The following is a 72089-nucleotide window of genomic DNA, read 5'->3' on the forward strand; positions in this document are numbered from 1 at the left end:
GTCGGTGTTCCGGGAGTTGAAAATGACCTCTATATCCTTGCCCAATCCCCAGTATTCAACGATGTCATATAAGAAAAACCACCAAGAGTCACATATTGTGTCAACGGACATAAGTACTACGGACCATACTACCTAGCAGATGACATTTACCTAAGGTGGACATCAATTGTCAAAATAGTGCCACATTCACGAAGTGAAAAGGAAAAACACTTCGCAAGTTATCAAGAGGGGTGTAAGAAGGATGTGGAGCGTTGTTTTGGTGTCCTCCAAGGTCGTTAGGCGATTGTTAGTGGTGCTGCTCGATTGTTTGATTTAGAGTCCCATCAATCAATCATGATGACGTGTATCATTCTTCACAACATGATTGTGGAAGATGAGTACGATTATGATGCCGTTGATGATTATGAGCTAGACACGATGAACAATTCTAGAACACAAATATATTGTGCTCATGATGCCACCGAAAAACCCGTGCAACACGAGCCATTAGAAAGGGATGGACGATACAATGAAAGACTCATTCAACGATATACTGCAGTTCAATCTTCATACATTCACAAAGCCTGACCAATTGACTTGATAAAGCACCAGTGGGAATTGAAACAAGCTCAAGAAACTTAAGTTCATTTAGTGTGTGTGTGTGTTTTTTTATTTGGTATGTTTATGTAATTTTATTCGGTGTGTTTTTTAAGTTCATTTAGTGAGTCTTTTTTTTTTGGTAGAAAGTGAGTTTTTTTATTTTATTTGATGTGTTTGTAATTTTATTTGGTTTTTTTATGTAATTTTATTTGGTGTGTTTATGTCCTTTGAATAAAGATTCTCTTAGTTTAAATAAAGTACGAAATTAAATAAATATACTCTTTGTTTAAATAAAGTACTAAATTCAATAAATTGGAAATTACATAAAGTACTCAATTCAATAAATAAGAAATTACAACCCAAAGTGATTGGAAAATTATGGGCTTCAATTAAAAACAAATTCCCTAGTCCGTCATGAATGGAAAATCATCACCTAACCAATTTGTGGTGCTAGGACCATCTCCTCTTGCTCTCGCTTCTCTTGCACGCCTCCTTCGCACCTCGTCCGCTTTCTTCGAATTCCAAAAATATTTAGAATTCAGAGACATCGCCTCTACAGGCTCCTTCATAATGTCACGATCTTCCCTTCTTTCTTCTTTAAGCTCTTCCCTTTCTTGCCTAAGTAGCTCTCTTTCTCTCTCATTAGATTGAAATAATCTCTCAGCAGTTGCAGCTTTTGCCTTATCTCTAACCTTATCAGCATCAAATTTAGCCATTTCCTGCACCAAAGTCAATTCACCTTGGCGAGCAAGTTTTTCCATATATTTTGCATAATCATTCTTGGAAGCACTTCATTTTCTCTTTGAAGCCTTCTTACCTTGAGGCCTAATTGGATAACGGGTCGACCCCAACCCTTGTTCAGGGGTCGCTTTTGGCACTTGTTTTGTGTCGCTTTCATGAACATGCAAGTCATGATCAGGCGTAGAGTGTAGAGGGGTGTTGTTCATGACAACTTCAAGACTGACAGGCACAACTCTGAATTTAGGACAATCTTTGACAATATTCCAACATTCCCACCGGGTGAATGATTTGTTTTTATTTTTGGCATTACACAAAGCTTGTGCTTGAAGTGTCTACACAATGCGGGAGAAATAATTATAATCAAAGTAGCTAAAGTAAATTTGGGTTTAGTACAAACAAATAAATAATATATTGTTACCTGATCTGCAAAATTTTCCCCACTTCGAATATTACTACTAGCTTGTGCCAAGGCGTTTCTCCAATGAGTAAACGATTGGTTGAGTATTCTCCAACGACTTGCGAGTGATTATTCTGTTCTTTTCCCACCAATTTTCTCAAGAAAATAGGTATGAATATTGCTTCACATTTCTCGCAACTGTCATTACCCGTAATCGGATCATGAGTAACTTCAACCCAGCTAGAACACAACGTAACATCTTCAATAAGAGTCCAATTCGTAGCTGCATCATTAGCCATTTTGCTGGAAACAAAAGTATATAGAAACTTTAAGAGAAAGATTGGAATGTGGTTGAAAGTATTTGAGAAAATATGAAATTGTGGTGTAAGGTGGAAGCAAATGAAAAGATATTTAAAGAAAAGTAAAATAATATATTTTTTTTATTTTTTTCCGGACATTTTTTTATTAATTTTTTACATTTTTTATTAACTTAATTAATTTCTGCCGTTGGTTTAAAAAAAAAATTGAAGTCCAACCCTCCAGATTGTGCCACGTGGCACAACGGTAACATATCTTTTTTTTTCTTTTGTTCTTCTTCTTTTTTTAAAGGCAAATAACGTGGACTATTGATCTAGAATCCAACAGCTAATATTGTGCCACGTCATTTAGCTGTTAGGGGAGGTTTGAAATTTTTTTTTACCGTTGGAAATCCAACGGTCCAAAAATAAAAAAACTGAAAATATGACTTTAGCCCTTGAAATTCAATTTTCGTTACATAAGACCCGACATAATTTAATTGATTAAAACTCATTGACTAGACTCCACACAAGCAAATTCATTAACTATGTTTGACTTCACCATTGTACATTTTTTGAATGCCTAATATACCCTTAATTACATTTTTGACCTATACAATATACGGATTAAAAGGTGAATAAATGATTCTTGAAAAGAGAAATAAGCATTAATATACATACTGTGATTCGATCACAATATATATGATGTAATTTAACAAATATGTGGGGAATCAATAAATATGCCTAATAGTTGTGCTAATATATGGAGAATAATTTACCTACAGCATAAAGAAATGTTATTTACCTCAAAGTTATTTTACAAATAAATATAGGTAAATTATTTTACACACACATATATAATAATAATATTTTACATATAAATATAGGCAAATTATTTTACACGCACATATATAATAATAATAATAAAATGTGCCTTATATATTAATACATGTAAAATAATTTATCTACAACATATAGAAATGTTATTTTATTCAAAGTTAATTACCTACATTTTACATATAGATATGGGTAAATTACTTTAAATAGACATACATATGGTAACAATAAAACGTGCCTAACATATGTACTAATACATGCAAATTAATTTACCTACAACATTAATTTACCTATATATTACATATAAATATAGGTAGATTATGTTACACACCATAATAATAATGTGACGAATATATATATATATATATATATATATATATATATATATATATATATGTAATAGTTTACCTACAAAATATAAAAATATTACTTTATTTCAAATACATATGATTATAAGTGGCTAAAAAAGCGTCAAGAGGAGTAATTAGAATTTAATGCCCATATTATGTGGGCATGATTGAATCCAAAATTGGAGGGTTGTGTGTGAGAAAAAGATAGAAGGGTTGTGGCATATGTTGTAAATTATATGAAGTAATAGGTCATTTATTTTCTAATGTGGCAACATATTTGAATTCTGGGTTTATATTGGATGCTTAAAGATAGGTGGGTGTTAATCTAAATATTACGAGTTGTATAGGTCTATATCTAAAAAACCCAAAAAAAAAATCCGTTTAAATCCAATGGCCAAGAGGGTGCCACGTGCCCCCAGAAACAGTACAATTTCTGAATTCAAACCGCGAGCCCCACTGATTGAAAAGCTGTCAGTGACGTGCCCCTATACGCACGTGTTATGTTTGCGCATGACATAAATTTTCTAATAACGTGGCTGACCGTCAGCCTTGCATCAGCACACCCATAGGCGCTCAAGCATTCGATTCACACCTCCCTTCTCACACGGGCCCCCCTTTGCCCAATCACCCTGGAGCAAGGAAGGGAGGCAATTGGATTGAAAAGGTCCCCGGTCCACCGGGCATTTGTTACTGCTGGACTTGCTCTAATGGTTTAGACTTAAGGCACAAAAAGTTTGAATCAGAGTCATCAAAGCCCATCATAAAGCAGCTATGTTTATTGGAAACAACAACTATTACGCATTTTCCTTTCCATATAAAGCTTTTTTCATTGGAGTTCATTAAATTTTTCCCAAGTGTAATGCAACATGGAGGAGGATTCTCTCCCCTTTTAGCTAATCTATCTCTCTCTCTTTTCTCTCTTACTTAAACGGTTACGAATAAGTCACATCAATATATTTTATATTGATTTTTTTATAGACACAATAAAATAAAATAAACAAAGTGCGAGAGGAGAAGAAGAAAGGAAATAGAAATAGAAAGGGAGAAAATCTTACTCTATGCAACACACTAACTAACTTATAGCATGTTGCCAAATCTTTTATTTAAACCAATGTTCTTTGCTAATCTATGAAAATTTCTCACTCTAACTCACTCTTCGTATTGTACATTTTATTTTAAATTAGTATATCTTGAGTTTATCTTATCTTGTAAGAGGTCAAATTTATTTGGGTAAATTATGTTTTACCACTTTAGGTTTGGGTTTTAGGTTTGAGTGCAATTAAAAGCTCATACAACATTTTAAAAACATTTCAATCTCATACTTTACTTAACATTTCATTTCAACTTCACACATCCGTTAAAAATTATGTTAAATGGACCATGAATTTATGACTTAACAACATTAGATTCCATTATTGTACTGACTTGATTGCCAAACTTATTTTGTCACATACTAGCCCGGGCCCCCACCACATCCCGGGCTCAACTTTGCCGTAGCATGATATTGTCCACTTTGAGCCCACACCACGCCTTCACGGTTTTGTTTCTAGGAACTCACACGAGAACTTCCTAGTGGGTCACCCATCCTGGGAATGCTCTCACCCGAACTCACTTAACTTCGGAGTTCTGATGGAACCCTAAGCCAGTGAGCTCCCAAAAGACCTCGTGCTAGATAGAGATGGGAATATACTTATAAGGCTTACATGATCAACTCCCCTGGGCGATGTGCAATGTTACAATCCACCCCCTTAGGGGCCAGACGTCCTCGTCGGCACATTTCCGGCCAGAGATTGGCTTTGATACCAAATTGTCACATCCCAGCCCGGGCCCCCACGACACCTCGGGCTCGACTCCACCGTAGCACGATATTGTCTGCTTTGGGCCCCAACCACGCCCTCACAGTTTTATTTCTGGGAACTCACACGAGAACTTCCCAGTGGGTCACCCATCCTGGAAATGCTCTCGCTTGAACTCCCTTAACTTCAGAGTTTCGATGGAACCTAAAGCCAGTGAGCTCCCAAAGACCTCTTGCTAGGTAGAGATGAGAATATACATATAAAGCTTACAGGATCCACTCCCCTTGACGATGTGGGATGTTACATATTTCATTACTGACATGGCTACGAAACTTATTCCACGTGGCCCAGAAACTAATTAAAAACTAATCTTTTTGTAAATGTTTTCAAAAATTAAAATTTGTGAGCAGCCGTCAAATAGACCTAGTATTCGTGTAGTGTTTTTCATGTTTGTATCGCTTTCATGTCATACCCGATATCTTAACGGATTGTGTCGTGTAAGACTTGTTAAAATGAACAGGTAATATGATCCAATCCAAACTAGACCCATTAATATTAACAAATAATATGACCCGGTCCCTTACCCATTAAAGAAAATATATTTTAAACTAATAAATAATCAAATGAAAAACATAACTAATACTAAAATTACTACATACGTTCCACATTGCCACAATAAATATTACTTCAAAACATAAAAACACATTTTTCTTTCAAGATCACTTTAAATAGTAATTAATGTTGAAGTGCGGAAAAAAAAAAAAAAAATATAAACGCTCGTAATGACAAACTTTAGAAATTTTGTGAAGTGCTCAATTTTGAAATTTGCCATTATAATCACATAAACTATAGATCGAAACTTAACCGTTGATTGTCATTTACATTTACCCTCCATTCTTCTCACCAATTTTTTTTTTTAGATTTTCTTTTTTGAAAACGTGATCTTTTAGATGATGCAGGAAGATGAATGGTTTCGTTCATGTATTATATGCTCAGAGTTTTACCATTAGTGAAAATATTGCTCGGCGTTTATAAAGTCTCTAGAAACTATAAACATCGACTTTTATTTCAGTTAACTTTAAATATCGGAACGTAATATCAACAATCCGAACCGTTCATTTTTCTACATCCATTAAGAGAGTTTTCAAAAAAAAAAAATTCTGAAAAACAAAATTCGGTGAGAAAAATAAAGCGTAAACGACAATTAACGGTTAAATATAAATCTAAGGTTTATGGATTATGGTAGTGGATTTCGGAGTTGACCCCTTCACGATAAAACCTTCATGAAAATTGTAAAACTTGTCATTACAAGTGATTTTAAATTTATTTTTTTAAAACATTTTTCACACTTATTATTATGAATTTTATTAATTTTGCACTAAAAAAATATTCATGGGGATTTGGAGGGTCTTAAAAATCTAAACGATGATGTAACTATCATCTATGCATTGATGATACAATCACGAGTATTTATATATTCTTTCACATTTTTCGCACTTGTACATTAATTAATATGATTTTTTATTTATTTTGAACTCCCTTAAAAATACTATTCATGAGGGTTGTAAGGTTCTAAATGTTACATCCCACATCGTCCAGGGGAGTGGATCCTCTAAGCCTTATATGTACATGCCCACCTCTTCCTAGCACGAGGCCTTTTGGGAACAAACTGACTTTGGGTTCCATCGGAACTCCGAAGTTAAGCGAGTTCGGGTGAGTGCATTCCCAAGATGGGTGACTCCCTGGGAAGTTCTCGTGTGAGTTCCTAAAAATAAAACCGTGAGGCTGTGGTTGGGGCCCAAAGTGGACAATATCGTGCTACGGCGGAGTCGAGCCTGGGATGTGGTGGGGGCCCGGGCCGGGATGTGACAATTTGGTATTAGAGCCAATCCTTGGCAGGAAGTATGCCAACAAGGACGTCGGGCCCTTAAGGGGGGTGGATTGTTACATCCCACATCGCCTAGGGGAGTGGATCCTCTAAGCCTTATATGTACATGCCCACCTCTTCCTAGCACAAGGCTTTCTGGGAACTCACATGAGTCGCTACATTAGACTAGATCAAATCACAGAGCGAGTCGGTGAAGTCGCCTACAGGCTTGAGTTGTCTCCAAAATTGTCAAAGGTGCATGATGTTTTTCATGTTTCTATGCTTCGTCATTATGTTTCTGATCCATCCCACATGATACCTCCGGAGCCATTAGAAATTAATCCAGACTTGACATATGACAAGGAGCCAGTGATGATTTTAGACTGGAAGGATAAGGTTCTTATGAACAAAATTGTGCACATGGTGAAAGTTTTGTGGAGGAACCATTCAGTAGAGAAGGCTACTTGGGAAACAGAGGGTTGTATGCAAGATTTGTATCCACATTTGTTTTATGGATATTGATATGTTGTGTGCTGGTGTATAGAAATTTCGGGGATGAAATTTTATTAAGGGGGTAGGTTGTGACGACCCTTCCTGAATGAATATATATATTTTATCCTTGAATACGTGGAAATGACAATTATGCCCCCGTTGGTTTTGTGACAGAATGGTATCAGAACCAATCTCTGGCCGGAAGTGTGTCGACGAGGACGTCGGGCCCCTAAGGGGGTGGATTGTTACATCCCACATCGCCCAGGGGAGTAGATCCTCTAAGCCTTATATGTACATGCCCACCTCTTCCTAGCACGAGGCCTTTTAGGAATTCACTGGCATCGGGTTCCATCGAAACTTTGAAGTTAAGCAAGTTCGGGTGAGAGCATTCCCACGATGGGTGACCCCCTAAGAAGTTCTCGTGTGAGTTCCCAGAAACAAAACCGTGAATGTGTGTTCGGGACCCAAAGTGGACAATATCGTGCTATAGCGGAGTTGAGCCCTGGATGTGGTGGGAGCCTAGGCCAGGATGTGACATGAAAAGTTCAAATGACAATGTATCAATCTCAGAGGATAAAACATTTACGAGTATGACCTTATGAGAGATAATAAAAAACTTCATTAGATCGTTGACTCTAAAACTGAAAATATGTCGTTTTGACTATACTAATATTATACTAGTTAATTTGAATTTCGGACAACAGGTCAAGTAAAACTTATCTCAGTAATGATCATAATCCTGGCCCGGGCGCCCACCACATCCCGAACTTGACTCCGTTGTAGCACGATATTATCTGCTTTAGGTCCCAACCACGCCCTCCTAATTTTGTTTCTAGGAACTCACACGAGAACTTCCCAGTGGGTCACCTATCCTAGGATTGCTCTCGCGCGAACTCTCTTAACTTCGGAGTTCTGATGGAACCTGAAACCAGTAAGCTCCCAAAAGGCCTTATGCTAGGTAGAGATGGGAATATACATATAAAGCTTACAGAATCCTCAACTTTGGGCAATGTGGGATCTTACAATCCACCCCCTTTAGGGGCCCGACGTCTTTGTCGGCACACTTGCACAACACGGTAAAGTGGCTCTGATGCCAAATTGTCACATCCTGGCCCGGGCCCCCACCACATCCTGGGCTTAACTCCGTCGTAGCACGATATTGTCTGCTTTGGGCCCTGACCACGCCCTCACGGTTTTTTTTTGGGAACTCACACGAGAACTTCCTAGTGGGTCACCCATCTTGGGATTGCTCTCACGCAAACTCGTTTAACTTCGAAGTTCTGATGGAACCCGAAGCTAGTGAGCTCCCAAAAGGCTTCGTGCTAGGTAGAGATGGGAATATATATATACAACTTACAGGATCCTCACCCCTGGGCGATGTAGGATCTTACAGTTACTCGCATGTAAACCCGTTAAGGACATGTTGTTAACGGGTGACCCAATAACGATCCGATTAGTTACCGTGTTGACCCAAAACTCATTATTTTGGTGTTGTTTTAGTGTCATGTTAACGGGTCATGTAAAAAATTGTCAGGTCTACCATTAAACCCTAACTAACACCCATACCATTTCACTCTATATACACTCATCCCCCAACGGGCCCAACCGTCATCCCAAAAATCATTATGGAGATTGTCGAACTTTTGCAAGAAGCATATCAAGTACTTTTTCAACATTTACTTACATTTTTACTAAAGATTGGTTTTACAAATATTTTCACCAAAAGCGGTTTGAGTCATTGTAAAAACACTTCCAAGCGAGCCATACAATTATTATTTGGGCGTCAGATATAATTCATGTGAAGATACATATTTAATACAATTACCATTTGACCGTCAAAATGATAATTATATTAAATACAATAATTATATTTTAGTTTAATCCGTAGTTTAGCCGTTCCATCTCTCGTCTGGCTATGTGTTAGCGCCGTGCAGAGTTATAGTCTTCCAAGAAATTATTTTTAAATGAATAGTGCCAAGCTGTTTTTTAGCCCCCTTAATTACTTATTATTTTTAAGTTTGTTATTTAACTTTATTGGTTAATTGAATTAAACTACTATATTGAAAGACAACATCTTAAATACTAAAACTACAACAACTTAAATAAAATGAGAGGGGTGTTTATGAAAAAAGTGTTTGAAGTGAATAGAATGTGAAGAATGAAATAAAATGAGATAAGATAGTATGGAAGGGTGAAACTGATGTGAGAAATGGTGCAAAAATGACTTAGGTATTTATAGAATTTTTTTTTATTTTAAATTTTGTCCTAAAAAAATTTCAAAATCCAACGGTTATATTACGTCATGTGACCATTGCTGTTGATAGATTAGGCTCCTCAGACCGGCTGGCTAGCTGGCAAAGGATGCCTAGCCTGCTAGTCATCTGGTTGGATTTTGGCCCGGTGGGTTGGCCCATACCTCCATTGGATATGAATTTTGTGTCAAAAAATGGTATCCTTCGGCCTATGGCTTTATGGTCGGCCTAGTCCAATCGAATGAGCTATGTTAGCCCTCGTCCAGATAATAGCCCTACAAGAAATTATTTTTTAATGAACAGTGCTAGACCATATTTATATACCATCTCCAACCGAAGGTGGCTATTTTTAGCCCCCTCAATAATATATTAATTTAAGTTTGTTCTTTAATTTGATTGGTTAATTGAATTAAACTGCCATATTAAAATAAGGTTTTCAAACATATTTTGAGTGCCACTTGTCGCTAAATGAATAAGCTTCCAGACATATTTTGAGTGCCACTTGAAGATGTTGCTATTTGAAAATTATTGAAAAAAGTAAAGGAAAGATTATTAGAAGAGGTAAGAGAGGGGTGTGTATGAAAATAGTGTTTAAGGTGAATAGAATGTGAAGAATTGAAATAAAATGAGGGTAAGATAATATGGAAGGGTGAAAAAGATGGGAAAGATGGTGTAGAAATGTGTTAGGTATTTATATAAAAAAAAATAGAATTTTTAATTTCGTCTTAAAAAAAAATCTAACTCGGCCCAACTGAAATGGCTAGCTGGATGGCTAAAGATGGCCAACCCGCCGGCCATAGCTGGATTTTGGCCCCATGGGTCCCAAGATTTTTTGGCCTAGACCTCCATTGGAGATGAGTTTTGTGTCAAAAAGGCTATCTTTTGGTCTATGACCCTATGATCGGCCAGGTTGGAAATGGCTTTAGGCTATCTCCAACCGAATGAGGGCCAATTAGCTCGTTTTAGCCCTCTAGCCTTCCAAGAAATTAATATTTCAATGAACAGTGCAAGACCATATTTCTTACCATTTCCAACCGAGGGCCAAAGGGCTATAGGGCCAAACATAATTTATTATTTAAATATCAAAACTACAACAACTTATATTTAAAAATTACAACAACTTAAATTTAAAAGCTACAAATTAAATTTAAAAACTGCAACAACTTAAATTTATGGAAAAAATGAGAAATTTTCAATATATTTTTAAAAAAAAATTTGGTTGAAAAAAAAATTCAAATCCAATGGTAACTGATATCAGCATGATGTCAGCTAGTCGTTGGATTTGAATTTTTTTGGGCTATTATTCACACACCTTTGAATTCAATCTCTTTCAAATCAAGTTTGCAATGAATTCCAACTTTGGATCCTCTTCGAATTCCAACTGAGGGTCCTCATCCAATTCCGAATTGGAAGAAAAATGGGCGCAGATGAGACGAGAAGATGAGGAGTCCAATGAAGAAGATGAAGCATGGCACAACACACAATATGTGACAGCCATGGCTACGGCCATGGTATGTCAGCCAACTGAGGAACAACCTCAATATGGTGGCTCTGTTGTTGGTCGCTTTTACAAACCATGAACCAAAGTGATGACGCATGCCAATTTGATGAACAACTACTTCAACCCTAACTCAGTGTACACAGAAGAGGATTTTAGACGTCGCTTCCAGATGAGGCGTCATGTTTTTGAGAGTTTACTTCATGATGTCTAGCAGGTCAATCCATACTTTCGACAGAAGCTGGATAGAACAGGCTGCCTTAGTTTCTCACCTTATTAGAAGGTTACTGTTGCACTACGAATGATGGCCTATGGTTCCCCAGCTGATTCGATGGATGAAACATATGGTATGTCTGAGTCTACATGCCTTGATACTCTTGCTAAATTCTGTAACACAATTGTTTAGTTTTACAAAGAGGAGTACCTTCACGAGCGAAATCAAGAAGATATGGATTGGCTCATTTGCAAAGCTGAAGACCGTGGGTTTCCGAGCATGATAGGGTCATTAGACTGCATGCATTGAATTGGAAGAACTGTCCCATTGGATGACAATGAGGCTTTAGCGGAAGGTTGAGAAAGCCAATTGTTGTGTTAGAGGCACTTGCCTCGTATGACACATGGATCTAGCATGCTTTCTTTGGAGTCCTTGGATTCCAAAATGACATTACAGTTTTTGGGCGTTTACCCCTCTTCAATAACTTGACGGAAGGTAAATCACCTCAACTTAACTACTACATCAACGGGCGTCAGTACAATATGGGTATTACTTTGTAGATGACATCTACCCAAAGTGGGCGACACTTGTCCAAGCAATTCCAAACCTTACGAATGATGCCGAAAAGTGGTTTACCTTACAACAAGAGGCATATTGGAAAGATGTTGAGAAAGCTTTCGATATTCTATAAGCACGATGGAAGATTATCATGGAACCGGCAAGAGTTTGGAGTTGAGAAAATTTAGACTCCATCATGATGTCTTTCATCATTACATAACATGATTGTGGAGGATGAGCGAGATGGGTATATTGATATAGAGTCTGATGACGACCAAGAAGATCCAAATAGGTCAAGAAGGGCTTGTGCAAAAATATATGATGGTCCTAATTTGCTTTTGAATCCAATAACTGATATTATCTCTTTAAATGAGTACATGAGGCGCTATATGATGATATATTCCCATGCCATAAACAAGTACCTACAACAGGATCTTGTTGCACATTTTTGGGACAAAAGAAGCATGGAGTATGCGTAGTTTTATGTTGTTAAATGTTTTAAAAAATGATGTTAAATGTTTTTAAAAATGATGTTAAATGTTTTTTTTTTATGTTGTATAATTTGTATGTTGTTTAATGTTATTTAATATTGTTTGACATTGTTTAATGTTGTTTCATGTTACTTAATGTAATTTAATGGCTTAGAAAGTTATAGGAAAAAAATAGAATTAAAAAAAAATTTGTAAAAAAAAAAAATTCAAATATAACAGGCCAGCTAACATCAGCTAGCCATTGCATTCAAATTTGTGGCCCGGCCCGGGGCTGGTTAGCTAGCTAGGTTGGGCCAGCCGGTTGTCCTTTGGTCTTTTTTTGTCCCGTGGGGCCACAAGCCCTTTGGCCTAGCCCTCTGATAGGGATTTTACTACTCATGTGAATGGGCTAAAAACTCCTATTATACTTGCAAGAATCAGAAGGTTGTAGTATAAACGGATCTCGCAAGGTCATTCTCCACAGGGATTATTAAATAATTCGAAGCAAACCAAATTGCAATTAGTTATTGTAAAGTAGAAATTGAGGTGATTGATTTTATAACCTACTTAAAATAAAAACGAAATTAAATAATTAAAATAAACAATTTGCAATATTCAAAACTAGAAGGAAAAGAAAACAGTTTTGGAAGAAATCAAATTAAGAAAACACTAGGGTTCCACCATCACCTAGCAATCCTATGAACTTTTACCAATTACTTATGATCTACACATGCCACTTTGAAGGTTAGATTTTCCTAATTCATATTCTACTTGGAACCTCCAACATAGAACGTATATTTAACATGCATCCCGTCCGGACGTTCGGATCAAATCTGAACATGAAAGACTCATTATGCTTTATGAAAATCCTTTGAAAAACCATGCAATCCTTAGGATGTGGTATTCATCCTAAGTGAAATTACAATTATTAATCACAAGAAGACAGCGTCAATTTCAGGGAACCTTCTGACCAAAATTGCATCAAATTACTTTTCTAAATATCCTAATGGTAATCAGGCATTAAGACAATTAGATAGTTTTTATCCCAGTGATTAACAATTCAAAGTATGCATGCAATGTGACGACCCGTCCCTATTTTTCCTATGTAATTTCTCCCCGAGTATGTGTATTGACGATTATGCCTTATTGGCAAGTAACGTGGACTTATTCTTATCGCTTTCCATTTTATTTCTAGCTATCGCATTTAAATTGTACACGCTAGTATGAGTAGACGTAGATTTTAAAGTGTAAAAATATCTACTTTGGATAGATTTCGATTTGCTTTTACTGTAGGAAATCTAGAAATCTATCCCTTGGATTCCTTTTAAACCCATCCCGTGCACTCTCTGCATCACTCCACTTTCAGCTATTCCATCCCATCTTTTCTGTATGTTATGTCCCCCCCTCTATCAGAAAAAGCAAAGAAAATTTGAAAACCTCTCTCTTCTTCCTCTCTCTCCCGTGAGCTCTCTCTCCCTCTACAACTCCATGAGCGAGCTCCAAAGCTCATAGATCGAACAAACAAACTACATCATCATGCTCATCTCAGCCCCATGATCACGACCATACCCCTGGTTCGCGTGTTGACCGAGTTTTGAACGTCCAACTCGGAAGGTCCGACTTGGCGAGTTCGATACTACGATTTTCAAGCCATGCATGGCTAAGGTAAGCCTTAAGAAACCCTTCAAACCTTCATTTCACTTCTATGTGTTGTTATTGATTCTTTTTTTGTGTTTTGAACGTGTGGTTTTACCCAGAAACTCGAGAAGAAGGAGAACCCGAAGTTTTTCGTTCAAGAACCGTGGCCATTTAGTCATTTTCAAACCATTTTTCTGGTCAACCTTGACCACAACTGGACTTCTTCTAGGTATAAACTTGTTCTCTACATTCCTAACTTCAAAATGGCTTTGGAATCACTGAGTTTGGTTAAGTAACGAGTTAGAAATCAACTTTGGAAGTTAGGAAGAAAATTTCAGTTTCTGGAGAATTTGTAACCATGGTCGTTTGGCCAGTTTCAGGCCAAATTTCCGAACAACACGGACAAGATTCGAACTTTCTGTAAATTGGGATCGGTAGATCACATTCCTAGCTTTAATTTGGCTTTTGTAGAAGTGAATTTGGTTGAGAATCAAGCTCGTTATGGGCTTTAGAAGGTGAGTACAATGTACTAGCGGGGGCGTGTGGGTGCGCGTGGATCACCACTTTGGGCAGCACATGGGGGCGCGTCCGGCCTCCGGCCGGCACGTGGTTGGTACGTGCACGTTCGTGTCGTCGAGTAGATCGATTTCATATATTTACACCCTAGGTTTGAGTAAACTATGGGCGTTTTATTTAGGTTTCCATTATGTGCTTTAATTAATGTTATTTAGTTATTTCACATATAGGGGAAACTTATTTTGAGGATTTTCGAGGCTCGGGGGCTACGACCCAGCGACGTACTTGTGAGTGGGCAGTTGTTTTATACCTATATATATTTATAGTTTCCATAACTGCATATTTATGTCACTTTTACGCCTATTTTGCCTAGTATCATTATTGTGATATAAATTGTGATAAATGCTGCTATATGGTTGTGATATTACTGTCATGGTATTCATACGTACTTGCGTACATGCTCATCATGCTGCACCCGGTGTTAGTACTCGCCCCAGGGCCAGGGCCAGTCCTTCACGTGTATGTTCACATCCGCACCGTTCGCTCACCTTGGATCCAAGTTTAGGTGCCAGTCTTGTCAGGTAGATTGCATTAGGCAATCCGACTTGTATGTGATGTGCTTTTACACCAGTTTTCACGTGATCGTAGTACTAGAGCATATTGATTACACCCAGTCTTGTTCGTGTTAGAAACCATCTGTTTGAACTTATGTGTTAGCTTAGATGGATGAGCACTTAGTTATATTGATTATCACATGATTATTATTGTAGCACATGATACATCATCTACTTGGCATATTCTGGTTATATGGCTGATATATTGGATTTCATACTTACGTAGTATGTTTTGAGGAAACTATACTTGTTTTACGGTGAGGGGTTAGTATATTCAAAGATAAAGGTTTTCTTATAAGCATTGTTTTGCTGAGCCACTCAACTTTGTTTTTTGCCCCTCCAGGACCTAAATAGCTGTACTCTCTGTGGCACTCGAGGAATCACGGCAGTTCTGACATTTCCTTCTGTTTAGATGTACGAACTGTTGGAAATGTGCCCTAAAACCAATCATATGATGATACTTTACGGACATTTCACATGTTAAACTAATCTAGTTTAATATCAAGGGCAAAGATTATTGTTTTAAGCCGTCTCATATAAATGTTATATGCTTAAACGATAAGTCCAAGGAATATGTAATTAGGAGAATGTAATTTAAAGAAGTTAGATTCATGAGACCATTCTCTTTCGTATACATATCCTAAACGTTCCTGATCATAGGATTGCCAATTGGGCATTGACAGTCCGTTAAGATCAGTACGTGCTGTGTCTTCTCTCAGAGAGAGTGGCAGGTCTTGAGTCATTGGTGTGATTGACACCAAGACAAGCATGTAGGTGCTCAATAGCGAATGAGTCCACTGAACACGATCAACGAGGAATTCTCATACTCATGTCACATGAGAACTCATGGTTGGGATAATGCAAAGTAGTCCTTTGACCTGAGGCATCATAGTTGTCTTGTGGTTAAGTCCTTGATCTTTGACTATGTCAAAGTCACTCCGTCAGAGGGTGTCCACGACATAGTTGGGGTTAAGCCACTTAGCTATGGAGGCAAGTGAATGTGCAACAAGGGATCTCTAACCTTCAAATCGTTTCAGGGAGAATACTCTATGATATGATTAAGAATCTCTGGCCAGAGTATGAATGAGATTTAGGAAGTCGTTCCAAATCACATTCAAGGTAATCATATAAGTAAATGAATCACATTGGATAGTAGACATGAATAAACTATCAAACCAAACAATGTGGTCAAGAGTATTGTATTAGAGAAAGACCGTATTGCATTGTAATCCTAAACTGAATAGGTTCTCCACCTCTTCTGATTAGCTTGGGTAACCATGACGTACTGCTAGGTGTCACTCATGGTTTGTGGAAGCCCTAAACGTGTATAATCACTAAAGGGAGAATTGAAAGTAAGTTTCAATTCACAATCGATTTGAAAGAGTTCTAATCGCCTACTGCCTCGCTAAAAGGAACCTAATGGATCGTACACCGTGTAAGGTAGAGATTGAAGAAACAACGGAGATAAGTAAGGATAATTAAATGGTTTAATTATTTATGGCTAGGATTAATTAATATGTTAATTAATCAAACGAATAAAGTTCGTTAAAAGACCACGGGTTAGTTTTGGGCCTCAAGGCCCAATGAGCTTCGAACGTCAAGCCCATTGACTTAAGTTGTATGACAACTTAATTCACAAAGGCCCAAAAAGCCCAATAAAACCCTATGGCCGGCCATATTGATAAAGGAGTGGGTTTTTGAATTATTACAAGTTTGCCACTCCAATGAAGATAGGTATAAATATGACTTTATAGCCTTTTCTTCATGAGGGTTTCTTTTGGGAGAAAAGATGAGAACAAAAGCTCTCTTTGCTCTCTAAGAGGCCGGCCACCCTAGAGGACCATAGCTAGCAATCTTACTTCCTCTAGGTCACTCATTTCTTCATCAATCCTTCCTTGGTGTGGAGACTTAGAGGTTCTCAACTTTGAGAACTTGGAGAAACCAATTCTTCCATCCATATCCATGGAGCTAAGAAGCAAGGAATGAAGGCCCTATCTCTTGGGTGATTATCCTTTGCTTATGCAAAGAGGAATCAACAAAGGTATAAATTTCTCAACTCACTTTGTTCTTGAGTTGAGTCTTGGTTCACCTAACTACTAGGCTTTGAATTTCATGGGTAATGTTTTGTTTTTGAGTGCATGCAAGCATGATTCCGCCTTTAATTGTTAATTGCATGCTATAGATGTTGCTCAAATGAACATGTTTTTCACAAAATTTCCTTCGCGAACTTATCACTATTATGTAATAGGTGTACTTTGGTTGCCTTGATTACTCTTTCGTAGTCTCACTATCTATTACACTCTGAATAATTGTAGTGGGTTCAACCCACGAATTGCGCACTCTTTCACTGTTTAGTTCTAATTAGTTTTAATTTTATTCACTTTTTGCATCACTTACCCTTATGGTTATGTCACCTCACAGTGACGGCCAGCATGCTTCGACCTTTACAGGTCGGGGTGTGTCATGCAATTAATCACAAGCAATTAAATAAAAATCACATATTCATGCTAAGGCTCAAGGCTTCGCCCTAGCAATAGAAATTAGTTACGCATATTCATAATTGAAATCATAGAAAATATTATTAAGAAAAGGATTGAAAACACCTTCAAGTAGAAAATCTCCAAAACCCTAGCACTTCTCTCTGTCTCCAAAATTGCATAAAATAAAGCATAGTCCAAAAACTGTAGACAGCCAAGCAATATATTTGCTAAACCACCACACAAACCCTAATCCCCCATAAAAAAAAATAAAAAAAAAGAAACATAACCCTAAATTAAAATGGTAAAATTCGTCCAAAATCTGAACAGTCACGTTTTTGACCCATAAGCTACTCCAAAACTGGCCCAATATAGCTGGATTTAGTGTTTGGAATATTCTGAACACTTCTCCAGAAGGCCACGAACCCATCCGAGGTCATCTTGGGCTCCAAAAATGCAATTTAAGCCCAAAAACGTCATTTTCCAAGACTGCGCATTGCTTCTTTATTCCATCGCCAGAAAATAACTGCTCGGTAGAAAAATCCCAAATTTTGATACGAACACGTTAAGTGACTTACAAACGTCCTCCAACTGGAATTACTCCAAAATTCGTCCATTTGTTCCTGTTTTGCTCCAAAGGAAGTTGAAAGTCCTATATTGAAAATACAATTCAAAGTATCAAAATTCTTCCAAAATATTAACCAAAATATACTAAGATTAGGGTAAAATATATAATATAAAATCTACTCATCAGAATACCCCCAAACTTAGGTTTTTGCTTGTCCCCAAGCAAAACAAGACTCAAACAAAAATAAAAACTTAACAAACTAGACAACTAGCTAAAACTCAACCAAGACAAAATTTCCACCTTCAAGTTGCAATCCATAGCAAATTTTAAAAACTAGAACATCTTTTCAAAAGTTCCAACCAATCCCACAACAGAGTTTAAGCCATTTAGAATCAATTAGAAAAGAATTTACAAACTTCCTTTGGTGTAAAGTGAACCAACATAGTTAAGGAGACTCGACTAAAACCCTTACCTCTCGTCCTTCTTTATTTCACACATACTAACTTTAAATATAACTATTTTTCATTTTCTTTTTCATATATAACAATTTTTTTTTTCAGCAACAGTAGTGGTCGTGCAATGTCGGTTCATTTAAACTTTCGATCCAACCCATGTAGCGAGCTTTAGGTCAATGACTCCCAAACCACTAGGGCTTTAGGGCACTAGGTGTAGAACACCCCTAAAGACTTATTAACCCGAGCTGAAAAGGCTAAGAAACCAACTAACCACCCTGCCCCATGCCAAAACTCTGCCGTTTGACGCAAGAATCACTGCTGATTAGGCAGGACTGGCCCGGTTACTAAGCAAAATCTCGGGTGAGACAATTATTACTTTATAACACAATAATAACTAACTTTACTTAAAACAAAAATTAAAAATAAACTTAGACTAAAAGTAGTGTTTCAATCTCACTCCCCACAAACCATGTTGGTGTGATGTGCAAAGTTCAAAGTATAATTCATGAATTAGTGTCTAAGCAACGATAAATAGAAAAGACTCTAATGTGGGATTAATCTTCACCATGTCCATTTATTCTAACGTTTAAAATAATCTATGAATATTAACTTAAAAAGAATGAAAATTGTTAACTGACATAAATAAAAATTAAAAGCCTAAAATTTACTTTCCCACCCCCAAACTTATTTCACACTTTGTCCTCAAGGTGTGGAAACAAAAACAAAACTAAAAAAAACAATATTATAAAAAAACAAAAAACCCTGACACTAAAAAAAATAACGGACAAGACTATAAAAAGAAAATATAAAACAAAATGAAGATAAAGGAATGCATAACACCTGGGCTTTATGGAAAGATCATGGCGTGACCTTGACAAACTGTGGGCCTGGGAAGGATGCAAGAACATTGGATTCTCATGAAAGAATGGGATGCAGCTAGCATCCTAATTTGAAAATGGTGTGTGCAAGTTCCCATGTCTGAAAACCCATTCACAGCAGTCCTTAGTCTTTGGCAGTCATTCAACCCAGAGCCAACGACTATTTACCTCACCATTTGAAAACTACCCTCCTCAAAAAGGCACGGAATACACGCGATTAGAAACATGGCTTGCATCCGTGCAATTAACTCCTTTGGATTCCTATAACACATGCTTCTCATCCTCCATTTTCATTTCAAATTATTTTGTGAGAAATCCTAGGCCTTTCTCAAGAAACTCTAACCCTCTTTCACTAAAAACCCTTGCGCACATCCATATCAGAAATAAGTCTCCCATTTTCCTCAACCCAATCTCTCTTTTGCTCTCAGATCCCATATCTCGTTAAAATGAAAAATAGGCATCCTTCCCCCACATATTTTTTTCATTTTCCACCTCTCTTCACCCTCAGCCGCTCAACCACACACACATGCGGGGCCGTCGCTCACACAGCAACACCCCTACCCACGCTCTCATCTGCAAGAACCCCAAAAGCAACTTCTCTGCCATGGCAATGGGAGCACGTTTAAAGCTCAAAGCTTCCCACAAAGGTAATCTTCATCTCTGTCCTTGTTTAATAGGTGTGCAGTTGATGATTTTTTTTTTAATTGAACGGAAAAGAACATTAACATGCTGATCTGCTTCCTTTGCGAGGATGTGGAGCCGCCGACGAAACATGAAGAAAATGAAGAACAACATGCAAGCAGCTCAGATCCGAGACAGAAAGGGTAAAATTACTAGTCTCCATAACTAATCTCTCACAGCATGTCGCATATAAGCTGCATCCGGCATGTGTAAAATCTATGCATCTTGTCAGGCTGCAAAGGTCGACGATCTGGAAGCGGAACACTGACAATGAAAAGGAACACCAACTACAATCCAGATCCAGTGCCTGCAAAGGTAAAAATCTTGTACTCCGTAGGTTAATGAACCCCATGTGGTGAGAAAATAGCTTCAGTACCTCTGCAGGCAATTATAATGGTGTGGTATTTGTGCAGAACAATCGAATCCGTGACGAATCCGAGGGAAAGAATTCTCAAACTGAAAATCCACTACACAAAAAGCATGACACATCTTGAAAGTCGTGAGTTATCGATTATGAAGGTATAAACTCATCCCTGCTCTTGTTTAAATGTCATGATTAATTTCGTCCATGGATCTTTGAAAAATGTTAACAAAAACCATATGTATATGTGGGTTTGAACATGAATCGAACTAACAACATACGGACTAACATGTATATGATGAAAGTGGACTTGAAATGTGTGAGACTTAACAAAGACAAAATGACCGCAAAAAATATGGACCCTAAAACGTAAAGGAACCCAGATCTGATGAACATATAACAAAATGGATAAGACCTACAGAAAATATGACTTTCACAATATTATGTGTTTTAAGTGATACATAACCTGGATCATAAAAGTCATAATGTCACCAAGTTTTTTGTTGTGAGCTATGCAGGACGGCAAGTTAGCCTTAGGACAAAGGTGAAAGACAGTACCCACTCGGACATCACAAATCCGCCTCCTATCCGAAGGTAAAGCGAATCCTGGGTTGTGGTGTCTTGATCTGTAAAGATGATGTTTATGTCCCAGCATGGTTTCATTGTGGTGCTCTGTGTGCAGGGGTTTACGGATCCAAATAGAGCGCATAGGAAGAAAAGTGGATGGACAAACATCAGCTTCAATAGACAAAACGGCACAAGCTTCCAAGAGCCCAGATCAGTGCATCTGGGAGGTAAAATTTCATATCCTTGCAAGTTGAATTGTTGTAGATCTGGTAAGAATAGTTGTACTCAGTTCTGTGGTGTATGGATCCGTGATTTAACTGTGCTTCTCCTCCATGCATCGCAAAACTGAGCTGCAGAAAATTAACTGCTCAAAATTATGTGTCTGTGCTGGATCTGCAACAATCTCCCCCAAACTTGCATCTGTGTATGGCTTTGTATGTTGACTGTTTTAAATTTCCAGCATAGTGTAGATATGGGTGATGTTAATGTAGATTTGCTGCTAGGTGCATGATTCCAGTAAAGGATGCTCTTTATTGTCCATGTTTTCAACCTACAACAAATCTTAGGTATATATATGCATCTAGAAATTTAACATGCGTAAATAAAGAAAGCGACGTATTTTTGGATTTTTCATGGTTTTTTTTTTTTTTTTTTGTGTTTTTGAAAACTTAGGTAAATATATGCATCTAGAAATTTAACTTATAATAAAAAAAACGAAAAATAAAATAAGTAAAGAGTTTAGAAAAATTGGGTTGCCTCCAAACAAGTGCTTTATTTTAAGTCTGTAGCTAGACGTTGCAGAAGTCCGGTAGCTAGATCACTGGTGCCTTTAGAGTCAAAGACTCGCCTACACCAAATTTTGCTATGCATGGCTTAAGCTGATGTTTGGTAACCTTAAATGAGAAATCTTTGCCTCAACCTTTATGCCCAAATTACCATTTTGAAAAACGTTAGTACCTAGAAAAGGACCTTTCCATCGAGACTCTTGTTTCCCTGGAGATGATTTGAAATAGGAACTTAACAACCACACTTTTTTACCAGGCTGTATTTTCTTAAAATTTTGGGCTGCCTGGCAAATTTTCATGCTTTTTCATAGTGTTAATTGGCTGGTCATCATGTAGCACCCTTTGCTGCTGTGGTTTAGGACTTGTACAATCACGAGTCAAATTCTGGGGCTTTATGGACAGATGGTCAGTTGATGATCTATTCATAAACTCGGTACTTGGTAAACCATCCAATGCATCAACACGCATGCATTCTTGCTTGTCACCTGAATGTATGTTTGCTTCAAACAACTTGAAAACAACAGTTTGATATTCAACCCGGAATGTTAATGTTTTGGCTTCAACGTCAATAAGAGTCCGGGCTGTTGCCAGAAATGGGCGGCCCAAAATAATGGGTGTTGTCAAATCTTCATCCATGTCCAACACCATAAAATCAGCTGGTAAATATAAATTGTCAACCTTCACAATAATATCTTCAATGATTCCTCTAGGGTAGGTAATTGAACAGTTAGCCAATTGAATAATACTGGAGGTTGGCTTCAACTCTCCTTCACCTAAACGTTTAAAAACAAAATAAGGCATTAAGTTTACACTTGCACCTAAATCAATTAAAGAACTACTAAAATCACAATTTCCAATGGTGCAAGAGATAGTAAAACTCCCTGGATCTTTTTTCTTTGGAGGTAATTTATGCAATAGGACCGCACTGCACTATTATGTAAGAATCACTTTTTCAAAATCAACGAGCTTCTTTTTCTTTGTGCAAACATCCTTCAAACATTTGGCATAAGATGGAATGTTCTTGATTGCATCAATTACTGGAAGATTAATTTGAACTTTAGCCAAAGTTTTCATAAAATCTGTCAACTGTTGATCTTTAGCTTTAGGCTTCAACCTTTCAAGATAAGGCATAGGAGGCTCATATACACGTTCTGCAGTTTTTGTGGTAGCTTCTGCAGTATTTTCGGATCTGTCTTGTAGCTGCCAAGAATCTGCAGAAATTGCAGAATCTGCAAAAATTGCAGATTTAGTTTGGGGCTGTTCTGCTGCCTGCGAATTTCCAGCAGAATTTTCATGTCTGTTGTCGTAACTTTTGCCAGACCGTAAAGTATGTACAACATTACATTCTTCTCGTCCTTTTGGATTAGGTACCGTTTGACTAGGAAATGTACCCTGAGCTCTTTCTGAAACCTGCAAAGCAATCTGCCCAATTTGTTTTTCCATGTTTTTCATTGCTGCCTGTAGATTTTGGATTTCTTGAGTGGTAGTATTTGCTAATTTTTCAATTGCAACCTCCCAAGCAGCCTTAGGTGCAGCAGGTTGATGTACCTGCTGTTGAAATTAAGGCCTAGAGTGCTGATCTTTGCCCCACTTTAAATTAGGATGATCTCTCCAACCTGGGTTGTAGAAATTTGAATACGGGTCATATCAGGGACGCTGGAAATTGTTAAATGCATTAACCTGCTCTGCTGTAAAATCTGGACAAACGTCTTTATGTGGGCAGCTCATAAAATCATGAGTTGTCATGTTGCAAATGCTGCAAGCAGCTTGTAATTGCTGCTGTACAGCAACCTGTGAACTTGGAATTCTTTGTAATAACATGTCAAATTTTGCATCAAGCCTTTTCTCCATTTTTTCAATTTGTGCTGTAACATACGGAGAACTGTTAGACATCTAAAAAACAGACCTAGATTGTGGCTGCTCAACTACCCACTGTTGTGTATCTGCTGCCATTTTTTCAAATAACAAACAAGCCTCTTGTGCATTTTTATCTTGGTACGAACCTCCGCATGAAGCGTTAACAAAAGTTTTTGTAGTCATATTCAACCCTCTGAAAAATATAAGCATTTGATCAGTAGTGTTAATACCCGAATGTGGGCATTTTCTAATCAACTCTTTGAACCGTTCCCACGCCTCATGAGACTCTTCATTTGGTTTTTGGGCAAATGATAAAATCTAAGTTCTCATGTCAAGTGTCTTTGAAGCTGGATAATACTTGTTTAAAAATCTTTCACTGAGTTGGGCCCAAGTACTTATGCTTCCAGATGGGAGTGTGAGGAGCCATCTCCTTGCTTGATCTTTTAGAGTGTATGAAAATAAACGCAGCTTAATAGATTCAGCTGAGAATCCCCTTACCAAAATAATTTTGCATCCCATTAGAAATTCTGCAATATGCATGTTTGGATCGTCAGATGATAACCCATGAAATGTAGGTAGAATATTCAACATGTGCTGCTTTATTTCAAATGTAGACCCTTCCTCCACTGCCAGATAAGTAATGCAACTTGGTATATTTGTGGTATGGGCTGTTAAAGAATCACCCAAAGGCTGACATGCCTCTGGAATAACGAATGCCATTTTTCCTTTACTGTGCAGATCCCCAGAAATTGAAGACTGCAGAAAAGTCTCCTCTAGTGACGGAACCCACTGCAAATTTGGCTCCCTGCGTCTCCTCCTTAAATTCTGCTCGAGTTATGGATCCAATGGAATCAACTTCTGCACTGTTGAACGGGTGCTGACCATGCACATATTATCTTTGTAATCTGCACTGTACTACTGTAATCTGTAAAAATAAAATAAAAACGAAAATTAAATAAATTATTATTTATATATATATATAAACATCAAGAACTAATTGAAAAATTGATTAGTAGGGAGTATTTTAAATAATCCCCCGCAACGGCGCCATTTTCTTGATAGGGATTTTACTACTCATGTGAATGGGCTAAAAACTCCTATTATACTTGCAAGAATCACAATGTTGTTGTAGTATAAACAAATCTCGCAAGGTCATTCTCCACATGGATTATTAAATAATTCGAAGCAAACCAAATTGCAATTAGTTATTGTAAAGTAGAAATTGAGGTGATTGATTTTATAACCTACTTAAAATAAAAAAGAAATTAATTAATTAAAATAAACAATTTGCAATATTCAAAACTAGAAGGAAAAGAAAACTGTTTTGGAAGAAATCAAATTAAGAAAACACTAGGGTTCCACCATCACCTAGCAATCCTATGAACTTTTACCAATTACTTATGATCTACAAATGCCACTTTGAAGGTTAGATTTTCCTAATTCATATTCTACTTGGAACCTCCAACATAGAACGCATATCTAACATGCAACCCGTCCGGACGTTTGAATCAAATCTGAACATGAAAGACTTATTATGCTTTATGAAAATCATTTGAAAAACCATGCAATCCTTAAGACGTGATATTCATCCTAAGTGAAATTACAATTATTAATCACAAGAAGCCAGCGTCAATTTCAGGAAACTTCCGACCAAAATTGCATCAAATTACTTTTCTAAAAATCCTAATGGTGATCAGACATTAAGACAATTAGATAGTTTTTATCCCGGTGATTAATAATTCAAAGTATGCATGCAATCAATCACAAGCAATTAAATAAAAATCACATATTCACGCTAAGGCTCAAGGCTTCGCCCTAGCAATAGAAATTAGTTACGAATATTCATAATTGAAATCATAGAAAATATTATTAAGAAAATGATTGAAAACACCTTCAAGTAGAAAATCTCCAAAACCCTAGCACTTCTCTCTGTCTCCAAAATTGCATAAATAAAGCGTAGTCCAAAAACTGTAGACGGCCAAGCAATATATTTTCTAAACCACCACACAAACCCTAATCCCCCATAAAAAAAAAGAAACATAACCTTAAAGTAAAATGGTAAAATTCGTCCAAAATCTGAACAGCCACGTTTTGGACCCATAAGCTGCTCCAAAACTGGCCCAATATAGCTGAATTTAATGTTTGGAATATTCTGAACACTTCTCCAGAAGGCCACGAACCCATCCGAGGTCATCTTGGGCTCCAAAAACGCAATTTAAGCCAAAAAACGTCATTTTCCAACACTGCACACTGCTTCTTTATTCCATCGCCAGAAAATAACTGCTTGGTAGAAAAATCCCAAATTTGGATACGAACACGCTAAGCGACTCACGAACTTCCTTCAACTGGAATTACTCCAAAATTCGTCCATTTGGTCCTGTTTTGCTCCAAAGGAAGTCGAAAGTCCTATATTGAAAATACAATTCAATGTATCAAAATTCTTTCAAAATATTAACCAAAATATACTAAAATTAGGGTAAAATATATAATATAAAATATACTCATCACCCTCGGTTGGAGACAGTTTTCGGACTATTTTCAGCTTTCTATCCTTTTGAACCATTTGGTTGGAGATGATCTTAGAAACCTCCAGACTTGAAAATAATGAAAATAATTAAAGTCTAATTCCTAATATAACAAGAATTCACCAGTTGAACATCACAGCTACCCTATCCACCGTTGGATTCAGATCAACTCATTCAGATCGACGGTGTAACTTATCACAGTTAATCGACGCACCTGTGACGATATCTCTCTCCATATTTTTTGAATCACAGAAACTGTTTCTTCTGCTATTTCTTCTTGCCATCTCTCTTTTCTCCTCCTCGTTCGGATCATATAATTTCACAAATTCTAATTTTTTTAATTCAATTTTCGTTTGAAATATAAAGAAAAAAAACTAGCATTTGATTGGATTCGCGGCAATGAGTACCGGAGATCTTCTTAGCATTCAGCCCTTGGAGCTCAAATTCCCATGTAAGTTTTTTTCTTTCTTTTCTTTCAGAAGAACATTTTCTCTTTGGTTAGCAAGAAAATGTAGGAAAATTGAGGGAAAAAGAAATTTAGAATGCCGTGTTGGGTTTTACTGGAATTGGAACGGTGCACTTTAGATTATGCAAAATAATTATAAGGATGGGTTTAATTGTGCATACGATTACGGGGTTTAATATTTTGATTACCAGAAAATTAGAAAACTGACTTTGATTTAGCTTAGTAATGCTTAATTGTTATGTTTAGGGAGTGATTGATTCAAATGGGATGTTAATGTGATTTTTGCATTGGGAAAATTGTCCAATTTTGTTAATTTTATTTTTGTGGGTTTGTTTTCTTGTGGTGTAAAAGTTGAAGTGAAGAAACACAGTTCATGTTCCTTGCAATTGACCAACAAAACAGCTAATTATGTGGCCTTCAAGGTAATTTTTCGGTTCCCCTTAAATTTGGATATCGAATTGGTCTGAACATATGAGGTATGGACTTGTAATGCTTACTGTTTGGATATTGTGATTGAATAGGTTAAAACAACCAATCCGAAAAAATACTGTGTCCGGCCCAATGCTGGTGTTGTTTTGCCCGGAACCACATGCGATGTTACAGGTGAATTATTCAATTGATTTGAAGAGTATTTGGTTCTTTAGCTTATCTGATATCTTAATCTTTTATTTCATGGTTCAAAGTTAAACACTGAGTAATTGTTCTAGATTATATTCATTTCTTTGCTTTCATTGTTTTCGTTGTTAACGGTATGCTCAATTATTATTTCTCAAATTTCCTCGATTGTTCCTGATTTAAATTTGATTTTTGTAGTCACAATGCAAGCCCAAAAAGAGGCTCCGCCAGACATGCAGTGCAAGGACAAATTTCTCCTTCAAAGTGTTGTTGCACCAGAAGGTGCAACTACGAAAGACATAACTCCTGAAATGGTTGGATGATGCTGCTAACACGTATTATGTTTCCCGTGAAGAGGTTCTGTTTTGGGTTTTGTTTTATTTACTTTAATCTTTTTGTGAATTTGTCTATAGTTCAACAAGGAGGATGGTAAAGTTGTGGAAGAGTTCAAATTGCGGGTAATCTACTTTCCTGCCAATCCCCCATCACCTGTCCCTGAAGGATCTGACGAGGGCTCTTCTCCAAAGGCTTCAGTCGTTGATAATGGAAATCAAAACTCTTCCTTGTTTGATGCTGTAAGGGTTTCTCTTTTGCAAGCTTTCAGGGAAGTTTGAAAACTCATTGAATGTGTGGAATACTCATTATCATTTTACTTGGAAAATTAGGTATCAAGGTCTCTTGAGGAACCAAAAGAGAAGTCGTCAGAGGTCAGATGTCCTTACTATTAGATTTCACAAATACAGTTGCTTTTGAGTTACATAGGAAATTTATCTCAGGAATTGACACATTACGTTTCATTCTCTTGCATTTAATTTAATCTGCCTGAATGGGGTGCTAAAATCTTGAATTTGATGAAAGGAGTTACTTTTTAATGTTTTCATTTTCTCTACAGTAAACTTATTGTGCAACTGTAGACAGTTGAAAGAATGTATCATAGAATGTCATTGCTAAAATATATTCACCAATAGTGCCAGTTTTTGAGTCGCATCATAGTGGTTAAGTTTGTTTTGAAACATGCGACATACCAAATTCATGAATATATTGAATGACAGTATACATGGAGGTTAGTAAAAGTCATTAAAGATTGTGATTTCCAAGTTTTGGTTCATTTTGTATGGCTTTGGTGGTGACGGTGGCAACATTCAACAATATTTAGAAACCAATAGGTAGTCTGAAGTATTTTCTTGACTTTCTTGTGATGGAGGCTTACTTAGGTTTTTTTTTAGTGTAAAGTTCACTTTTATTTAATTGGAACCGCTGTCATAAACTTCACTTTAATGACAGCGCATGAAACAAAAGCATTTTCGAAAATGTTAGGAGGGAGGAAATGGAAGGATTGTGGGATAGAGTTCGATTTTGGGCTTCTTTTGGGATTTCAGTTTCCCTGGAATTTCAGGATATAGCACTTCTTCCTCATTCATGCGGATTGGTGGGCAGCAATCTCTTAAACTCGCTTTAATTAGCATAGCTGTTTTGTAATAATTACTCAGGTTTATAGGACATTGTTTTCTGCTTTGGTTATGGATCTTGTATTCAATCCAGTGGACAGCATGTGCACTACTTCTTGTACTTTCAATTTATACTTAATAATAAAATCTGCGTTTCTGATAAAAAAGGATGGTGCATGTGGTTTATTATTACATGTTAATCGCTACATAAGGTTTTTGTCCACGCCTCACTACTATTCTAGTTCATTTTCTGCTTGCATGATTCTTCTATGGATCTTCTATTTGTTTTTTTACTAACAAATCCAGAGCAGATTAAGAGTTACTTAGTCCTGTTAATTTTCTTATTTTTGCATACTTCTTTTTCTAGTTATTAGAAGGCCCTGTCGAGAAGTTCTGAGGACGGGGACAGAAAAGTGAACTAAAATTATTTTATTTTTAAGAATTTAAGGGGTAAAATGATATTACGAATCAAATGGACGTGTGGAGCAAACTTGTGTGCAAATTGAATTACCGACTGGTCCACCCTACATTGACCACCGGGTACAGCGAATAATCCCTTCAGATTACCTTGTTTAAGTTTCTTTGTATATCTTTTCCTCAGGCATGGTCCATGATTTCCAAGTTAACTGAAGAGAAGACTGCCGCTTTTCAACAAACTCAGAAGCTACGCCACGAACTGGTATTGTTTAATTCTTAGTTTCTTATGTACATCTAAGCCTCATGCTTTTGATTGTCCCTATGCTAACGGTTCCACTAGTATGTATCCCCGTTCTTCATCAGCTGTCAATCTTCGTAGCAAAAATCCTCGAAAAATAAACTGTCCTTATTTTGAAGGGAACTTTAACGAAAAGTTCCCGGTACTATTCACTTTAACGAAAAACCACATTTTTACACTAAAAAGTCAATTCTGGTACTATTCATTTTACCCTTTATTTTGTCCTTATCATTAAAACTCAAAGTTTTCAAGCTCTTTTCATTAGTTTTCCTTATTTTGAATTGTCTCGTTGTTTCTATTTATATTGTTGGGTGTTTGATGCTTCAGTTCCCCTTTGTCGGAGTTTATTTTCATGTTTGTTTTCGTTTATTTCCTTTTGGCAATAAGAGAAAAATTTGAATTTGAGCAGGTTGTGTTGAGAAAAGAAATTAGCAAAAACAGCAGTGGCAGATTTTCGTTGTTGTTTGTGGTGCTGTTCGGTCTTCTGGGCATCTTGGTTGGCTACTTCATCAACAAAACATAGAGAAGCTGAACCGTCGATTAATTAGTTGGATGCTGGCATAATCCTGCGGTGCTCCGCAGTTTTCAGAAACGTTTTAGGGACTCTTAAACTGTAATGTAAAAATTTAGTATTGATTAATTTGGCACTGTTTTTGGGCAAATCTCCTTTATATATTAAAGCTGGATGTTGACGACACATCATTTAGTTTGCAAATTTTGTCTACAAATTTAGTTTCCCTAGCATTACCTTGAATGTATTGGTTTTCACTTTTCATGATGGGAGGAGGCATCTTTAGTGACCCAAATCTTGTCAAGTTAGCCTCAAACGTAGGGATAAATGCTCTTAATTCGTAGGCACGTATGCAAGTGCTGCTATCAGTCAATTCTTTAAAAGACCTTAATTCTAACTTCAGCAGACACAATAAGTTGTGTGTTTAGAGTGATAAATGTGATTTAGGATAACCAAAACTCTCAGTGTTTGCTAGAAAAATTATAAAAAAAGTTAAAAAAAAAAAATCATCATTTGAAAATTACAAACCATGATGACGTCATTTCCTCACTTAGTTTCACTAACAAACCAATTTACACACTAAACAATAAGAAAAGCCAAAAATGAACCGAAACAATCGGCCAACAAATCAAACCACCTAGCTGGGCTGATTTCTGATAAAAACCCAAATACATACTACTCATGCAATACAACAAACAGAAGCATACAAAATTAGAAGCAAAGCTAGCTAGCTGGGCTGATTTTTGAACTTGGACCATGCACGATGAATGCATGGAAAACAACTTAGATGACACAACTACACCACTACGTAGTTTTTCGTGTCAATAAAATAAGGATATGTAGACAAAAGTTTATCCATGTCCTTATTTCATTGGAACGAAATCATCGTAACGGTGTACCTATGTCATGTAAGTCGTTCTCTCATGCATGGGGCTAGTTTTTCATGTTTCTAGTGGTTGTAGTTTCCAGCCCTCCTGGGCTTGAACCAATCTTTTTATCCTGAGCTTGGCGAGGACAAGGCCAAAGCTTCCGATCACTTTCGTGGTCGTGAAAGCGGTGGGGGCAACGGTGCAGACTAGCTCTGGTGATGAAAGCTCCAAACATGGTCCCAAACACAAACGCTAAACCAGGCTTCATTAGCCTACCTGCTGTTTGGCTCATTTTTTTTCTTCTCAATTTAATATAGTGAAGTTTTTGTGATCGGAAGTATGTGGAAATGGAAGAGCTCGATGGGTTTTATATAGTGGGAAATTTGAGTGCTGGACAAGTCTTTGTTTGGATCTTTCTTTGATTGGTCAAATGTTTCATTGTTTGGATATCACGAATGTACGTTCCAATTGATGACTCCCATATGGCATAAGCCGATTTGCTAGCCCCTTCTTCAAGGGTCAATGACTTGAAGCAATTTATATTAATGGAATGGAAACCCCAACCAATTGACCAGTGGGCGCAGGTGAATAATATATATTAAAGCAAATCACATTATGTACTCTCATGTTCGAGTGCAATTGCAACTTTATACCTTATGTTTAAAACATTATAATATCACATATAAACTTATATTTTAGTTTCAATATCATACATCTGTTAGTTAATTAGTTAATTTGACCGTTAAATAATGATATGGTAATTGTGGATCCCACTTTTTTGTTGATGTGGCTGTCAAATTTGTTCCACGTGGACACAACCAATAATTTTTTGCGCCTACATTTTTTAAACAATTTTCACGGAAAACGAGACATTGACCTCTTTCCCAAGGTTCTGTCGAGGCCGACTCTGACCACGTCCTCTCCAAAGTTACTTCCACCTACGACCTCACCGACCAATGCCAAGGCCTACAAGCTCGACCTCGCCCAATCCCACATTAAGTCCACGCTCCTCCACCTCGAGGTAGTCGTCAAGTGCAACAACTGCATCGATGGTGTCAAGTTGACACCACTAGGTTGAAAGCAACGACATGACACCACTTAAACTACGTTATGACTTGGTATCCAAATTCGAGTTTAGTCCCAACAAAAACAAACATGTTGTGATTTATGAAGTTTGATGTGCATCAACTCTAGTTGACCGCCACTGTGTTGTATGCCAGTTGACACCACTAGGTTGAAAGCATCATGAAGGCCAAGCTCGAGTTCATTGCCTTAGCTTACTTTCACCAACATCGCTTGCAACAAGTACAAGAGTAACTTTAAGTCACCTCCTACACTTGACAAGCACATGCAGCTTGAAGTGAGGGCATCTGTTGACATTAAAATTTCGGTGAATTAAATGTTCACTAACAAATTAAACTTCGACATGCCAGGGCTTATGTGGCACGCATCGTGGGTCTGATCACAACTTGCACACTTGGCATGTGACTCATCAAGAGTGACATGCGTCGACATTTGGCGAAAAATAATTAAAAAATTATCTTTAATTAACCTTGATTTAAAACAAACAAATTAATTGATCGACATTTGGCGAAAAATAATTAAAAAATTATCTTTAATTAACCTTGATTTAAAACAAACAAATTAATTGATTTAAGTTAAAGGAAATAATCAACAAATGAAATGAATGCCAAATCAGGGAGATTGACCAAATTAAGGATAAAAAGTGGTTGATTTATTTGATTAAGTCAAAGATTATTTGATTAAATCAAATCCAAATTAAGTCTTGGTTCTTTCGTCAATTAACCAAGTCCAAAATCAAGACTCAATCAAGACATGGAGAGGCCTATAAATCCAAGGCTCCAAGACAAAGAAGGGGACCTACGATCATACACCAAACACTCGTATTCTTCATCAGGCTCATGGAGAATCAACAAGCACAACAAATGCATGTGCCAATTCATCCAAACCAAAGTCGAATATTACCCACCACGTGAAACTACTCGTGGTCCGACTTCGTTTATGGTCAAGCCAAGACGACCCTTGAAGAAATCAAGTCCGATTCAAGATCAAGTCTCTACGACCCTTGGGTCAACCACACACACATCTTCAGAGAGGGAATTAGAGGATCAAGTTTAGAGATTATAACCCTAAACATTCATTTAATACGAAATGTATTACTTTGTAAGTGTTCTTTTTTCATTCTTTGTTGAAAATTTTGTGTTTACAGGTTTATTATGAAGATTAAGAAATTGAACAGTTGCGATTAAGAAGCGTTAGTTTACGGTATCCTTTAAGAAGAAAAGGGTACGGCACCATTTAATTTGAATGTCGTTAGTGTAGTGCAATCACAGTTAAGCATAATATCCTACCTTTATAGTGTAATATGACATCAACAACTTAAAGGCCATCTTGTTTTAGTAATATCAGCACATTACTAAAATTATTTTATGGGTAATGCTAGGGAGGCTAAATTTGTAGACTAAATTTGCGAACTAAATGATGTGTCACCAATAAAAAATAAGCACGTTAATCAACGCTTAAGTAATAATTCAATCATCAACTTCCATGTCATTTAGTTTACATATTTGGTCTCCCTAGTATTACTCTTATTTTAATTTGAAAATTTAAGGGGTAAATGATCCCTTAGCTTTTCTTCCAGAACCTTTTCCCATTATTAATAGGAGGATAAATGGCAATTGGAGTCCTTCGATTCGAATCATTGAGTAGAACTGCCAATCGTTATGACTACCGAGGGAGCCCAATCTTGGTTTCTTTCAAAACCTCTATAGAGCAGGTAAGTTGACTCAATTGAGGCCAAAGAGACCGTACTAGGATCTAAGAGACCACAAGGAGTCATTCTAACCGCAGGAAATACCAATTGGATATTCTACTTTATTAAATCAAAGGCATACTTTTTCTACTTCATACGCTTGTCAACGTCTAGTGAAAAAGACGAGAGAAGAGGTAACACTTGTGCAACAAAAAATAATCAAGAAAAATATGAAGGTGACATGTGGACTTTTGGGTTAAAAAGACAAAATTACCCTTAAGGCACACCGGGATTCCCACGCACATGCAATGGACAATAACAGCTCAATCGAGGTCAAAGGTGATCAAAATGATATCCTTCTAAAACCCTCTCATCACTCCTCATCAAATCCTCACCCACAATGTAATTCCCAATTATTCTTTTCAAATTGAGATTAATTACTAAATTAATTGATTAATTACCAAATTAATTGATTGACTTACCAAATTAATTGCAAGATATTATTTCACATAATATCTTGCAATAAATCCCACAAACCAATCATATGTGGCTGGTCCCAATTTTCCTAATAGGGCCAATCACACCCCTATTATAGCCTCTCATTTTCTCTAAAAACCTAAGTCCAATTCTCTTCTAAAATTCTCTAAACACACTATCTCTCAAATTCTAACTTTGGCATTGGAGATTCTTCAGCCAAAGCCCCCCTATTTGTCGTGGGCACATGAGTCTCTTAGCCTTAATCTTAGGTGTTAATTGTTTTGCAGGTGCATTTTCGTCTAAGAAGGAGAACGTGGAAATTTGCATCCACAAATTGGTGCTTTCATTGAGAGTCTTGATTCACACGCTCTTAGAAGACTCTCACATTCAAGGTTTGTAATGTTTTTGTTCATTCTTAGATTTTTCATACGTTCTTATTTCTAGAATTTTTTATAAAAAATTCTTTGAATAAACGTAAAAGAATTTGGACCACGGCGATCTACGAGGCTTAACACGACGACGAGTAGAGTGGCACCATCCCCATAGGGCACCACTGTAGTAGCCACCATGATGGCCACCATGGTAGCAACAACTGTGGTCACTATTCGCAAGCTTACAACTCATTGTGAGCAGTGAGCCCAGACGCGAAGGGCAGCCCAAGCCATTGCCCCAAGCGCAAACTTAAGCTTAACATAAGGGCCAAGGCACGCCAGCCCAAGTCGCTCTGAAGGCAGCCCAGCGCCCCGCGCCACTTCAAACCATACGAGCCCAAGCCCAAGGAGAGCCGACTCAAGCCACAACTCGACGCGAGCCTAGTGCGCATTCGAGCCAAGCCAAGGCCCAACTCCCACACGTGCCGCACATGGAGCAGCCCACTCCCGTGGTGTCCCAAGCAGCCCAAACAGGTTCTACCGTCCCGGCTTCAATTTCTTGGTCGACGATTGAACCGGGGGTATTTTCACCCTATTTCTTCACAGATTTGACATTTCCCAACTCAAATCTCGCGCCCGGAGTCTACCACACGTTTGCTACTCACAGAGATGCATTTCGTCCAAGCTCTTCCAACCCAAATGGTGAACAACACTTGTCTCGATAAGTCATAGAGTTGACAAACGCCCTTGAACAGCAAACGACCTTAGTGAATCATCTTTTGCAGCGCACCAGGATTTAACGTGCCCTTGACGATGTGTCCCGAAATAGGACAAAGGCAGATAAGGAACCTCTCCAGCAACGTACCAGCAAGCAGCCGCTTGACCAGCCATGAACAGAGCATTCTAGCAGTGTACACTTCCGATTAGGCCCCCGAGATAGCGTATACTCTTGTCTTAGCGCGCAGAGGAGAGTGCATTTTCAATTAGGCCCAATGAAGAGCATACACTCATGGTTAGGACCTTACTTCGATAATCAACATAAGCAACCTTCCAGATGAAGTGTTTATTCGCGGCTAGGCTTGCAATGAGCATCATCCACACCACATCAAAGTAGGTAGCACGACGGACGAAGATAAGCAATCACTCAATCCGGCTTAAGTTCAACCAGTAGCCTATGAGGAATCCGCCCGCTTGCAAGGAACGAACCGTATGCACTGCAGCTATGACATAACCGAGTTGAGCATATAGGAGAGTAGCCTAGACTAGTAGGTCAAGATTGGGGGAAGTCGAGAGCTCCGCTGCCCCCAACAAAGGAAAATTCAAGAAGAAGTAGAGAGGTTTTTGACCGAGTGACTGTGTGATTTTCATTGCAATGAGGTCACTGATGAAGCACTACGATGGGACATGACCAACATGAACAGGTCACCCTTTAAGGATGAGATTAAGCAGGTGGAGCTTCCATGCAAGTTTAGTATGCCATATTTCACATCTTGCAAAAGAGATGGAGACCTAGAGAGACACTTGAAGCTCTACCGAAGCACAATGGTCTTTTACCGAAACAATGATGCTCTTATGTGCAAGATATTCGCCACTACTTTACAAGGTGAGGCGCAAGATTGGTTTCACACCCTACTGCCATGATCCATTCGGAGTTTTAATGAGCTTTCCTTGGTTTTTCACCAAAAATACTCATGCTACCATTCGTTCAAGAAGAAGTCCAATCATTTATTCAATGTAAAGAAGAATCCAAAGGAGTTGCATTGCGACTACGTGAAGAGGTTCAAAGCAGAGAAGGCGAATATAGTTGAATGCAATGACTCTATAACAAGTATAACCTTCCAAAAAGGACTCCCAACAGACCACCTGCTGTTTGGAGAATTGATCATGAAAGAAGATCTAGTTCTGGCAGACTCTTTTGCTTTGGTAGAGAAACATGCACTTTGGGACGAGGCTCGACGGGCAGACAAGGCACCTATAGCCTTGAAAAAAATCAGCAATAGTTCAAAAGAATGAGGACAGAAAGAAGTACAACAATAAAAGCAGGTAGGAAGCCAAGCGAAGGGACCAATCCTCGACTAAAAGAGGCTCGACGCCCAAGAACTATTCTAAGTTCTCAATCCTGATCTACCAAATCCTTCGCGACATTAAGAATGAACCATGGTTCAAACTGCTGAAACAATCAAAAGGAGATACTTCCAAGTTGGACCACACCAAGTACTGCGCATTCTACTAGGGTCTCGATAATTACCTAGAGAAGCTCGTGAATGATGATAAGGTCAACATATACTTGGACAAGCCAGCTGTGCAGCCTAGAAGGAACGCATATGCTGACAAAGAGTCGCCCAACAAGATGATTCAGATTAATGACATCTTTGTCGAATCTAAGCACTTGGATGCCACCAACAATTCTAAGAAGAGGAAGATCCAGCAGGCTCTACTAGTCTCGCAGGTCCAGGCAGTCAACACCCAACTTGGACTCATCATTGGCTTCACCGAGTAAGATGCCAAGGGCGTCAATTTCCTGCATGACAATGCACCGGTGGTATCTGTCCAACTAGCCCACGCTATAGCCTACATAATGATGGTTGATAATGGAAGTGCAGTCAACTTATTTCAGCTCTCATTAATTCAGAAAATGAGCCTGTAAAGCACAATCATACATCGAGTGGAGGTACTCATCGTATTCAATGGACACACCTCATCTGCCATCGGCCACATCACACTTGACGTGAAAATGCTGCCAGTTGTCTCAAAACAGACGTTCACAATAGTAAGCGACCCATCTCCCTGCAATGAGATTCTAGGGCGACCTTAGCTGATAAAGTTGGACGCTGTCACTACTGTCAAGTATTAAAAAATCTGATTCCGCATCCCGTGAAGAGGAGCCGGAGAAATCAAGTATGACCAGGCCATATCCCAACGATACACTGTGCAAGTATTGAAGGAGTAAAAAAAGAAAACCTTTACCCCTATTGAGGCTACCGAGGTCTAAAGGGACAACGAAGCTACCAAATAACAATTATAGCAATTGGATCAAGAAGATGGTGTCAAAACCAACATGGCAGTAGATGAAAGGGGATGGAAACTTGAGGAAGATGTCGAACACATCATTCTTGATCACCAGTAGCCGGAGAAGACTACTAGGATTAACTCACTCTGAGCCCTAAGGAAAAGGAAGAACTCACAGTTTTCCTTAGGGAAAATTACGATATCTTCGCGTGGTCACCTTCTGACATGCTCGACATCGACCCCGAGATAGATTGCCACAAGATGGACGTCGACCCCACTGCCAAACTGGAGATCCAAAAGAGAAGACATTTTGCACCCGAGCGAGTAGCAATCATTGAAGCAGAAATTGACAAGCTATTGGAAGCAGAATTCATAGAAGAGATAGGACACTTAGTATAGCTTGCCAACATTGTGCTAGTGAAGAAGAAAAAGAAAGGCAAATTGAGGGTTTGCTTAGACTACACCGACCTTAACAAAGCATGCTCGAAATATCCTTATCCAGTTCCTCGAATCGATCTATTAATAGATTCAACTTTTGGGAACCAGTTGCTCAGTTTCCTGGACGTATACTCCGGCTACAACCAAATAGCCATGTGCGAGCCCGACAAGGAGAAAACCACGTTTGTGATCGAGTGAGGCACCTACTGCTACAAGGTCATACCCTTTGGCCTCAAGAACGTGGGAGCCACTTACCAAAGATTGGTAAATATGATGTTCAAGAAGCAAATTGGAGTAACCATGGAGGTCTATGTCAACGACATCATGGTAAAGGGCAAGCAGCGATTAGATCACATCGGTAACTTGGTGGAAACTTTCGACATCCTTAGAAAGTACAAGATGAAGCTCAATCTCGCCAAATGCACATTTGGAGTATCTTTAGGTAGATTCTTAGGGTACCTAGTAACCCAATAAGGAATCAAAGAACATCCTAAGAAAATTCGAGCAATCCTAGAGATGAAATCTCCAACTACCTTGATGGAGATCCAAAGCTTGACTAGATGAGCAACTACCTTCAACCACTTTCTCTCGCGGTCCACCAATCGATGTAAGCATTTTTTCAAAGCTATCAAGAGGGCACAACGAGACAAATGGGATGATCAGTGCGAAAGAGCTTTCCAAGACTTGAAGAAGTATTACATTACCTCCCTTACTATGCAAGCCATAAGCAGTGGATGACTTATACATCTACTTGGCAGTCTTAGAAGTAGCAGTAAGCTCTGCCCTCATACAAGAAGAGCTGGGAGCCTAACTGCTGGTATTCTACACGTATAAAGTTATTCCCGATGCGGAAACTAGATATCCGAAGATTGAGATATTAATTTTGGCATTAATTGTTGTGGCTCGAAAGCTCACACCATATTTTCAAGCTCATATAGTCATTGTCATGACTCAATATCCTCGATGATCAATCCTACATGGTCCTGATGCTTCTCAACGAGCAATGAAATAGGCGTTAGAACTTGGCCAACACGGTTTAGTTTTCCGACCCCACACGACGATAAAGACCTAAGGTGATGCAACATAACGGTCCAACGACGTCCTGGAGGCAACCGAGCACACCTTAACCGCATTACTCCCCCTGATAGAGACTTTTGGCATTTGTATGCAGACAACGCATCCAACTACAAAGGCTCATGAGCAGGTGTGGTCCTTGTCACCTTAGACAGTTCGATGCTTGAGCAGGAGATCACTCTAGGCTTTAAAGCATCCAACAATGAAGTGGAGTACGAGGCCCTAGCAGCAGGCCTTTGAATGGAAAAAAACTTGGTAGTGAAAAAGCTTGAAATTCATTCTAATTCCCAGCTAATCACCACCTAGACTATTGGGGAGTACATGGCAAAACATCTAAGGATGGCTCAATACCTAGAGAAGGTATGAAAGCAACTTGAGGCATTTTAAACTTATATCTTCACTCAAGTTCCGTGGGCAAACTACGCTCAACCAAACGTGCAAGCCGACCTAGGCTCTGCCTTCGACTACCAACTTAAACGCTTTATTTTAGTGGAGTATCTAGACAAGCCAAGCATAGAGGTAGAGCCAGTAGCTGAGGTGTCACAGGTTAATACAACTCAAAACTGGCAAAGTTCTATTATAGACTACCTAGTTAATGGTACACTCATCACGGAAAGGTTGGAGTATAGAAAACTCCAAACGAAGGCAGCACGCTACTACATGTGGAACGTCATTCTCGTATGAAGATCCTACACTAGTCTACATCTCCTCTACCTAGCGCTTCCCGATGACCAAAAGGTTCTAAGTTCAATCCAAGAAGGCATTTATGGAAATCACTCTAGAGACCAATCCTTAGCATAGAAGGCCCTTAATGTAGGTTACTACTGGCCTACCATGCATTAAGATGCTAAGGAATTAATGCAAAAGTGTGATAGCTGCCAATGCTATAAGCCGGTGTCGGCACTGCCTGCCAGTGAACTATACTCGCAAATGAGTCATTGGCCTTTCAAGCAGTGGGCAATCGACTTGGTAAGACCAATGTCACCTGCTACTGGGGGCAGATGCATGATGATCGTGCCAACTGACTACTTCACCAAGTGGATAGAAGCAGAGCCCATGACAACCACAACACAGACGGACGTAGAGCGCTTAATATGAAGGAACATCATTTGCCAATTCAGCATCCTATAATCCATTGTCATAGACAATGGTCTGTAATTCATGGGAAAAGATTTGGCAAAGTTATTCCCGAAATATGGCATCAAACATCATATGTCCATGCCAAGGTATCCCTAAGGCAATGGGCAGGCCGAAACATCCAACAAAAAATCCTCGACTGGCTTTAAGAAGTCCCTCTCTGGCAAGAAAGGAAAATGGCCAGATGAACTTCATGGATGTCTATGGGCGTATCATACCACCAAACGACAAGTAACCAGTGAGGCTTATTTCTTTTTAGCATTTGGTTCGGAAGCAATCATTCCTCCCAATGTCATTATGCCAAGTATCAACATTCTACTGCCAAACATTGAGCAAAATGGAAAGGAGATGACCATAAATCTAGATCTGCGGAGGAGAAGCGTGAGAAGGTCATCACCCGAATCACAGCCTACCAGCAGCAGCTCCTCTCAAACTACAACAAAAAGGCCAAGATCTGGCAATTCTAGCCTAGAGATCTAGTCTTAAGAAAAGTCTTCATCACTACTAGAAGAGAAGGCTCTAAAAAGATGGATCTCATCTGGGAAGGCCCATACAAGATCAGCAGAGTAGGCGGTAAAGGTAGCTACACCCTCGCCACCATGAACGACAAAGAGATTGAAAAATAGTGGAATGCCTACAATCTGAGGAAGTACCATGTGTGACCTCTCGTAACATAAAGCTCGAAAACTCAAGCAGCTGAAGGGGCACCACCTCTCAAGCTGATTACTATTAAGTTGTTATGCAATTTCTACTTTATAGTTAAGTTTTCATTCGTTTCACTTGTTTTTCAATGAGGAATTCAAAAGTAATTTATAACTTGGCTCGACTGCATGTTTACAACAACTAAAACACTCATGCACTTCAAAGGAAGACTGCGCCTTTCTTAGGGACTCATCATAGGAACTACGCCCCTTGGGGACCAACCATGCTCTCCAGTGCGGAAGGGTAAACCAATTCCCCGACACCCACATGAGGTTACTCGCCAATATGGGAGGATAAACTTTACACTCCGAATATCGAGATGTGGATGAGTCGGGCTGCCTTAGTATAACTAGGTGCATGATGGCTTACGCCGAGATTCCTAGAAGTAGCCACAATGGTCTTTTTCAAGGCTTAGCTAACTGAAGGATTTTGGGTCTCTTGGCCTAATCCGTGGGGAACCAGGCTTCAAAGACGGATGAGGAACATTACGCAGTATGCTCTATAGATGGTTGCCCTGGAACCCTAAAGCTGCTACTGAGTGCATTAAAGTAGCGTACGACTTCCAAAAGATAGCCTACGGCTTGCCTTTTGATAAGCTTTATCCATTGTCTACATGCTACTCAGTCAATAAGCTTCATTTCTGCCAAAGCGCGGAACGATTTACACTAATTCCTAAAGTGTTGTGATACTTGCTACGTAACCTACAGAATTGGTTACATAAAGTATGTTGTGATGCAGGCCATACAACTCAAAGGATAGAAGAAAGCCAAGGTTAATAGCTAAGTGGTCACGCGGACTCGTCTGCTTCTGTAAGTAAGGCGTCTAGCTACCGGCCCTATGGGTACCAACTTTGCAAAAGTTCTACACCAACACCTATGGTTGCATAGTTATACACCAACACCTATGGCTGCATAGTTATACACCAACACCTATGGCTACATAGGCTACGCGGGCATGTCTGCTTATAGAAAAGTAACACGTCTGCCATTGGTTTAGAAAGTCTAAGGTTGGGCGAGAACAAAAGAAGCGAAGATGAAGAAAAATGAAGGAAGCAAGTTTTTTAAATTTTCTAGTAAAATTGATAAACAAATAGCAAAGACCGAAGAAGTTCAAGCAAAGCAAAAAGCAACAAGGAAAACAAAGAAAATCCTAAAGACTACCTAGAAAATTACTTTTTAGCAGCTTGGACATCCCATGACTACTCAGTCGCCACACCTTTAGCAGCAACGACGCTCGCAGCAGCAGCATCATCCGGTGTTTTATCCCCAGCTGCCTTGATTGGGCACCAACTTCTCTGACTACTTCACTAATGGAAGCCTCAAAAGTAAAGGCAAGCAAGTCTTTCGATGAAATAGAAAAGATCTCGAAGTTTTTCTCAGTAAACTCAAAGTCAGACGGCCTGCCAAATAGATGATCTACAAAACCCATCTTGTAGAAATTGGCTTGACTCTAAGCAAGCGAAGCCTCAAGCTTAACCTTTTCACCCTTCAACTGCTCGTTCTTCTCGAGTAGACCAACACAGACACGCTGCAGCTTATCCATTTATTTTTTCAGATATTCGTTGATCTTCAAAGCACCTTGGAGTTCCAACACTTAGGGTTCAAGCCTATCAATGACCTTCTTGAAATGGATCACTTGATTATAAGCAGCGGAGCGAAGCTCAGAGACGGCAGGCTCAAGGTCTTCAATCTGAGGTATGTAACATCCAACCTCTTTCTCTACACTTTTATACTTACTTGGATCACGTCAAGCCTAGTCTTTAAATCCACGATCTCTTGGCGAGCATTCTCAAGCTGCAGAGAAGTGGGGGCAGAGATATTAGACCCTTTCAAAGCAGCAAGCTCAGATTCCAACCTTTTAATATTTTCAGCCGAGGAATAGGCTTCGGCTGCCATTATTTTTACCACCCCTTTGGCAGCCTTGGTATCCTTTTAGTCAAGGAGCATATACTCGGTTGCCAGAATCATCGTTTTCTGCATCATAGCAAGCAGAGCAGTCCTCCTATGCTCTGTCGTATGCTTCGTAAAAGAACTTGGACAGACAACCCCTTGCCATCAACAAACTTGGCACACACATCCATGTCTTTAAGTAGATTTGGTTTCAAGAGCGTACAAATCTCAACAGCCTCCCTGGAAACAAGCTTGGTGGATTTCCCATAACTACCCACACGAGCAATCTCATTTTCCTCAGCAGGCGAATTAGTCTCAGCAGCGAAGGGAGTGGGTTTTGGTGCTACTTTAGCAGTGGATTCCACCTTATCGCTCTTCATAGTAGCAAGTCTCTTCAAAGGTGAACCAAACTTAGCCTTTGACGGACATTTTAACATAAATTTTGGCACTAAGGGCACGTCGAAACTTCTACGCTGAGCAATTATATCAGCAATCGAACTAGCCACCTTTGGAATGGCAGGTGTCACTGCCTTAGATCTAGCATCTTCATCTCTCTCGCCCTTGGAAAAAGTCAAGTTAATCACAAGCCTGGGAGCAGCTGGCGAACCCTCACTAGCAGCAAAAGAAGTCTTTGGCATTTTCTCAGCTAGCACTTCTTGAGCAGGCAAGGAAGCTATTTTTTCCCAACTTTATTGTAGCGGGCTCCACGACGGTGATTGGACGAGGTAAAGCCTCCACCTTGATCCGCTTTATCTCTTCTCTCGGGGGTAGCCCACATTTCTCCCAGTGAAAAGAACTAAGCAACCAATGACACTCGCGATACTCTAAATGGATACTTAGTGCAATATGCACCTTCTTCATATCTGGAGAAGTCTTAGGAGTTGAGCCAAATTCTGAATCTACAAGAGCAGAGGAAAATAATTAGTAAATAAAAAAACAGCTCAGCAAAAGTGCAAAGCCACCCAGAGGCTAAGCAGTCTACGTATATGTGATGAAAACTGTCGAAACAAGCAACTCAGGGGAAAAATCAGACTCCCACTTTCCACTTATCTCCAAAGTCTCATTTGCCCAATCATGTTCTCCTTTGCTCGAATGGTCAAAGAGCCTATGACGAGATCGTAGTTGCCTAACTCCCTCAATGTGGCCTATGTCAAAGAAGTACCAGAATTCATTGATAGTTAGATCCAAGTCAAAGAATTGGTTTAGATTGAGGAACCCCACCATCACACATATCACATTTAAAGAACATTAAGCGGGGGCGCACTTTATGGAACAAAGCATATCTTGGAAGAAACGTGGCATCAAAAGTAAATCCCAACACAAAGTAGTAGGGGTGAAATTTGATGGCTTTCCGAGCCCCACTACATGACTCACGGCTGCTACCTTCCTTAATGCGCTTCACACGTACCCTTGACGGAATGGCATGCCTATATGCCTTAAGAAAATCTCTAAACGAGTCATCAGAGCTAATCTTGAAGTGAGCAGCCTTGAAGTGTAGCCCACCTTACTCAAATACTCGCCTTAAGGATACAATGGCAACACACCATCATCACCTTTATGACTTGAAGAAGACATGCTCGAAGAAATTCTACAAAGACGTAAGAAAAGTTCATTAAATGGTTCCACAAAAAAACAATGATGGGTAGGCTCGGCTCATTAAGCCCCACGGTCCAAGATTGCATGACCTAGAAGCAGTGCCAGGCCCCACGGCCTGGACTCCATTCCTCTCAGCCCAATAGGCCTTTCGACCCAATTTTTGACACATTCTCGACCCACGTTGAGCCAAATTTCAAGCCCCGAGGCTTCCAAACATTAAGAACGCAAGGAAAAATCAACTTTTCTTACCTTGGTGTGGTGTGAAGACGAAGAAAGCAAATTAAGACGGTCCTTTGCACGGGTAAGTGTAGAAGATTGCTAATTGAAGGGGAACAAATATCATCTAGCTTTCTCTCTTTTGTAGGGTAGAATAAATTGCTCTCTTAAATTGATTTAATAATCTACTAAAGGTAGACTTAAATAGACTTTAGAAGTAATTTATTTCCCTTTCCTAGAAGAATCTAATTTCCAATTAAAGAGGGAATCTTCGTCGAGATAGGAAACAATCCTATGTTTCCTAAAGAGAAGATCTCAACACCTGCTGCCATTTCCTGTGAGCAGCCCAACAGGTGTGGCGGCATTTGTGCAGCAAAAAATAATCAAGAAAAATATGAAGATGACACGTGGACTTTTTAGGTTAAAAAGACAAAATTAACCTTAAGGCACACCGGGATTCCCACGCGCATGCAACGGACAATAAAGGCTCAATCGAGGTCAAAGGTGACCAAAATGGTATTCTTCTAAAACCTTCTCATCACTCCTCATCAAATCCTCATCCACAAGGTAATTCCTAATTATTCTTTTCAAATTGAGATTAATTACTAAATTAATTGATTAATCACCAAATTAATTGATTAATTACCAAATTAATTGCAAGAAATTATTTCACATAATATCTTGCAATCAATCCCACAAATCAACCATATGTGGCCAGTCCCAATTCTCCTAATAGAGCCAGCCACACCCCTATATATAGCCTCTCATTTTCTCCAAAAACCTAAGTCCAATTCTCTTTTAAAATTCTCTACACACTTTCTCTCTCAAATTCTAACTTTGGCATCGGAGATTCTTCGGCCAAAGCCCCCCCATTTATTGTGGACGCGTGAGGTTCTTGACCTTAATCTTAGGTGTTAATTGTTTTGTAGGTGCATTTTCGTCCAAGAAGGAGAATGGAATAGACTGAATTAGCCCTTATACCCGAAAGAAGCTATAGGTGAGCTAGCAAGTAATCTCCCCGACTCCTAAAGGCAGCTAATTTAACTTGTGTTCAAATTGAATTACCCTTCTTTCAATCCATATTACCGTGTAAGAATCCCTTGAGATTATCTAATAGATTGGTCCACCCTACGGTGACCGCTGAACATAGAATTGCACATAATCCCGTCAGATTACCTTAAATATTACAGAAAGAGATCCTCTCCCAATCTCTTCCACCTAGGTCACCGGATCAAGTAATCTGGACCCTTGAAATTTGATCCAATGGCTAAAGTTATTATAAGTTTTAAAGCAACCCCCTATTTTTAGCCGTTTGACCAAATTTCAAGGGCCCGGATCACTTGATCTGGTGGCCTTGGTGGAAAAGATCCGGAGATGATCTTTTTCCTGAACATTACAATCGTGATGACGTCATTACCTCTTTGAATATTACAAACCATGATGACGTCATTTCCTCTCTTGGTCTCATTAGCAAACCAAATTACACACTAAACAATAATAAAAGCCAAAAAGAACTGAAATAATTGACCAACAAATCAAACCACCTAGGCACCAAAGTATTTAAGTATCCAGAAATGGAATCATTACTAATCTTCTAGTTTTTAAGTATCAACCTAGGTGTTGGGCGATGGGGTGCCGTCGGAATTAGTCCTAATCGTGAAGAAAGTCGGAAAGCTTATTATGCGGCTGATAGGTGATCTAGGTGGCACTAGGCGGGACCAGACAGAGTTAGGCAGAGTTTGACATCTCCTTTGGGGATGTTCTTATATTTTCTCTTAGCCCACATCTCCCTCTTTTGCACCCTTTGATTATCAATTCTTTAATTTTTTAAATATTTTTTTGCCCATAATATTTAAGACCGACCATATTTTATAATTCTTTTTTTATTTTTAGTCAAAATAGTTTATGAAATTTGCATAACTCATCACTTTAGTCTTTGAGATTCGAAATCAATATCATTGATCTATGAGTTTGTCCACCAACAATTATTTTGGTTATTCCTTGAAAAATCTCCATTAATAAGAATAGAATGACAAAATACCCTTAATTTTTGTCAAATCATTTTGGCTAATTATTTATTAAATTGAGAGTATATTTATTATTTTGATCCTTATTTAACATAATTTTGCACGAAATAACCAAAATTATTGATCGTGGACAATCTCAAGGATCGCTTCTATTCATTTCAAATCTCAAGGACCACCAAATTGACACAACTCGACCTGGAATGTCCACTAGGACTCCAAATCGAGCTATGCTGGCCGACACCTGGAAAGTGACGAAGCCATAAAGTGTGATGATGTGTAAAATGTGAATAAATTTAATCCTACAAGTGCCTAAATACAAGAGTGCGCGGGAGCGGGTATGGACCCATTTCACACGTGATTACAGAGCATAAGTAAAGTACAGTAAGGTAAGATAAGGATTATACCGTCATAGGATCCCACCTGTACTAGGATATGCCACGAATCCTCGTCGATACATAAACTTTGCTACTAGAACCTGGAGGGGCGCAAAACAGAAAATGTGAGTGGGCAAAAACAAAACTTTTCAAAAACCATTTCTCTTTCAAAAACCTGTCAATTGAATTACGCTTTGGTATATGCATTAGTATACATATGCATGTTATTGCATGATGCTGCGGACGCATAGGTAAGTTTTAGGTGAGTACATATTGATGATAGTGATTGCATTGAGAATGGTTATGGTTACATGCATTTAGTGCTCATTATCCTGCACCCCGGTGTTAGTGCTCCGCCCAAGGCCAGGGCCTAGCCTTCATGTGATCGTTCACCTCCCGCACCACACGCTCACCTTGGATCCAAGGCAGGTGCCAGCCTGTCGTATAGACCACCCAATCTCAATGACCCTGCCATATTTTTGTATCATACCAAAATATTTACTTTAACCTCTCACATAAGAATTAACTTAAAAACCCTCACTTTACATATATATATATATATATATATATATGTATGTATGTATTCTTCTTTTTGAAAAAAATAACATATTATTCAATTTATATATAGGCAAAATTAAACTTAGAGTATACTTTTAATATTTAATTTTATATTGAGATAAAACTTTTTAAATATTTCAAGGAGAGACAAAAGTTAATACATGACATCATTGGCTTTTTTTATCTAAAGTGTAAGTTACAAAAATACCCTGTATAATAGTAAAGTATTTTCACACTTCTTAACTCCTTCACTTGGTCATTCTTTCTGTTTAGCTATATCACCTGATCAATCATATACAGTAATCTTGTATATTGAAGTAAGAACAAAAGAGAGATTTTCTAGAGAGAGAAAGAGTTAAAGAGAGAAGAAGAACAATCTGTATATTTCTTAATTTCCAAGTAATTACATGAGGTTAGACTTATATAGTCTGATACAAGCTAGATAGTAACTAACTGATATGGTAGGATTATGACAAGTGTCTCAATTTTAAACATTATACTCTAACATCCTTTCTCAAGCTTATGCTTTGAAGATCCAAGCATGAGGTTGCAGCAATGAGTTCAGAATAGTGGACCACTCAATCCTTTTGTAAGGATATCAGCAAATTGCTCATGTGAAGACACAAACTGCACTGAGAGTTGTTTCTTTGCTACTTTCTCTCTCTGACAAAATGCATATCGATTTCTATGTGCTTGGTCTTTTGATGTTGAACAGGATTAAAAGACAATACAATGGCTGATAGATTATCACAGAACAGTATAAGAACATTAGGCAGTGGTATGTGTAAAAAAACCAATAATTGTTTGATCCAATCCAACTCGGCAAAAGTGAATGATAAGGCTCGATATTCAGCTTCTGTTGAAGATCTGGAAACTGTTTGATGCTTCTTAGAGGACCATAAAATTGGATTATTACCCAAGAACACCACCAAACTAATGGTTGACCTTCTGTCATTCGGATCCCCTGCCCAATCTGCATCACTAAAAGCCTTTAACTGTAAATCTCCTCTAGTGTAGGATATACCAAACTGCATTGTTCCTTTAAGATATCGTAAAATGCATTTAACTGCAGTGAAATGTGACACCATTGGATTCTGCATAAACTGACAAACTTGATGTACAGAAAAAGCAATATCGGGCCTTGTAAAAGTTAAGTATTGTAAAGCCCCTACAATACTTCTATACAGACCAAGATTTCAATAAGGTTCTCCATCTTCTTTGAGTAGTCTGTTGTAAGGTAAACATAGTGTATTGCAACGTTTAGCATCAAGCATTTCAAATTTAACCAACAGATCCTGAACATATTTGGTTTGAGACAAAAACAAACCATTTGTAGTGTTGGTTATCTGTATGCCCAAAAAATAGTGTAGTGGCCCCAAATCCTTGATATCAAGCTCAATAGTTAGGGCTTTAACAACATGTGTGATTGTATCATAAGCATTTCCAATGATGATTATATCATCCACATAGAGCAACAAGACCACAATTTCATTGCCAACATACTTGACAAATAATGATGAATCAGAGTATGTATTGAGAAATCCCAAAGAAGGAAGAAATTGAGTGAACCTTTCATTCCAAGCCCTGGGTGCCTGCTTTAGACCATATAAAGGCTTATGCAGCTTTCACACTAGATGAGGATGAGTTGGATCGTCAAAACCAGGGGGTTGAGACATATACACCACCTCTTGAATGATGCCATGAAAAAAAATGCATTTTTGACATCTAACTATCTAAGAGACCAATTGAAATGTGCAGCAAGAGCAAGGACTAGCTTGAATGTGGTAGGTTTAACCACAAGGCTGAAAGTCTCTCCATAATCTAATCTCCTGGTTCTTGACCGAAACCTTTAGCAACTAACCTTTCTTTGTGTCTAGCAATAGACCCATCAAAGTGTCTCTTGATCTTGAAAATTCATTTGCAGCCTACCAGGTTTTTGTTTGTAGGTAATAAGACAAAGCTCTAAGTCCTTTGAGCATGTAATGCATTGACTTCATCTTTCATAGCTGCTAACCACACATGAGTTTTCATTACAGACTTATAACTCGCTGGTTCAATTAAGGACATATTAGTTTCCCCAGAATCTTGAATACTAGCTAAGAGAACCATCGTTTTACTAATCCCACTCTTGCTCCTAGTTTGCATGGGATGCAAATTGAATTGGGGAATAGGCAAAACAACTTGCAAAGTATCAGGATTAACACCATGTGCTTCAGATGCAGAAGGAGGACTTATGACAGGTGCCATAGGGATCTGAGGTGAAGCTTGTATTGTGGTAGTAATGGACTGAGAACTTGAAGATATATATGGAGAAACAGGTTCTGGAGTTGAGACAAAAACGGATGCTGGTGTATTTGTGGTTGTGGGAATGGAATTACTATAGGTATGATGAAATGAATCATGTATAGGTGAGACAACTATATTATCTAAAGTAACCATAGGCACAGGACAAGTAAAGCTATTATGTAGTCTTGGTAATGTATAAGTGTTGGACTGTGTGGCCAATAAGTCTGTGTAGGGAAAATTTTGTTCATAAAAAATTACATGCCTAGAGATAAACACCCTTTTAGTAGGCACATGATAGCACAAATATCCCTTATATTTTTTGGCATACCCAATAAACACACATTTAGTAGTTTTGACCTGTAACTTGGTGCTATTATATGGCTTGAGTAGTGGAAAACAAGCACACCCAAACATTCTAAGGTGAGTAAGGATTGGATGTATCCTAAATAATAATTCAAAAGGAGATTTGTTATTAAGAACAACAGTGAGCATTCGATTGATTAGATAAGTTGCTGTTTGACAAGCAAGAGGCCAAAAATGAGATGGCAACTTAGCTGTTTGTAACAAGGTAATAGTGGTTTCAATGATATGTCTATGATTCCTCTCAGCTAGCCCATTTTGTTTGGGGGTGAATGGACAAGATAAGTAATGTGAAATGCCTTTTTCAAGGAGAAAAGTCTTCAATTTGGTGCTAGTATACTCCCCCCCCCCTCAATCAGATTGAAGGATCTTAAATGTTGCAAAAAATTGAGTGAAAACAAAGGAATGAAAAGCAACAAATGTAGGAAACAAATATGACTCATTTATTAATGGGAAAATCCAGCAATGTCTGGTTCATTCATCTATAAAGATGGTGTAATATCTATAACCATCAACTAATACACATGGTGCATGACCCCACATATCAGTATGAATAGTCTCAAAAGGAATTACAGACTTATTGGCATGCTTTTGAAATGGTAGTTTACTAAACTTCCCTTCTAGACATGTATGACATATATAGGTAATGAGGTTTTTGAGAAAGGCACATTAGCTTTGTTCAACATCAGAGAGACAACATTATTTGTGGGATGTCCTAACCTATGGTGCCACAGAGTAGACTGAACAAGTTGTCCAAGAAATGCCTTAGCTGGATAATTCCGCTGAGAGTTTGAAGTTGTCAGGGAGTGGATAGGATATAGTCCATTACTGCACAAGCCTTTGTAGAGGATCCTCCATGTGGCTTGTCCTGAATCCAAAAGCAAAAAGCATCAAATATAAGCCAACAATTATTGTCAAGGCAAATTCGATGTACTGACAAAAGGTTTTGAGTTAATTGAGGAACATAGAGCACAAAATTCAATTTGATTGGAGAAACTAATGTATTTATAGTAGAATAATCAGCATGAGATACTGCCAAACCTTCACCGTTTGCAGTTTAAATTGGTTCATTTGTTGGATATGGTGGTGCGAAAGACAGGTTGGTCAAATAAGCTATCATGTGATTGGTAGAACCAGAATCAATGATCCACACTTGAGGAGATCCTGATGACTGAGATGTAGAATTAAGCACTGTGTGCATTGCTTGCATAGGAGATTACTATAATTGAAATTGTGAAGGTGTGAATGAAGACTACTGAGAAGAAGCCTAATAAGAAGAGTAATGGACATTCTGTGGTGGCATTTGAGAAAAAAGTCTACTAAGAATAAGAAGCATTGGTATTCATCCCAATATAATTTGGACCCTTGTCATTATAGAAGCAATACTAGATGGTATGATTACTTCTACCACAAATATGACACTTGTTTCGCTCAGGGGAAGGAGATCCACAGAATGGAGCAGTATGGCCCTCAGAATTGCATAATTGGCAGACTTGAATCATAGGTGCAGAAAGATTGCCAAACTGTTGGCCATGTGGCTGACCAAGAACTCCAGGAGTAGAGTTGGGAAACACATGTGCCTGAGTAGGAAACATTGGCCTAGAATTATAAAATCTAGAGCCCTGATTGAATCTTCCTTTACCCGTGTTCTTATTACCATTATAGGGTTTGAAGCCTCCAGTAGAAAAGTTCGATTGACCATGAGTATTAGAAGAACCCTGAGTCTGAAAATGAGGCCCTTTAGAACTAGATAGACATGTGTTAGCAACCATAGCTGTCATGAAATGAGTAATGGTTGAATTCTCAACAATAGCTTCTTCGGCAGGTAACTGGGATCTGAAATCTTTCAGTGAAATCACACTTTCATGCCCCCTTATGACACACCTGAAGGTGTTATACTCAGCTGGTAGCCCATTCAATGCAAGGATTACAATGTCTTGTTCGGCAAAATACACTCCGGCAACAGAGAGATAATCCCTAGCTTCTTTAATTCTATGAAGATATTGAGATACTGAATCAGAGCCCTTTTTAATTGTTTGCAAATTAGACTTCATCTGAAAAATACTAGTCCTAGATATAGTGGAAAATTGTTCCCTTAACCTAATCCACAGATCTTTGGAGGTCGTGCTACCAATGGCACAAGACGTAGCAATAGGAGATAATGTTGTAGTAATCAATTCCATAATGGCTTTATCATGCATTTTCCATACTATATATTCATCATTCTGAGCAGAAAAAGAAGTAACAGAGGAATTGATAGTAGATTCTCCTGAGATCAAGGCATATTGGGGTGGACAGGGAGTAGTACCATCAACATACCCTATGATTCCATTTCTTTCAAGCAAAAGCTGCATCTGAAAGTGCCAATTGAGGTAGTTCAAATCATCAAGTTTGAAATTAACCGACGTAGAGATGGATGAGATGAGAGCCATAACCGAAAATTGAAGTAGCTGAAGTTGAAATGCAGTCACCATCAGGAATCCAAGAACAAATTATCAATGAGACAATACAACAAACACTTGCTGTGCAAGATTCAGAAACAACCGATCAAAGAATGTGGATCGATACGAAAAAACCCTAGAAATTTCAGAAACTAGAAATTGGAGAAGATGAAGCGTCGAATCGAAAACTGTGATTGATCCGAGACAGAGAATGCGGAAGCAACAGAGGATCTAAACGTCAAGTGTGAGCTATAATGGCGATTGATACCATGTTAAGCTATATCACCTGATCAATCATATATAGTAATCTTGTATATTGAAGTAAGAAAAGAAGAGAGATTTTCTAGAGAGAGAGAGAGAGAGAGTTAGAGAGAGAAGAAGAACAATATGTGTATTTCTTAATTTCCAAGTAATTACATGGGGTTAGACTTATATAGCCTGATACAAGCTAGAGAGTAACTAACTGATATGGTAGCAATGGCGTAGCCACACCAAAGGCTAAGGTAGGCTGTAGCCCAGGGAAAGTTTGTGGCAATATGTATATGTATTTTACTGCATGGTCGAATAAAATAGACAAAAAAGAAAAAGAAAAAACAGCAAGAAGAATTATTTTTTAGTGAAACTAGCCTAGTGAGTATTTACCACAACTAGAAATATAAAAATTATCTTCGAAATTGTGATACCATTTTGTTCAAGATCATTCTGCTTTGATTCAACATGCTTTATATTAGTTTCAATCATTTTTTTTTTCAAGATTGCCTTTACATCTATTTTCATTGTTTTGCTTTGTGCAAGTTGTGTGATTGTAATTGAAATGTCAAGTTTTTTATCTTCTTCTTGTATTTGCATCTAAATATATATAAATTTGATAATTCTTTGTAATTTTTGTGGTATGCAAATGCGAAGCCTATTTAGGTCAAGCCAATCAAATTTTAAGTATGCAAATACAGAAGTTAAACTTAAATTTTTGCATACAATATGTATGTAGCCAAAAAAAGAAAAAGACAAATCATTTGATTTTAGGGTAATTTTTTTAGCTAGCCCACCAGTAAAAAAATTTCTGACTCCGTCCTTGTATGGTAGGATTATGACAAGTCTCAATCTTAAACAGTATACTCTAACACTCTCGTCTCTCTCTGCAATATCCTCACCCGTCATCGCCTTCACATCCAGATCTCATTGCTGCCTTCTCCACACCCTCACTCCTAGCTATGATGGACCGACCTCCTTCCTTGTACGGCTCCATCTACGTCCCTCGCTACGGACTCGGATCCTATCCGGATCCTTGTGGTGCGGACCCTGCAAGCCAATTAATCTTAGCCTTTCACGTTGCCTTTCACTTTAATCTCAGCCTTTCTCCTTCATCGCCAGATTCGCAAAAATTAACCACTCCCCTTCATCACAGATTCCTTGCTTTGCAAAAAATTGAGAACTAGAATGTGTTGAAACACCAACAAAAAAAAGAAAACTAAACACTATGCTCAAGAATTAAGAATAGAAACGGATCCAATCTCACAAAAAATTAGATTGCCAGACAAATTGGGCATACGTTATTTATCTTTTAATTTCTTTTTCTTGAATATCAGTGTAATATCGCAGAGAAAATTTGAAATAATTACATCAGGAAAAGTAGCTGATGCTTGAAGCTTGAAGCTAGATATTAGGCAGAAGATATTGGAAAGAATCCCCAAGGTTCACTGTTTCTTAATTCCTTTTTAGAAAAGAAAGAATCAAGCCTACGTGCAAAGGATATTGTGAGAAATATGAAAGAAGATGAAGATTCCATTCAGGTCATGGAATGGCCGAATTTGGAGAACCAAAAACAAGTCAATGTTATCGACATACCCTAACCTAGAAAAAAAGTTATCACTGTACAAAAATAATCATCCCACCACCATCATTATGTACGTATTGAAACCATACTTATACACATCACATCACATCACATGGCACGCAAGTATGTTACTAAGCAACTAGTTATTAATCAATATTACTCGTATTCTTATTCGTAGTGTCGTAATTTTTTATTTTGATGGTAAAATACTTATTTCTGTATTGAAAATAAAATTTCTGCAAAAATGATCGAGAACGAGTTGAACTAATTCTGCCAACACGATTGAGAGTGAGTTGAACTGATTATGCAAAAATGGTTGACGACGGGTTGAACTGATTCTGCAAAAATGATCAAGGAAGGCTGAACTGATTCTGCAAAAATGGTCGATGACCGATTGAACTGATTCTGCAATAATGGTCGAAGATGGGTTGACCTAATATTCCAAAACTGATCAATAACGGGTTAAACTGATTCTACAAAAATGATTGAAGACAGGTTGAACTGATTTTGCAAATTGGTCGAAGATGGGTTTAACTGATTTTCCAAAAATGGTCGATGATGTGATGAACTAATTATACAAAAATGGTTGAAAACGGGTTGAATTGATTCTGCAAATTGGTCAAAGACAGGTTGAACTGATACTGCAAAAATGGTCGAGGATGGGTTGAGGTGATTCTGCAAAAATGATCGAAGACAAGTTGAACTGATCCTGCAAATTAGTTGAAGATGAGTTGAACTGATTCTGCAGAAATAGTTGAGGACGGGTTGAGCTGATTTTGAAAAAAAAATTATCGAAGACAAATTGAACTGATTCTGCAAATTAGTCGAAGACGGGTTGAACTGATTCTGCAAAAATAGTTAAGGACGGGTTGAACTGATTCTGCAACGGTTATGGACGGGTTGAACTGATTCTGCAGAAATAGTTGAGGATGTGTTGAGTTTATGACACATATTAATTTGGTTAGAGTTATGAGGGCTGAGTTCTATTAAGAGCCCTAAAACCTTAAGGGTATGACTGATATTTTAAAACATTATTTCCATGTTTTTGGGCTGGGTTTTAGTTGTTTTTATGTTTTTGTCTCTCCTTGATATGTTTAAAAACTAGTGGAGTTCCTTGAAATATAATGAAAGTTTTTGTCTCTATATATAAAGCTCCCTTATATATATATATATGTGTGTGTGTGTGTGTGTGTGTGTGTGTGTGTGTGTGTATTATAATAAATTTACTTAAATCCACCTAACTCGCCTAGGTACCTAGGTTCTAGCCAGCGGCCTGATTAGTGCCGAGGGTCTTTTAGAACCTTGTTAAATACATAGTGTTTTCATAACAAATAGTCCCTGAAATTGACACACCTTATTAAGATGATATCTGATATTAAAAATTATCAATGTAGTTTATAAAAATGCATATCGCAAATCAATGCGATCATTCTATCACAATTATGTCAAAAATTATATTAAGTTCTCATGTGGAACATAATTGAGTCCCACAAGTCTAGATAAATATTGAGCTCGTTTGGGAAGTGCTTTTAAATGACTGAAAGCGCTTGTAGAGAATTTGTTTTTAAACCAAGTCCTTAGTAAAAATGCAGGTTAATGTTGGAAAAGCTCTGCAAGTGCTTCCTATAAGAAGCACCAGTTATGTGATTTTACAAGAAGCACTAGTTCTATGCTTCTAGCAGGAATCACTGCACTTAAAGTGCTTATGGAACCAAAAAATATTTTTTCTGGAAACACTTTCAAATCATTTAAAAGTAATTCTCAAACCAGCAAATAATAAAAAAGTCTTTTATTGTTGTATAATTAAAAACTTAAAAATGAAAAAAATAAATAAATAAATAAAAGAGGAAGAAGAAGATGATGATCTGTTCATCTTCTTCTTTCCCTCCCACTCGTGCAAAATCACGCGAGCACAACCAAACAAAAACCCATCCTCACGCCTGCACAATCTCAAATTCCAATTGTAAAAGTCATGACCCCATTAACACTCACTGACTTCTTGGATTGATGGGCACGATCAACATCCATAACCCAAAACGAAACCAAGTTCAATGATGTACGATTAATCTCCTCTACCAACCTCATTTGAAATTCTCCGTCATCAAATGGGATGATTGGGGCATTACCCACCTCCTGCCTCCAGTCCCCATTGACAAGAACAGCTCAGGTTTTATGCTATAAATTTGATTATCTTCAGCTTTCAGTTCAGAAGCAGAAGAAAGAACAAAACCACATTCTTTCGTCACTTCATTGATCAGATCATAGCTATTGCTATCCTTGTAGATGAGGAAGGGTTTTGGCACAGCTCTCTTGGGTATTGAAATTAATTGCATAGAGCAGGAAGAAGGTGCCAGCATAATTAAAAAAGAATTGAATTTGAGATTGGGCAGCAGGGTGTTGTTGTGCAGGCGTGGTTTTGCTCGGGTGGGAGGGGAGAAAAGAAGATGAACAGATCATCATCTTCTTCTTCTTTTCTCTTTTTTCTTTTTTAAGATTTTTTTTACATAATTGTGATGGAAGTGTAACATTGATTTGCGACACCCATTTTCATGGACTACATAGATCGATATTTAATTTCAAAGATCATCTTGCGGTCGGGTCAATTTCAGAAACCATTTATGATTAAATCCCAAATACATATTACTTATTCGCTAATACTCATGTAATACGACAACAAACAGAAGCATATAAGCATATAAAATTTGAACTTGGACCATGCACGATGCATGCATGGCATGGAGAACAACATAGATGACATAGGTACAGTCGTACGTAGTATTATGTGTCTATAGCATAAGGACATGTGAACATAAGTTTACACAGATCTTTATTTCATTGGAACAGAACACCATCATAACAATATAACCTTGTCGTGTATGTCATTCTTGCATGCATGGGCCTAGTTTTCCATGTTTCTAGTGCTTGTAGGTTCGAGCCCTCCTGGCTTTGAACCAATCTTTTCATCCTGAGCTTGGAGAGGACAAGGCTGATGCTTGCGATTACCTTCATGGTCGTGACAACGGTGGTGGAAACGGTGCAGACTAGCTCTGGTGATGAAAGCTCCAAACATGGTCCCAAACACAAACGTTAAACCAGGCTTCCTTACCATACCCGCTGGTTGGCTCATTTTTCTTCTCAATTTAGTATAGTGAAGTTTATGAGATCGGAAGTGTGGCTGGAATGGAAGAGCTCAATGAGTTTTATATGGGATTAAAGAGTGGGACATTTTGAGTGTCTTGACAAGTCTTTGTTTGGATTTTTCTTTTATTGGTCAAAATACGTAAGATCCAATTGATGGCTACCCATATGGCATATGATGATTTGCATGCCCCTTGAAATTTTGAGTGCTGGACAAGTCTTTGTTTGCATCTTTCTTTTATTGGTTAAAAGTTTTTTTGTTTGGATATCTCGAACTTGGACTTGGATTGACTGCTCTCCCCATCTCATACCCTTCTCATGCCCTCTTATATTCTGTGGTCACGGTAAAGCCACATCAACATTTTATATTCCCATTACTTTTTGTCTTATTATTTTTATAAGAAAAATCAATATAAAATGTTGACGTGGCTTAATCGTGATCACAAAATATAGGAGGGTATGGGAAGGGTATGGGATGGGAGGGCAGACAATCCAAGTCCCACAAACTTTCGATCCAATTGACGACCCCCCATATGGCATTTGGCGATTGACATGCCCCTAGTTCAAGGGTCAATGACTTGAAGCAATTAAATTTTATATATACTAAAACTCAATTTGAACTAAATCATTGTTCATAAGCACGGTGTTTTTCCGGATTAACCCCTGCTTAGTTTCTTATATTTCATTTCTACCATTTTTGGCATGGGTTCGCGCTTTCATCTCCACCTCTTCCTGCTTCATGATTCCTTCTTCCACCTCTTCCTTCCTGCTTCATGATTCCAATAACCAAAAAGCTCATGCTCGAACCAAAAACTTCCGTTCCAGCTCATGAACGACAAGCCCAATTTTGTTCCATCTTCAACGACAAACCCAAATCCCTAAACACACTATCCAAATTTCTCCACATCGTTCCAATCTTCAACAAATTTGACTGCCATCACCATGCAACAAGTTCAGAATCGACCTTCATCTCCATCTTCATCGTTATGTTATATACTTCTGATGGCTGTGGTTGAGGTCAGCATAAACAGAGTGACATAGCACACACGCATTCCCTTCTATGGACGCTTCCTCACTCCAAATGCTTTTATGCCTAATTTAGTCCTTGGAATGTTAAGATTTGTGGTGTTCGTCGCAGGAATCTCCTGGCGGACGAGCACACAGCTCCCCTGGGAGAATGGCGTCGGTTGAGGGTATCTGTCGTACTTCTGCTTTCTTCTCGGGCTCGCTCGGGCAAGCCTTTGTCGGGCAGATCTTGGTCGGGCAAGACACACTTCGGGCAAGGCTCGTCGGGCAGTTCTGAAAGAGAAGGACAGAGTTAATTTGAAAGGGTGCCTTTGTGGGGCCTTAGGTGTAGGCCTTAAGGCTCACAATCAAGATTAACTTTGTCGTGCTCAGGCGTGCCACTGCCATCTTCAGTATGGCAGATGTTGAATGGGTGTTAAGCTTTGATTGAATATGTATACGCCCGAGAAACCAAGTTAGATATAACAGGTGCCTTTGTGGGGCCTTAGGTATAGGCCTTGAGGCTTCCTGTCAAACTAAACCAGCGCTTGGATGTATCATATTTGGTCTTTTATGGTTGCCAGAGTCTTATCACTATTATACCTTTGATTATCTGAATCCAAGAGGTAGGACGAACCCAAATGAGTGCCTTTGTAGGGCCTTAGGTATAGGCCTTGAGGCTTCCCATCAGAGTTAATCCTTATACTCGGACCAACTAGACCGCAACATGAAATGAAGCTAAATAGATGCCTTCGTGGGGCCTTAGGTGTAGGCCTTGAGGCTTTCTATCAGAATTCACTCCATGCTTAAGCCTTTTCTACGAATCAAGATATAATAGCAACAAAACGGAGAAATAGATTGATTACTTGCGCCCCAAGTAACTTCGGACTTCTCGCTTATCAAGGATTGTCGTGGATGGGTTGAGTCCACATAGAGTTCTTTTTTATGCCTTGAGGCCAAGGACTTTTAAACTGATCTTTAAATTACATGCCCGCCGGGCTTAAGACTTAGATCTGATTTGAACTCTGACGCGATTCAGATCGGATTCAAGTGCTGAAGACTCATTTTCATTATGACTTTGCTAGAAATAACTTGTATATAACTGGGAATATATAACATGTTATTGTGCTTTTAAAAGAAAGAAAAGACAAAGACAGAGCAAAGATAGTCGGGTAAGTTTGAACCTTATCGGCCAAGGCTGAACTTCTTACAAAATCTATCTTTGTGGCTCTGTCAGAGGTCTGAAAGCTTTTAGAGGGGTTGACGGGGGAGAAGAGGATACAAAATGAATCGATACCACCATGAACAAGGTAGCAGAGCTATTACAGGGGTTTGGGAAGGTTTATCCCGAATGGGATGAAGGCTTGTGCTGACTACAGCTTCGTTGAAGGCAAATCTGGCTTGAGCAGAGTTTTGGCTTTTGTTTGTTTGTTTGAGTGTCCTTAATTCTGTCTTCTCTTCCTCCTTTTATAGACGACTTCAGCTTGGGTTCCTGTAGCAATAGCGGTGCCCGAATGCGGTTTGGTGATGACTCACTAGCTTTTTTACATGAATGCCACCAATAAAGTACTTTATTGGGCTGTGTAGTGACTGAATAGCCTACCCCCTGTGGTCTTTGAGCAGGTAAGCAGGTGGCCTTTGTAACTTGTGCCCAGCCGAAAGCCTCTTTCCTGCCTCCTAAGTTTTCCTCTGGGCCTTGGGTTTGGGCCGACTTTCTCTCTGGCCCAAAGTTCAGATTTTATCCCAAACAGTGCCCCCTTCAATTGATGTTAAGGTTGGGATCCCAAGCGCCAACATTAAATGAATAACAGCATGCGTGCCCTTTGAGCTTCTTGCGACCTTTAAACTGCCTTCTGGTTCTCTATAAATTCTGGCTTTGGAAACCCTTTTCAAATCATCACCTCTTCTTCATTTTGGTATTCACCCTTCATCCACCTTGAATCCTTCCGTCTCCCCACTGAGAAATGGGTTCCTCAGGTTTTGAGTGGAGTTTCCTGAAACTCCCCTTTCGTGAGAAAAAAGAAAGTTTTCACCTGATGATTGCTACCTCCAACACCTTTGGTCGATCACCCCTCTACCTCCAACACCCTTGGTCAGGCGGTCTCCTCTTGATGACTGATCTTCCCACAACTTGTGGTGATAAGTCGGGCTTCATCATCATACATGGTGAAGATCTTGTGGGAGGGTCCTCTACCAAGCTCATGTTGGCCGCACAACCCGATCACCTGATTGGGTTTCAACCAAGAAGATAGCGGGAAACCAGTTGAAGACACCAACACTTTCAGAGAGGATCAAATGTAATACATAAGATTTGGTATCTTGTAATCTCATCAATTTGTCGACATGAAATAAGTATTTTTATCTATTTCTGCATCTCTGCCTTCTTTAAATGTTTGGATGAACAAAATACCGTATGTGAATTTCTAAGGTCCGTCTCACTCTGCTCCCTCTTCGATATAGCAATCCCTAACATCCCATAATATAGGACAATATTTCTTCAAGAATTTTGCATTAATAGGGTGTTTCTGCTCATTGCCTTCGAGGTCTGCTAGATAATATCCTCCTTTGTTCAAAACCCGACTAATAATAAAAGGACCTTCCCATGTCGGGCTCCATTTCCCGAAGCCACGCAGCTGAGCGCCTAGCGGGAGGACCGCTTTCCACGCTAAATCTCCTTCCTTGAAAGACTTTAACTTCACCCTTTTGTTATAAGCTCGGGCAACAGCAATCTTTCCTTCTTGAATCTGGTTCAAGGCTTCAATTCGGGCTGCATCCAGATGTTCAATACCTTGACACATGGCTTCGATATATTATGCACTATGCAACCCAAATTGGTTTTGAATTCTTACGGAACTGACGTTGATTTCCATAGGAAGCACTGCATCTTGCCCGAAAGTCAAGGCATAAGGAGTCGTGCCTGTCCCCGCTCTTTTAGAAGTCCGGTATGCCCACAACGTGTTCCCTAGCATCTCATGCCACCTTTCTGGACTATCAATCACCATCCTTTTAATAATGTTGACCAAGATCTTGTTGCTAGCCTCTGCTTGCCCATTTGACTGAGGGTAGTATGGACTGGATTGGATCATCTTTATTTTGTACTTGCTTGCAAACTCTTCAACCTCCTTTGAAATAAAAGATGGCCCACGATCCGTTACTATAGTTTCAGGCACCCCATACCTGTGCAGGATCTTGGTCTCAATAAAATTCTTGACCACGGCTGAAGTTATGGATTTTACTGCCGATGCTTCTACCCATTTGGTGAAGTAATCCGTTGCCACAATTATGAAAGTATGTCCCTTACTAGAGGCCGGATAAATCTGCCCGATGAAGTCCATTGCCCATCCTCGGAACGGCCAAGGCTTGACCACTGGATTGAGAGGTACTGATGGTACGTGCTGGAGAGGTCCATGTCTCTGACATTCTTCACATCCGCGGGCATAGGACTTACAATCTTTTTCCATGTCGGGCCAGAAATAACCATACCTTCTGAGTAGCCATCTCATCTTTGTTCCCGCTTGATGTGCTCCACATATTCCCTCATGTACTTCGGCCATTACTCTCGTGGATTCCTCTAGGCCTAAGCATTTTAATAGCAACCCATCTGGGGTCTTTCTCAACAGATTTTTTGTCCACAAGACATACTTGGTTGCTTGCTGCCTGTTCTTCTTACTTGTGGGTGAAGAAGGATCTTTCAGATACTGAGTAATAGGTGTCCTCCAATCTTCCACCTCAGTCTCTAGAACCATTACATCCAGACTGAACCTCCGATCTAAGATAGAGGGAAGGTTTCTTGTTTGGATCTCAACATCAACACCATACTTCCTTTCTTGCATTGGCACTCCTGAAGCTAGTTGCGCCATTTCATTGGCTGCCAAGTTAGATCCCCTAGGAATGTGATTGACTGATATCTCAGACTCCCACAAACTCAGCAGTTATGTTGCTGCCATATAGTACCCTGCCATAGTGATATGTCTGCATTTGAACTCGTCATTTAGTTGATTTATCACTAACTCTGAATCACCAAAGATCTCTACTTCAGTTGCCCCCAAGTCCATCAGGATTTCCAGGCCGATAATCAATGCCTCATACTCCGCCCGATTATTGGTATTTTCTTGATAATCAAGTAGGAAGGAATAGTAATGATAAACCCCTTGAGGGTTTATAATCACAATTCCAGCTCCTGCTGCCTTCTGAGTGTAGGATCCATCGAAATATAGCTTCCAAGGTGTAATCCAAAGACCTGCTACTCTCCTTATCTCTTGCTGGATCCAATCTTCTTTGCCCGAAACATCACTTCTTGGTGAGATCCATACATTAGCAACTTCTAAACTTCCCGGGATATTGATTTCCTCGCTTTGAGACTCCTGATGTTCGGTCAGGAAGTCAGCAATTGCTTGGCCTTTGACTGCCCTCTGGGGTATGTACTGAAAACTGAATTCTGATAATGCTAGAATCCACTTCCCAATCCTCCCTGCTAGCATAGGTCTTGACAACATATACTTTATCACATCTGTTTTGGCGATAATGTGCACATGACAAGGTAGCATGTAATGCCTTAGCTTGCTGGCAGTAAAATATAGAGCCAAACACAGTTTTTCCACCGGAGAATATCTTGTTTCTACCTCGGTCAGAATTCTGCTGAGGTAATACACAGCCTGCTCTTTTCCTCCTTCATTATTCTGGGCTAGTAGACTCCCAATTGATCTTTCCGATGCAGAAATATATAGTTTCAATGGCTTTCCCCTTTGAGGTGGCACCAGCACTGGTGGGGAAGTTAAGTAAGCCTTGATGCTATCAAATGCCTGCTGGTGGGTTGGCCCCCACTCAAAATTCTCCTTATCCTTCAATCTCAGTAGCGGAGTTAGTGGCTGGATTTTGCCCGCCAAATTGGCAATGAATCTCCTTAAGAAGTTGATTTTACCTAGCAATCTCTGAAGCTGTACTTTGTTGGTAGGTGGAAGTGACTCTAATATTGCCCGAGACTTATTTTTGTCCACCTCCACACCTCTCTGATGCACTAAGAATCCCAAAAAATTGCCCGCTCTTACTCCAAAAGCGCATTTCTTTGGATTCATCTTCAACTTGTGGATCCGCATCCTCATCAATGCTTGCTTGAAGTCCACGAGATGCTGCTCTTCTGTCTTAGATTTCACCACAATGTCATCGATATACACCTCCATGCTTTGGCCAATTAAATCATGAAAAATGGCATTCATTGCCCTTTGATACGTGGCGCCTGCATTTTTGAGCCCGAATGGCATGACCAGATATTCATATGCCCCCACATGACCAGGACATCTAAAAGCTGTCTTATGAATATCCTCTGGCGCCATCTTTATTTGATTGTAACCGGCATTTCCATCCATAAACGATAAAACTTTATGCTTTGCTACAGCATCTATGGATAAGTCAGCCATGGGCATGGGATATTCATCCTTTGGTGTGGCGCTATTAATATTCCTATAATCAACACAACACCGTACTGCTTTTGTTATAGCTTTTAAAACGGGTACAATGTTGGCTAGCCACTCTACATATTTGGCTGGTCTAATAAAGCCAGCTTTCACCAGCCTTTCAATTTCTTCTTTGACTTTTTCTTCTATCTCATTTGACATCCTTCGTGGTGCCTGCTTGACAGGTTTATATCCTTCCTTGATGGGCATTCTATGTTCCACCAAGGCTGGGTCTAATCCTGGCATCTCGGTGTAATGCCAAGCAAAACAATCTTTGAATTCTTGCAAAAGAGAGATAATCTTGGCCCGATCCTCAATCCTTAATAAACCGCTGATTTGAATTGGTCTCGGATCCTCTTCTGTGCCTAGATCAATAACTTCCAATGGATCCTGGACTTCTGGAGGTGGCTTATCAGGTTCTGCACACAAAAATTCAACTAACTCCGGGTTCTCGGGCAGACCGTCTGGCTCGTCTATATCGTAGACGCATTCGGCCATTTGAATGGCCTTATCTAACTCCTCTGTGCAAGATTCTTCCTCATTTTCCTGCTGGCTGGTAGAAACTTTCCCCTGCCACTCCTGCTCTTCTTTATCCAAGAGCTTTTCTTCCTGTCTTCTTCCCTTTCCATACACCAACAGTCTTTTAATCAGGGATCTGACTGCCATGACCTGATCTTTCTTCTTTTGTTCGATCATTGATGGTATAGAGAGTTTGGTATAAGACAGGGTCTCTCCCACTCCTCCTTGGTAAGGAGCATCCCTTGTTCTAGAAGCTTTCGGGCCGTCACCTTGGTAGGGCGGCCGTTCTCATCAGCTCCTAAACATTTCAAAATTCCCACGTTGGGATTGTAGAAATTTGCTTCTGCAACATTAGCTGAGGGGAGGAACGGCCGTGATTCGGCCTCTACCAACTCCCAAAAGCTTGATCCTTCAGTACTTGCCTCGTGGTATACAGCCACTTGTTGATGAAGAGTAGAAGGTATGGCTAAACTTTGATGAATCCAATCTCTTCCAAGTAGGGCCCCGTAAGTGGAAGTGCAGTCTACTACAAAGAACGCCAACATTATTTTCTTGGACCCCAGATCTACCTCCAAAGGTAATATCCCATGAGTCCTGGTGATGGCACCTGAAAAGCTCGAGACTGTAAGGTTTGTGGGAATAAGATCTTCAGTGCTTCTCCCCATCCTCTTCATCTGCTTGGCTGGCAATATGTTAACAGCCGCTCCTCCATCAATCAAAATTCTTTTGAAAGGTACACCTTCCAGATGAGCTGAAACGTATATAGGCTTCAGGTGGTTGGCCAACGAAATACTTGGGCGGCTGAACACCATTTTATCTGTGTAAATCCGTAGGGGACCACCTTTAGGTACTTTTGAGGATTCAACCTTGCCTGAGTCTTCCTCTGTAACTACCTCCACATTGACGTGAGCCATCATCGGCTCAGTTGTTAAATAATCACCTTCCATGGTAACGGGCTGGTCAGGCCTGGCGCCAAACATGGCGGATAATACATACGTCATGTTGATGTGGAAGTTGCTGGGTTCGAGCAAGTCCTCCTTCTTGCTCCCAATGTGATCCATGAACTTGTCTAACCAGGCCATTGCATTGGCTGGTAGTAAGAGCTCTGGTATCCCTTCCTGTTGTGGTTGATTCATGTCTCCGTACAGTGCTTGCTTTGGAACTTCACCAAACGGATCCAAAGGCAAAAAGGTTGGTCTCCTCTCAGATGCAACAGTTTCCTCATGGGTGGGCCCTGGCCTCCAACCAGGTGTTGGCATCATAGTCAGATCTTCCTGAGCCCTTCTTAAGATCCTATACTTGCCAGGATGTTGGCTTTGTGGCACATGATTCCCCATACCCTCCGTCTTGCCGTTGGCCCTTTCTACTTCCTTCTTACTTCGCCAACGAAGCTGACTACTACTTCCAGATGTTGCCCTCTCTGGCTTTTGATTTTTTGAGGCTTCAGAGGTGATGAGGGTCATCAGGGAATTCATGTAGGCTTTGTGCTGCCTTTGAACCCTTCTGACCATGGATGCTCCCATTGGTCTGGTGGGCTGCCCATCTTTTCCAACTACATACCATTTCCGCCCACGATATGCAGGAGTTGCTTTCTTAACAGGATTAGCTATCCCATCAGTTCTTCTGACTTCCTTCCCCTTTTGGCCATTTTGAAGCTGCTCTGTACTTCTTTGGAGTTTGGCTTCCATGTCCTCTGCCTCGTCAGAAACTTCATAGTTTCGAAACTCGTCAGAAACTTCATAGTTTCGAAATACTTCTGACAACGCCTTGGGTTGGGAATCACCTCCTAAACGTTGAAAAACGCTTCGGGAAGTATTTTTTCTTGTTGCCTGCTTAAGCCTTTCGCGGGCTTCTCTTTTAATTAACTCGTGATCAATAAGGACTCCAGCTGGGGGAATCTCGAGTTCACATTCACACTGGCATTTACTACACATAACCAGCCCTTTGATTATGGCAGCCTTTGGGTACTCGGATGGTTTGCCTATCCCTTCCGTAGGTCGTTTGGCTAGTTTCCCTTCTTCTTCTTCCCTTATAATTTTCCCTTTTCCTTTCTCTGCCCAGGTCATGTTGAGCATGTTTACCGGGGCTTCAGAAAAGGGCAACACAGGGTTGACTATGACTACCTCATCTGGTTGGGTAGTCCTGTGTCTTTCTCCTTTGGGAGGAGCCAAACCTGTCTCATTTTTAGAGCCTAGGGAGGCTTCATTCAGTCTCTGTAGCATTTGAAACAATGTATTCTGTAAATCTTCTGGCATGTTTATCTTTATCTTCAGATCAGAGGATCCCACAGGGCGTGCCAAAACTATGTTCGTCGCAGGAATCTCCTGGCGGACGAGCACACAGCTCCCCTGGGAGAATGGCGTCGGTTGAGGGTATCTGTCGTACTTCTGCTTTCTTCTCGGGCTCGCTCGGGCAAGCCTTTGTCGGGCAGATCTTGGTCGGGCAAGACACACTTCGGGCAAGGCTCGTCGGGCAGTTCTGAAAGAGAATGACAGAGTTAATTTGAAAGGGTGCCTTTGTGGGGCCTTAGGTGTAGGCCTTAAGGCTCACAATCAAGATTAACTTTGTCGTGCTCAGGCGTGCCACTGCCATCTTCAGTATGGCAGATGTTGAATGGGTGTTAAGCTTTGATTGAATATGTATACGCCCGAGAAACCAAGTTAGATATAACAGGTGCCTTTGTGGGGCCTTAGGTATAGGCCTTGAGGCTTCCTGTCAAACTAAACCAGCGCTTGGATGTATCATATTTGGTCTTTTATGGTTGCCAGAGTCTTATCACTATTATACCTTTGATTATCTGAATCCAAGAGGTAGGACGAACCCAAATGAGTGCCTTTGTAGGGCCTTAGGTATAGGCCTTGAGGCTTCCCATCAGAGTTAATCCTTATACTCGGACCAACTAGACCGCAACATGAAATGAAGCTAAATAGATGCCTTCGTGGGGCCTTAGGTGTAGGCCTTGAGGCTTTCTATCAGAATTCACTCCATGCTTAAGCCTTTTCTACGAAGCAAGATATAATAGCAACAAAACGGAGAAATAGATTGATTACTTGCGCCCCAAGTAACTTCGGACTTCTCGCTTATCAAGGATTGTCGTGGATGGGTTGAGTCCACATAGAGTTCTTTTTTATGCCTTGAGGCCAAGGACTTTTAAACTGATCTTTAAATTACATGCCCGCCGGGCTTAAGACTTAGATCTGATTTGAACTCTGACGCGATTCAGATTGGATTCAAGTGCTGAAGACTCATTTTCATTATGACTTTGCTAGAAATAACTTGTATATAACTGGGAATATATAACATGTTATTGTGCTTTTAAAAGAAAGAAAAGACAAAGACAGAGCAAAGATAGTCGGGTAAGTTTGAACCTTATCGGCCAAGGCTGAACTTCTTACAAAATCTATCTTTGTGGCTCTGTCAGAGGTCTGAAAGCTTTTAGAGGGGTTGACGGGGGAGAAGAGGATACAAAATGAATCGATACCACCATGAACAAGGTAGCAGAGCTATTACAGGGGTTTGGGAAGGTTTATCCCGAATGGGATGAAGGCTTGTGCTGACTACAACTTCGTTGAAGGCAAATCTGGCTTGAGCAGAGTTTTGGCTTTTGTTTGTTTGTTTGAGTGTCCTTAATTCTGTCTTCTCTTCCTCCTTTTATAGACAACTTCAGCTTGGGTTCCTGTAGCAATAGCGGTGCCCGAATGCGGTTTGGTGATGACTCACTAGCTTTTTTACATGAATGCCACCAATAAAGTACTTTATTGGGCTGTGTAGTGACTGAATAGCCTACCCCCTGTGGTCTTTGAGCAGGTAAGCAGGTGGCCTTTGTAACTTGTGCCCAGCCGAAAGCCTCTTTCCTGCCTCCTCAGTTTTCCTCTGGGCCTTGGGTTTGGGCCGACTTTCTCTCTGGCCCAAAGTTCAGATTTTATCCCAAACATGTGGTTTGTCTTTCCTGCACTCTATATTTTTGTATTTTAAAAAAAAAAGAAAAAAAATCTGATGAAGCAACCAGAAAACCCAACTGTTCTATATTTTCAAAATTTAATAATAGTATAGAAAATAAATAAACTGGCCTTAAGTCTCTTTGTCTCTCTCTACGTGTTGGTTTGTTATGTTTGTCTACTTTTCTTTTTACTTACGCTCCTCGTTTCCCTTATCTATAAAATTTTACTGATTGCAATTGCTAAAATTTTACCAAGGTGGGAAAGGGATCACAGATTTGAAATCAGCACTTCAAGTACCATTACTTCCATTTAGTGTGTTGTTAGTTTTGTTGCTAAGTTAATAGCGTTCTTTCTTAATCATCGTTAAATAGTTGTGCAATCTGAAATGTACAGAATCAGTAAACACGAGAAAGAATTTTTTTTGCACAAAGTCGAAAAGGTTTTAGCAACTGTGACGGACTGATTTTTGGAAACTTAGGTAGCATATTCACCTAGGATGAGTGGATTCTCATGCCTTCACTTTTGCTTCTGTTTTGCTTCGCTTGTGAATTAGGATGTCCCTATGCCTATAGTCGGGATATTTTGTCAAATGAGCTTATAATTCGAAAGTTCCCTATATTTGGTCTCTTGATGATTGAATGTTTGTATTAGAAGAAAACTTATTATAGTTACTAGCAGAGAGCACACACTTTGTGTGTGTGAACAACTGTCCACCTCCTCCCACGTTCTCCTCAAACGCAACCACTTCAGTTCATTCAAACTATCCAAAAAACATCATGATTTCACTTACCTGTATGAAAAAAAAATGATGGTGAGGTGATTTCTCTTATTAAGTGCATATTTTTATCTTGTGTAAATATTTTGATACAAAATTACCATTTTGCCCTCCTTATGTAAATATTGTGTATCAAAAGTGAGGGGAAAACAGGAAAAATGGGGATATGATTGTCATTTTGCCAAAAGGTACAAAAATTACTATTTTGCCCTCCTCATGTCAACATTGTGTATTCAAAAGTGAGGGCAAAATTGAAAAAAAAAAAGAGGCAAAAAGTTGACAAACCCTCTTCTCTTAATAGAATAGATTCACAAAGCTTTGAGACAGAATATCATTTTCTCATATCATGTGGGGTATTTGAAAAACATGTACTTGGAAGTAATCTTATTATGGTTTTTCACAAAGCTTTGGGACATAATCTCAATTTCTAATGTCATGTAGGGTTCTTTACTAATAAGAATCTATAGTGTAGGGTATTTGAAAAGCATCACAATGGATTCATTTGATAACTAATCTCTCGCCTTAACCTCGTTGTATTATATCTATAAGAACAGCTATGCAATGTATTATACAAACATTATCTTTTGTTCCTTATTGAACATAAATATGTAATAACTCGCGGCATCGCGCGGGCTCAATTGTTAATTATATATACTAAATCACAACGATAAAAACACTATTCATAAGTAACAATGTTTTTACTATTTTGCCCTCATTTTAATATTTATCTGCTCTTACTTTTCTTGCCCTCCACCGTAAAAGGACATTTTTGCCCTCTTAAGTTGACTAAGTCTACATGCTTCCACATCGTTTCATACATACGCATCTTTTCTTTTCTCACCATTTCGTTGCTTCCTCCTCCACTGCTTCATTCTTGCTCCACTGCCAATCGAAAACTGCTCATCCAAATTTTCTTACTGTTTCATTCCTTCCTCTTCCCCTACTTCTTTCTTGGACCACAGACAATCAAAACCAAAAATTGCTCATCCAAAACAATTTCGATTAACTCAAATCCCTAGAACTCTAAAAACCAAGGTCTAAAATATCGCTGATATTGGAAATATTGGTAGTCCAAAAACACGAAAATTTCGATAGAAATATCAGGATATTATCGATATCGATAAAAATTGAATAAAAACCATGGAAATTGTAAGAAAACCTTGGAAATTTTTATTGAAACTTTGCAGGATGTTTATTTAGTCAATTATCTATTAGTTTATCACAAAAAATTGGAAGGAAATGCATTGCATGATGGATTTAACTGATTTAAGTTGATTATATAGCGAGCTGGCAAACATTATGAGTGTAGAAAATATGTAGTAATTAATTAAATAAGTTTAAACACTCCATAATCATTTATATATAATGAATTAGTACAATATTTTACACTTTATATATTGCATGGTAAGATACATTAGTGACTTAGTACCACATAGAGTTCCTATAAGGTTCAAAATTTTCACTATCTTCATCATCTCTATGTGTAAAGTAAGTGTATTGTGAAGAGTAGTCATCAAATAATAAATCCCCAAAATAGTTTTGCATGTAATTGTTAACATGCAAAACCATATGGATCCGAGATTGGTTGACGTTGTCCATAAGCAAAATCATTTGAAGATTGAGTCTCGGATTCTTTCCATGAGTCGCTCGATTCCATCCTAACAAGAATGTGATATGAAGGGTAGGTGAATGGTTGGTTATGAGTATAACCATAGTTACTACTTCTCACTCCAACAGAGTCCGAAGTTATAGATAACGTGTCATCTTCTTAACTTGACAAAGTCCTCTTGCCTCTTTCTCTACGAGTATAGTCCTTCCCTATGGTACCAATTCTTGGTCCTGCCCGCCTACTGCCATGGTCCTAATCCTGTGTTGCATGCGTGAAGTTTGCCTCACTAGTGAAGGGGCTCATAAATCCGGGAGGTGGTCCAACATAGTTTCCATATCCACCACTACCTCCAGCTCCACTATATCCTTCATCATTCCCACCTCCGGTGGTAGATGTGTCTCCTGATCTTGTACTAGAGCTATCATTAGTATCAGCAAGATCTTGTGGTTGTGTAGGATTGGAAGAAGGTGTAATTCCAGTGTTTCTTGGTCTTGGGCGCAAAAGTTCTTCGAAAGAGTCAGCGCTGCTAGATCCCAACTCCTCCTCTAATACTCTTTCTACATATCCCTTTATTACATGCTTCTTCAGCAACTCTTAGAGCTGGGTTGCCTTCATCATCATCTAAATGAAGAGGTCTAATCCATTGATAAAGTTAGTTACCCTCTGTATCATCATCTTCAACAACAATATCAAACACATTTAGTGGGTCACCATGGTTGACATGATCTATTTCTGCTTTCTTATCTCGAATTTGAAGCTTTATGTTGTAGTAGCAATAAACTAATTATTCCAACCTACTATGAGCCAACCTATTTCTTTACTTTATGTGTATGAGTGCAAATGTACTCCAATTTCTTTCACAAGCAAATGAGGAAGCTATTTGTGATAATACTTTGATTGCTAACTTTCTCACAGTTGGTGCATTAGTCCCATACATGATCCACCATTCAACTATAATGAAAAACAATGTTGATAAGCCTAATAACTCCAACAAATTCTATTATAAACTGATAGTGAAATATGTTTACACTCACTATGAGATATTTTTGTTCGAGCAGCAACTGATGTTGGTTCTCCAAAAGTCCTTCTTGCATCTTTAAACCATGTTAGCTAAATTCAGTAAATCGTGTTAGTTTAATCCAACAATGTAATTATTATAATTTAAGTAATTGTGTACCTCATTTCCAAATTGGC

General features: G+C 38.9%; 1 protein-coding gene and 1 non-coding gene across 2 annotated transcripts; both read left to right on the forward strand.

Moving 5' to 3' along the window:
• Positions 1-23972: 23972 nt before the first annotated feature.
• Positions 23973-24077, forward strand: LOC114823804 (small nucleolar RNA R71). The gene has a single exon (XR_003771751.1). It is a non-coding gene; the product is annotated as a small nucleolar RNA R71 (small nucleolar RNA).
• Positions 24078-26489: 2412 nt separating this feature from the next.
• LOC103418397 (vesicle-associated protein 1-3-like) lies at positions 26490-30210 on the forward strand. Its single transcript, XM_008356527.4, has 8 exons — positions 26490-26720; positions 27087-27157; positions 27257-27338; positions 27549-27664; positions 27764-27925; positions 28016-28057; positions 29400-29477; positions 29923-30210. Exons 1-8 carry the CDS (start codon positions 26669-26671, stop codon positions 30034-30036), a joined length of 717 nt encoding a protein of 238 aa, XP_008354749.1. The 5' UTR covers positions 26490-26668; the 3' UTR covers positions 30037-30210.
• Positions 30211-72089: the final 41879 nt, after the last annotated feature.

This window comes from Malus domestica, chromosome 02 (assembly GCF_042453785.1).
Source record: "Malus domestica chromosome 02, GDT2T_hap1".
Lineage (NCBI taxonomy): Eukaryota > Viridiplantae > Streptophyta > Magnoliopsida > Rosales > Rosaceae > Malus > Malus domestica.

What these genes read in the sequence shown, in the direction of transcription:
- LOC103418397 (XM_008356527.4), top strand. Translation starts at nt 26,669, where the DNA reads ATGAGTACCGGAGATCTTCTTAGCATTCAGCCCTTGGAGCTCAAATTC. An exon ending in AAGACATAACTCCTGAAATG is followed by an intron (nt 27,665 to 27,763) that starts GTTGGATGATGC and finishes ATTTGTCTATAG; the next exon opens with TTCAACAAGGAGGATGGTAA. An exon ending in AGAAGCTACGCCACGAACTG is followed by an intron (nt 29,478 to 29,922) that starts GTATTGTTTAAT and finishes GAATTTGAGCAG; the next exon opens with GTTGTGTTGAGAAAAGAAAT.